This window comes from Leucoraja erinacea, unplaced genomic scaffold (genome assembly GCF_028641065.1).
Source record: "Leucoraja erinacea ecotype New England unplaced genomic scaffold, Leri_hhj_1 Leri_152S, whole genome shotgun sequence".
Lineage (NCBI taxonomy): Eukaryota > Metazoa > Chordata > Chondrichthyes > Rajiformes > Rajidae > Leucoraja > Leucoraja erinaceus.
This window is the reverse complement of record NW_026575814.1, coordinates 30,094-91,041: the sequence shown is the minus strand read 5'-3', so window position 1 is coordinate 91,041 and position 60,948 is coordinate 30,094. Positions and strand designations below refer to the sequence as shown.

Genomic DNA, 60,948 nt, shown 5'->3' with positions numbered 1-60,948 from the left:
TTCCAATCTCTGGTACCTTTGCCAACAAAGGTGTTTTCGACAGATGCGTCCAGACCTGCTGATTTACTCCAGTGCTTTGTAGTTCTTTTATTGTAATCCAGTGACTGCAATACCTTGGTGGCAAAAACAGGAAAGCAGACTATTATCTAAATGGTGGCCGATTGGGAAAGGGGGAGATGCAGCGAGACCTGGGTGTCATGGTACACCAGTCATTGAAGGTATGCATGCAGGTGCAGCAGACAGTAAAGAAAGCAAATGGTATGTTGGCTTTCATTGCAAAAGGATTTGAGTATAGGAGCAGAGAGGTTCTACTGCAGTTGTACAGGGTCTTGGTGAGACCACACCTGGAGTATTGCGTACAGTTTTGGTCTCCAAATCTGAGGAAGGACATTATTGCCATAGAGGGAGTGCAGAGACGGTTCACCAGACTGATTCCTGGGATGTCAGGACTGTCTTATGAAGAATGACTGGATAAACTTGGTTTATACTCTCTAGAATTTAGAAGATTGAGAGGGGATCTTATAGAAACATACAAAATTCTTAAGGGGTTGGACAGGCTAGATGCAGGAAGATTGTTCCCGATGTTAGGGAAGTCCAGGACAAGGGGTCACAGCTTAAGGATAAAGGGGAAATCCTTTAAAACCGAGATGAGAAGAACTTTTTTCACGCAGAGAGTGGTGAATCTCTGGAACTCTCTGCCACAGAGGGTAGTTGAGGCCAGTTCATTGGCTATATTTAAGAGGGAGTTAGATGTGGCCCTTGTGGCTAAGGGGATCAGGGGGTATGGAGAGAAGGCAGGTACGGGATACTGAGTTGGATGATCAGCCATGATCATATTGAATGGCGGTGCAGGCTCGAAGGGCCGAATGGCCTACTCCTGCACCTAATTTCTATGTTTCTATGTTTGTTTCTTAAAGATTTATAAATTACTGTCTCTTCCCTTGCCTCCCATAGCAGGACATTAGAGGCAAGAGTCGGCCAAGTGGCTCAGTGGTAGAGTTGATGCTTTGCACCGGCAGAAACCCGCATACGATTCTAACTACGGGTTCTGTCCATATGGAGTTTGTACCTTCTCCCTGTGACCGCGTGGGTTTTCTCCGGGTGCTCCGGTTTCCTCCCACACACCAAAGACGCACAAGTTTGTAGGTTAATTGCCTTCGGTAAAATTGTAAATTGTCCCTAGTGTGTACAGTAGTGCTAGAGTACGATCGCTGGTCGGCATGGACTCGGTTGGCCGAAGGGCCTGTTTCCGTGTGGTATCTCTAAAGTCTAAAATCTAAAGCAGCCGGTGATAAACCTTAAAAGGTATGGGGGACTATTCATCTGTAAACCTACAAAAACATCAAATACTTCCTTATTTTATCATGTCCCTTCTCCCTCTGGCGGCAAGTGCTCCATATGACCGTATGTCCGTAGTTACAGAGAAAGGTTGAAGGTTGAACAAGTTAGGGCTTTATTCTTTGGAGCGCAGGAGGTTAAGGGGGGACTTGATAGAGGTTTTTAAAATGATGAGAGGGATAGACAGAGTTGACGTGGAAAAGCTTTTCCCACTGAGAGTAGGGAAGATTCAAACAAGGGGACATGACATGAGAATTAAGGGACTGAAGTTTAGGGGTAACATGAGGGGGAACTTCTTTACTCAGAGAGTGGTAGCTGTGTGGAATGAGCTTCCAGTGAAGGTGGTGGAGGCAGGTTCGTTTTTATCAATTAAAAATAAATTGGATAGTTATATGGATGGGAAGGGAATGGAGGGTTATGGTCTGAGCGCAGGTATATGGGACTAGGGGAGATTATGTGTTCGGCACGGACTAGAAGGGCCGAGATGGCCTGTTTCCGTACTGTAATTGTTATATGGTTATATGGTTATATCTCTCCATCTTCACTGCATTTTCAGGCAGTTGTCTAAAAGCCTCTTAAATGTCATTATCTGCCTCCACCAGCACTCTCAACATGCCTGAAGCGTCTACAGTGTGGAATGTTGAGCTGCCAGTCCTGCCCAACACCCAGCCATGTCTCCTTGATAGCAACGACGTCATAGTCAAACCTCACGTCAAAAACCTTGCTGCGATATTTGACTCAGCATTGAAATTTGACAAACAAGTCAATGCCGTGGTAAAAGCTAGCTTCTTTCAGCTTCAGACAATAGCTAAAATATAACAATTCCTCCGGTTTGATGACCTGGAAAAGATCATCCGCACATTTATCTCCTCCCGCCTAGATTACTGCAACTCCCTCTACACTGGCATCAGCCAATCTTCCCCGTCACGCCTGCAACTGGTCCAAAACGCCGCAGTGAGACTCCTGACGGGCACCCGAAAAAGGGACCACATCACCCCGACCCTGGCCTCTCTACTGGTTCCCTGTGCGGTTCAGAATACATTTCAAGACCTTCCTCTTTGACTGCAAAGCCCTCAATGGGCTTGCACCCACCTACATTAAAAGTCTTCTCACCCACCACACCACCTCCAGGTCCCTCAGATCGGCTGACCTGGGGTTGCTGAATATCCCGCGGTCTAGGCATAAGCTCAGGGGAGACCTTGCCTTTGCGATTGCAGCCCCTAGACTGTGGAACAGCATCCCCCCTTCCCATCTGAACTGCCCCCTCCATCGACTCCTTTAAGTCTAGACTTAAAACTCATCTGTACTCCCAAGCCTTTCCTGACGTCCTCTGAGGGCTATTCGTATATAGTATTCTATACTCTGAGTATAGAAGTTGGGATGTAATGTTAAAATTGTACAAGGCATTGGTGAGGCCAATTCTGGAGTATGGTGTACAATTTTGGTCGCCTAATTATAGGAAGGATGTCAACAAAATAGAGAGAGTACAGAGGAGATTTACTAGAATGTTGCCTGGGTTTCAGCAACTAAGTTACAGAGAAAGGTTGAACAAGTTAGGGCTTTTATTCTTTGGAGCGCAGAAGGTTAAGGGGGGACTTGATAGAGGTTTTTAAAATGATGAGAGGGATAGACAGAGTTGACGTGGAAAAGCTTTTCCCACTGAGAGTAGGGAAGATTCAAACAAGGGGACATGACATGAGAATTAAGGGACTGAAGTTTAGGGGTAACATGAGGGGGAACTTCTTTACTCAGAGAGTGGTAGCTGTGTGGAATGAGCTTCCAGTGAAGGTGGTGGAGGCAGGTTCGTTTTTATCATTTAAAAATAAATTGGATAGTTATATGGATGGGAAGGGAATGGAGGGTTATGGTCTGAGCGCAGGTATATGGGACTAGGGGAGATTATGTGTTCGGCACGGACTAGAAGGGTCGAGATGGCCTGTTTCCGTGCTGTAATTGTTATATGGTTATATATGTATGTAGTTTGCTTGTTTATACTGTTCTTATAACAAATGTAAAGCACTTTGGTCAACGAGAGTTGTTTTTTAAATGTGCTATATAAATAAACGTGACTTGACTTGACTTGACTTGACTTGACTAGTCCTTTGTGTTGATCGAGGCCCAAATTAATCTACCTTACCTGCCAGACACCTTGCATTAAAATGTCTGGGATTTAGCCTTACATTCCCCACACCCTTGCTTCACCACACCCATGTTCGCTCTGCTGACTGGACTGAATTAGTGTCCCTGCAATTACTGACTGTGCTTCCTGTTAACCCCTCCCCCTCCAGCACTCTGTGCCCCATTCCCTTGCCAAATTAGTTTAAAGACAAGGTACACAAAAATGCTGGAGAAACTCAGCGGGTGCAGCAGCATCTATGGAGCGAAGGAAATAGGCGATCTTTCGGGCCGAAACCCTTCTTCAGACTGATCAGTCTGAAGAAGGGTTTCGGCCCGAAATGTCACCTATTTCCTTCACTCCATAGATGCTGCTGCACCCGCTGAGTTTCTCCAGCTATTTTGTCTACCTTAGTTTAAAGACAAAGTGCTGGAATAACTCACCATTGAGGCAGCATCTCTGTCGAACATGGAGCCATTCCCTCCACTGATGCTGCTGAGTTACTCCAGCACTTGGTATGTTTTTTCTTTTGTAAACCGGCATCTGCGGTTCCTCGTGTCTCCAAATTGATGGTTTTGTGGCCATGTTTGCAGATGATACGAAGGTAGTTGGAGGTGCAGGTAGTGTTGAGGAAGCAGGGAGGCTGCAGAAGGACTTGGGAACAAATTGGGAGAGTGGCCAAAGACGTGGCAAATGCATTGCAGTACAGCAAGATCAGGCACGTGTCAACAAAATGCACATGTCAACAAAATAGAGAGAGTACAGAGGAGATTTACTAGAATGTTGCCTGGGTTTCAACAACTAAGTTACAGAGATAGGTTGAATAAGTTAGGTCTTTATTTTCTGGAGCGCAGAAGGTTAAGGGGGGACCTGATAGAGGTCTTTAAAATGATGAGAGGGATAGACAGAGTTGATGTGGACAAGCTTTTCCCTTTGAGAATAGGGAAGATTCAAACAAGAGGGCATGGCTTCAGAATTAAGGGACAGAAGTTTAGGGGTAATATGAGGGGGAACTTCTTTACGCAGAGAGTGGTAGCGGTGTGGAATGAGCTCCCAGTGGAAGTGGTGGAGGCAGGTTCATTGGTATCATTTAAAAATAAATTGGATAGGCATATGGATGAGAAGGGAATGGAGGGTTATGGTATGAGTGCAGGCAGGTGGGACTAAGGGGAAAAAAAAAAACTGTTCGGCATGGACTTGTAGGGCCGAGATGGCCTGTTTCCGTGCTGTAATTGTTATATGGTTATATGGTTACGTGCCGAGAGTAATTAGTCAGGGTAGGCAGTGGCTTTTAAAAATCTTGATAACCGCGCTTGCACAGATTGTTATCTCCCCGGCGAGCCGTTAGTCGGCTTTCAAAAATCTTGCAAACCACGCAGATTGTTATCTCCAATTTTATCAAGAAATTTGTCTTCAATCAGTCCTATCTCTTAATAAAGTATAAAAAACATACAGCTCAAAGAAATTTACTTACCATATTATTTGTATAAGAAATCCATTCTTCTCTCTTTGTTTCCTGTTGTACCAAACTGTTTTAACAGCTATCTTTGGAATATCACCCCCAAACTGTAAGCTTACAAATTTACAAGCATTGCTTGTATTCTTTTCAACTGGAAGTCAAAACAAGCTCGATCATTTTTGCAATGGTTAAGTCAAGTCAAGTCAAGTCAAGTCAAGTCAAGTTTATTTGTCACATACACATACGAGATGTGCAGTGAAATGAAAGTGGCAATGCTCGCGGACTTTTGTGCAAAAGACAAACAACAAAACAACCAAACAAATTATAAACACAATCATAACACACATATTCTTTTACATAATAAATAATAGAAGGAAAAACGTTCTGTAGAGTTAGTCCCTGGTGAGATAGGCGTTTACAGTCCGAATTGCCTCTGGGAAGAAACTCCTTCTCAACCTCTCCGTTCTCACTGCATGGCAACGGAGGCGTTTGCCTGACCGTAGCGGCTGGAACAGTCCATTGCAGGGGTGGAAGAGGTCTCTCATGATTTTATTTGCTCTGGAGTTGCACCTCCTGTTGTATAGTTCCTGCAGGAGGGTGAGTGAAGTTCCCATAGTGCGTTCGGCCGAACGCACTACTCTCTGCAGAGCCTTCTTGTCCTTGGCAGAGCAATTCCCAAACCAGATGGTAATGTTCCCGGACAAGATGCTTTCCACCGCCGCTGCGTAGAAGCACTGGAGGATCCTTGGAGACACTCTGAATTTCCTCAATTGCCTGAGGTGGTAAAGGCGCTGCCTTGCCTTACTCACCAGTGCTGAGGCGTGTGATGACCATGTCATATCCTCAGAGATGTGGACTCCCAGATATTTAAAACAGTTCACCCTATCCACAGGATCCCCATTTATACTCAATGGAGTGTACGTCCTCGGATGATGTGCCCTCCTAAAGTCCATGATCAGCTCCTTCGTTTTTTTGATGTTCAAGAGGAGGCTGTTCTCCTGGCACCAGAGTGCTAGATCAGCCACCTCCTCCCGGTAGGCCTTCTCATCGTTGTCTGAGATCAGGCCCACCACCACAGTGTCATCAGCAAACTTGATTATTGAATTGGAGCTGAACCTAGCCACACAGTCATGTGTGTACAGGGAGTACAATAGGGGGCTGAGGACGCAACCCTGGGGCGATCCTGTGCTCAGGGTGAGGGACTTCGATGTATTCCCTCCCATCTTGACTACCTGGGGCCTGGCGGTGAGAAAGTCCAGGACCCAGGCACACAGGGAGGTGTTGAGCCCCAATTAAAGGAGGTGCTCTCCTTTTAACCCTTGGGAAAAGATCAGGTAGAAACGGTGCAACACCCGCAGAAACCTTGCTCTGACCTGGAACCCTTTTATAGATCTTATTACAGATTTTTCCTTTAACTGAAAATATTGTCTGCGCAATCATAATCATTTATTCATATGTGTATGTTGCTGTTGAACACAAGACTCTGACTTAAAAAAAAAATTCTCTTTCTAGTTTTTGAGACGAGGAAGGGGAGGGGGGTATATATGTTTTGTACTGTTCTGAACTGTTTGTTGATGTTCTGCGTAAATTTGTGTTTATAACTTGAAAACCAAAAATAAAGTTATTAATAAATAAATCAGAGAGGCAAAGGGACTTGAGAGTGCTGGTGCAGGGTTCCTGAAAGATTAATTTCCGGTGTTTAAGAAGGAACTGCAGATGCTGGAAAATCGAAGGTAGACAAAAATGCTGGAGAAACTCAGCGGGTGCAGCAGCATCTGTGGAGCGAAGGAAATAGGCAACGTTTCAGGCCAAAACCCTTCTTTAGACTATTTTCCAGGTTGAGATGAGGGTAGGAAAGGCAAATTTATTTCAAGGGGACTAGAATGTGGACAAGCTTTTCCCTTTGAGAATAGGGAAGATTCAAACAATAGGACATGACTTCAGAATTAACGGACAGAAGTTTAGGGGTAATATGAGGGGGAACTTCTTTACGCAGAGAGTGGTGGCGGTGTGGAATGAGCTCCCAGTGGAAGTGGTGGAGGCAGGTTCATTGGTATCATTTAAAAATAAATTGGATAGGCATATGGATGAGAAGGGAATGGAGGGTTATGGTATGAGTGCAGGCAGGTGGGACTAAGGGGAAAAAAATGTGTTCGGCATGGACTTGTAGGGCCGAGATGGCCTGTTTCCGTGCTGTAATTGTTATATGGTTATAATATAAAACTAAGGAGCAAATGCTGAGGCTTTATCAGATGCTGGTGAGGGTATATTAGGAATATATCTCTGTGGATTGTCACCTTGGCGTGGTGGAGATGCTTGTGTGGTCCTGGGATCCTGAGAGCGATGCCGTCTGGAGCTATGCTCCTGGTAGGGCCACCCATGGCGGTAAGGTCGAGGGGGGGAGGTCTCTGACAAAGAGCAATCCAACCAAGACCTCAACGGTGGAACAGGCGGAGGACGATGGCTGACCTTAGTGGAGCTAACGTCATAACGGCTGGGGAGACGGATGAAGGCTGCGGCAGAAAAGGGTCTTGGACTCCACGCCACTGGATCCTGACCCAGATCTGTCAAGGTCCGTGTGTTGGCTGTCTGTGCACCAGTCTCCCCACGTCAAACAAAGTCACGCACAGACATCCTCCACGAGAGGACAGTCATACTCATATAACCATATAACCATATAACAATTACAGCACGGAAACGGGCCATCTCGACCCTTCTAGTCCGTGCCGAACACATAATCTCCCCTAGTCCCATATACCTGCGCTCAGACCATAACCCTCCATTCCCTTCCCATCCATATAACTATCCGATTTATTTTTAAATGATAAAAACGAACCTGCCTCCACCACCTTCACTGGAAGCTCATTCCACACAGCTACCACTCTCTGAGTAAAGAAGTTCCCCCTCATGTTACCCCTAAACTTCAGTCCCTTAATTCTCATGTCATGTCCCCTTGTTTGAATCTTCCCTACTCTCAGTGGGAAAAGCTTTTCCACGTCAACTCTGTCTATCCCTCTCATCATTTTAAAAAACCTCTATCAAGTCCCCCCTTAACCTTCTTCGCTCCAAAGAATAAAGCCCTAACTTGTTCAACCTTTCTCTGTAACTTAGTTGCTGAAACCCAGGCAACATTCTAGTAAATCTCCTCTGTACTCTCTCTATTTTGTTGACATCCTTCCTATAATTAGGCGACCAAAATTGTACACCATACTCCAGAATTGGCCTCACCAATGCCTTGTACAATTTTAACATTACATCCCAACTTCTATACTCAAAATCTCAGAATCTGAGGAATTAATTATCATAGATGGCTGAGGCGGCCGTTATTGGATATTTTTAAAGCGGAAATGATAGGTTCTTATTCAGACAGGGCATGAAAGGTTACAGGGAGATGGAAGTAGAATATAGAGGGAAAGATCAGCCATGATGGAGGAGAATGGCGGAAAATACTCGATGGGCTGAATGGCCTCATTCTGCTCCTATATCTTATGGTGTTATGGTCAAAATAGCTTACACCTCCTCAAGCAGCACAGGGGAAATTTCGGTAAGGATGTTGGTTCAATTTCAGTTCAGTTGTAGACACAAGGAACTGCAGATGCTGGAATCCCGAGCAAAGCACAAAGTGCTGGAGGAACTGAGTGATTCAGGCAGCAACTGTGGAAGGAATTGGCGGACAACGTTTCGAGTCAGGATCCTTCTTCAGCCTGATAGGAGTAGGGGGGAGAAAGCTGGAAAAGACAGATGGGGTGGAACAAAACATGAAAAGTGATAGGTGGATACAGGTGAGGAGGAGATGGGTGGAGCAAGTGGCAAAGGCTAGAGGTGAAACGTAGTAGACAAGTTGTGAGATGACAGAAAAAGATTTACGAGATTAGCTTGGAAACCTGCCCTTCGGTCCAACAAGTTCACGCCAACCACTGATCACCAGTTCACACAAGTTCTATCCTATCCCACTCAGGGTAATTGACCTACAAACTCCGCTTTTCAAGAAGGAACTGCAGATGCTGGAAAGTCGAAGGTAGACAAAAGTGCTGGAGAAACTCAGCGGGTGCGGCAGCATCTATGGAGCGAAGGAAATAGGCAAAGTCTCGGGCCAAAGCCCTTCTTCAGACTCAGTCAGAAGAAACGTTTTGGCCCGAAACGTTGCCTATTTCATTCGCTCCATAGATGCTGCCGCACCCGCTGAGTCTCTCCAGCTTTTTTGTCTACCTACAAACACGCCTGTCTTTGGAATGTGGGAGGAAACCGAGGCACGGAGGGAAATCCCACATGGTCAGACAGAGAACGTGCAAACTCTGCACAGACAGCACCCAAAATCAGGATCAAAACTGTGTCCATGACACAACGAAGCAAGGCCTCTACCAGATGCGCCACTGCGATGCTCTGAAAGGAGAGGTGAATTGTAAGCTGGAGGGAGGGATGCAGGTGGAAGGGGATGGAGCGGGAAGGGGAGCGGGGGGAATAAAAGGGAAACTATGGAGGAGAGGCAAGGGTCGGCATGGCTGGAGATTGCCCAGGTGCAAGCTGTCCAGCTTGTGAAAGTCACACTTGCCCCAGAGATACAAGATACAAGATACATTTAATTGTCATTTGAACCCCTTGAGGTCCAAACGAAATGCCGTTTCTGCAGCCATACATTACAAACACATAGACCCAAGACACAACATAATTTACATAAACATCCATCACATCGCTGTGATGGAAGGCCAAATAAACTTATCTCTCCACTGCACTCTCCCCCCCCCCCCCATGTCAGAGTCAAAGTCAAAGCCCCCGGCTGGCGATGGCGATTGTCCCGCGGCCATTAAAGCCACGCCGGGTGGTGCGAGGTCGCACACCGGGTCTTGGTGTTAGAGCTCCCGGCGTGCGCTCGCAGAGTCCCGCGGCCATTCCAAGCCGCGCGGGGCAGTGATGTAGGCCCCGCTCCAGGAGCTCTTCAACCCCGCAACTCGGGCGGGGGAAGTCGCTGTTGCGAGAGCCCTGAAAAGCGGTCTCCCTCCAGGGACCCGCGGGCTCCCGGTGACCAGAGGTGGTCCCTTTAGTATAAAAACCTACAACTGCCTTTCCCATACTACGCACCACACATTCATCAGACCTGCCATCCCATTGCCCAGTGGAAGGTGGCTCCAGAGACTGAAGGGTCCCGACCCAAAATGTCACCTATCCACGTTCTCCAGCGACAATTTCTTCCCAGGAGTTATCAGACAATTGGGCAGCACAGTGGTGTCATGTTAGAGTTAATACCTCACAGCGCCAGAGACCCAGATTCAATCCCGACTACGGGTGTTGGCTGTACACAGTTTCTACATTCTTCCCGTCACCCGCGTGGATTTTCTCCGACATCTCCGGGCAAAGAAATAATGTCAAAGTTTGTAGGTTAATTGGCTTGGTATAGAAACATAGAAATTAGGTGCAGGAGTAGGCCATTCGGCCCTTCGAGCCTGCACCGCCACTCAATATGATCATGGCTTATCATCCAACTCAGTATCCCGTACCTGCCTTCTCTCCATACCCCCTGATCCCCTTAGCCACAAGGGCCACATCTAACTCCCTCTTAAATATAGCCAATGAACTGGCCTCAACTACCCTCTGCGGCAGAGAGTTCCAGAGATTCACCACTCTCTGTGTGAAAAAAGTTCTTCTCATCTTGGTTTTAAAGGATTTCCCCCTTATCCTCAAGCTGTGACCCCTTGTCCTGGACTTCCCCAACATTGGGAGCAATCTTCCTGCATCTAGCCTGTCCAACCCCTTAAGTATTTTGTAAGTTTCTATAAGATCCCCTCTCAATCTCCTAAATTCTAGAGAGTATAAACCAAGTCTATCCAGTCTTTCTTCATAAGACAGTCCTGACATCCCAGGAATCAGTATAAGTTTAAATTGGCCCGGATGTGCGTAGGATAGTGTTAATATGCGGAGATCGCTGGTCAGTGCGGACTAGGTGGGCCATAGGGCCTGATTCTGCGCTGTATCTCTAAACTAAACTAAACTTCATCCCTCCCCTCCACACTACCCTGTACCTGCCTCCGTTGTCTGCTGTTTTGTAGGGGTTAATTGAAATTGAATGATTGCAGAGGCCAGTTAAGACCCAACCACAATGAATAACCAAAGCCGTTAAGCATGGAATATTTCCTTTCTACAGGAGATTAAAATATCAGATGAAACCACTGGTTTTTCATAAAAAGTATGACTTAGTTTCCACATTTCATTTAGTTTAGTTTAGAGATGTAATCACAGTTGACGTAAACAGAGTTGACGTGGATAAGCTTTTCCCACTGAGAGTAGAGAAGATTCAAACAAGGCGACATGACTTGAGAATGAAGGGACTGAAGTTTAGGGGTAACATGAGGGGGAACTTCTTTACTCAGAGAGTGGTAGCTGTGTGGAATGAGCTTCCAGTGAAGGTGGTGGAGGCAGGTTCGTTTTATATCATTTAAAAATAAATTGGATAGTTAACCATATAACAATTACAGCACGGAAACAGGCCATCTCGACCCTTCTAGTCCGTGCCGAACACATAATCTCCCCTAGTCCCATATACCTGCGCTCAGACCATAACCCTCCATTCCCTTCCCATCCATATAACTATCCAATTTATTTTTAAATGATAAAAACGAACCTGCCTCCACCACCTTCACTGGAAGCTCATTCCACACAGCTACCACTCTCTGAGTAAAGAAGTTCCCCCTCATGTTACCCCTAAACTTCAGTCCCTTAATTCTCAAGTCATGTCCCCTTGTTTGAATCTTCCCTACTCTCAGTGGGAAAAGCTTTTCCACGTCAACTCTGTCTATCCCTCTCATCATTTTAAAAACCTCTATCAAGTCCCCCCTTAACCTTCTGCGCTCCAAAGAATAAAGAATAAATTATTCTTTGGAGTTATATGGACGGGAAAGTTATGGAGGGTTATGGTCTGAACGCAGATGTATGGGACTAGGAGAATACGTGATCAGCACGGACTAGAAGGGTCGAGATGGCCTGTTTCCGTGCTGTAATTGTTATATGGTTATATGGTTATATGTTATAATGTGGAAACAGTGTTTAAGAAGGAACTGCAGATGCTTGAAAATCGAAGGTAGAAAATCGAAGGTAGACATCAGTCTGAAGAAGGGTTTCGGCCCGGAATGCTCCATAGATGCTGCAGCACCCGCTGAGTTTCTCCATCACTTTTGTCTACCTTCTAGTGCGAAACAGGCCCTTCGGCCCACCGAGTCTGCAGCGACCCCCCCAACATTAACGCTGTCCGACGCACACGCCAATACGGTTTGTCTTTGGAGTGTGAGAGGAAACCGAAGATCTCGGAGAAAACCCACGCGGTCTCGGGGAGCACGTACAAACTCCGCACAGACAGCACCCGTAGTTGGGATTGAACCGGAGTCTCTGGTGCTGCAAGCTCTGTAAGGCAGTAACTCTACCACATTAGACCATCACCTCCCTGGTGTACCTGGTGTAGACACATCGATCTTCCCTCTGTGCTAGCAGTCATTGTGGGGTGACTAGTTCACAAAATGATATTCTTGGCATCACAGATGTTCCACAGTGGACCATCAGTAATGCATGAAGGAATTTAATCTCAATGCATTCCTGCAGGTTCGATAGCGATATATTTTTATGTCTGCGAGCCTCATGTATAATTCATCTCAGCCAGTTCAGTTTAGTTTATTGTCACGTGTAACAAGGTACAGTGAAAAGCTTTTTGTTGCGCGCTAACCCGTCAGCAGATAGACAATATATGATTACAATCAATCAATTTACAGTGTATAGACACATGATAAGGGTATAACGTTTAGTGCAAGGTAAAGCCAGCATAGTCCGAGAGACATCAAAAAGGTAGATAGTAGTTCAGCACTGCTCACTGGTTGTGGTAGGATGATTCAGTTGCCTGATCTCAACTGGGGGAAACATCATTAGGTTTATGTCAACAAAATAGAGAGAGTACAGAGGAGATTTACTAGAATGTTGCCTGGGTTTCAGCAACTAAGTTACAGAGAAAGGTTGAACAAGTTAGGGCTTTATTCTTTGGAGCGCAGAAGGTTAAGGGGGGACTTGATAGAGGTTTTTTAAAATGATGAGAGGGATAGACAGAGTTGACGTGGAAAAGCTTTTCCCACTGAGAGTAGGGAAGATTCAAACAAGGGGACATGACTTGAGAATTAAGGGACTGAAGTTTAGGGGTAACATGAGGGGGACTTCTTTACTCAGAGAGTGGTAGCTGTGTGGAATGAGCTTCCAGTGAAGGTGGTGGAGGCAGGTTCGTTTTTATCATTTAAAAATAAATTGGATAGTTATATGGACGGGAAAGGAATGGAGGGTTATGGTCTGAGCACAGGTATATGGGACTAGGGGAGATTATGTGTTCGGCACGGACTAGAAGGGTCGAGATGGCCTGTTTCCGTGCTGTAATTGTTATATGGTTTAACTTGCCATACTCTGTACCAAAGAAGGCCCCAATCTGAACCATTGCCTGTTCATTTCCCCCCACCCCCGTAGATGCCACTGAGTTCCACACCCACTTTGTGCTTTTGCTCAAGATTCCAGCATCTGCCCTTCCTTGTGTCTCTGTAAGTCCCTCATGTTTTAGAGTCTTAACCTAGAGTGGAAACAGGCCCTTCGGCCCAACATGTCCCAGCTACACTAGTCCCATCTACCTGTGTTTGGTCCATATCCAGGGGCGGATTAAGGCTCACTGCTGCCCTAAGCACTGACAAATCTTGGTGCCCCCCTCCTTTCCACACTGACCCAGTCCATTTTAGTTGTTGACCTGTCTGACCAGATATACAATGCAGGTTGCAGCAGTACAAACATTTTTTTTTTTTTTTTTTTTACAAATCTTCATTTTTTTTTTCTTCTTTTCACCCTTTTCCCAACTTTGTGGTGCCCCCTTTGGCCCTGGTGCCCTAAGCACATGCTTAGTCTGCTTAATGGTTAATCTGCCCCTGTCCATATCCCTCCAAACATGTCCTATCAATGTACCATGGGGGGACTTGATAGAGGTCTTTAAAATGATGAGAGGGATAGACCGAGTTGATGTGGACAAGCTTTTCCCTTTGAGAATAGGGAAGGTTCGAACAAGAGGACATGACTTCAGAATTAAGGGACAGAAGTTTAGGGGTAATATGAGGGGGAACTTCTTTACTCAGAGAGTGGTAGCGGTGTGGAATGAGCTTCCAGTGGAAGTGGTGGAGGCAGGTTCATTGGTATCATTTAAAAATAAATTGGATAGGCATATGGATGAGAAGGGAATGGAGGGTTATGGTATGAGTGCAGGCAGGTGTGGGACTAAGGGGAAAAAAATTTTGTTCGGCACGGACTTGTAGGGCCGAGATGGCCTGTTTCCGTGCTGTAATTGTTATATGGTTATATGGTTACCAGTCTAACTGTTTCTTAAATGTTGGGATAGTCCCTGCATCAACTACCTCCTCTGGCACCTCATTCCATACTCCCACCACCCTTTGTGTGGGAAAAGTTACCCATCAGATTCCTATTCCTCTGTTCACCTCAAACCAATATCCTCTGGACCTCGATTCCCCGACTCTGGGCACGAGACTCGGTGCATCTACCCGATCTATTCCTCTCATGATTTTATACACCCATATCCCTTCATCCACCTGCTCTCCAAGGAATTGAGTCCCAGCCTGCTCAACCTCTACCCGATAGCCCAGACACACAAGTCCTGGCAACATCCTCGTAAATCTTCTCTGTACGCTAACCAGATCACTCTTCGAAACTGAAGATGAGAAGCAAATAATATTCTGATGTCCTTTTAATCGATTTGTATTATAGTTTATTTTTATTACCCATTGGACAATAGAAAATAGTATTTTGACATCCATTTAATATATTTGTATTGAAGATATTATTCAATGTATGATACATTTCACAGCAAAAATAGATAATCTTTAAAAGCCAACAGGACACAGGTGAGTTTAACAGGAGCGTGGGTAACAAAGACTGGATAGACTTGGTTTATACTCTCTAGAATTTAGAAGATTGAGAGGGGATCTTATAGAAACTTACAAAATTCTTAAGGGGTTGGACAGGCTAGATGCAGGAAGATTGTTCCCGATGTTAGGGAAGTCCAGGACAAGGGGTCACAGCTTAAGGATAAAGGGGAAATCCTTTAAAACCGAGATGAGAAGAACTTTTTTTCACACAGAGAGTGGTGAATCTCTGGAACTCTCTGCCACAGAGGGTAGTTGAGGCCAGTTCATTGGCTATATTTAAGAGGGAGTTAGATGTGGCCCTTGTGGCTAAGGGGATCAGGGGGTATGGAGAGAAGGCAGGTACGGGATACTGAGTTGGATGATCAGCCATGATATTGAATGGCGGTGCAGGCTCGAAGGGCCGAATGGCCTACTCCTGCACCTAATTTCTATGTTTCTATGTTTAGCAGACCCCAGCGTTTTAAAGGATCAGTAGAACTGGGCTCCAGTGTGTGAGAGGGATGGTGGGAGTCAGCATCTGCCTCGCATCGAACTACCAAGATTTCCAAATAATTAGATAGTGGTCAAATCGGTATTTAACTGTGTTGGGGAACTGAGAAAAAACATTCATCACTAATGCTGGAGTTACTCAGCTGGTCAGGCAGCGTCTCTGGGGGAAAGGAATAGCTGATGCTTTTGCCCATACTCTTCTTGAGACCGAGAGTCAGGAGGGAGGGAAACTTAGAGATATGAAACGTAAATGTGATATCTCAGGTCAAAAGGCCTGGACAGAGTGATTGTGGAGAAGATTCTAGGACCAGAGGGCACAGCCTCAGAATTAAAGGCCATGCCATTAGAATGGAGATGTATGGCAGAGCAGACTCGATGGACTCAATGGCCTAATTCTGCTCCAATGACCCATGATCTGGTGAAAACCTCAGGCCTGGCACAAAGCTTGCAGTCCACAGCGCAGCAGTGATCACTGGTCTACTATATGTTTCGGGGGCTATCTATCTACAACATCCATGGATGCTGCCTGACCTGCTGAGTGGTCCCACGTTTTTATTTCGGAGTGCTCTCTGTACGGAGTTTGCACGTTCTCACTGGGACTGTGCGCATTTTCTTAGGGAGCTCCAAATTCCTCCCATTCTCCAAAGATGTGCGGACTTGTAGGTTAAATGGCTTCAGTCGAAATTATAAATTGCCCCTAGTGCGTAGCACAAACTCTTTGAATCACTTCCCACTGGAAGGCAACTCCGGACTGTCAAAGCTGCCACAGCCAGACATAAAAACAATTTTTATCCACGAGTAGTTGCTCTACTCAACAGCCAAAAATCTGTAGCCTCCCTTTAATCAGGTATTTTGTTGGTTCACATGCTTGATCAATGGTGTTTTATCATTCATGTTTTATTATTATTAATGTTTCATGTTTTCTGAGTCATTCGTAACTGTCACTGTGTCATGTTGTTACGTGGGCAGAGCACCAAGACAAATTCCTTGTATGTGAATACTTGGCCAATGAACTTACTTACTTACTTAGGATCGTGCTAGTGTTCAGGGTGATCGCTGGTTGGTGCGGACTCAGTGGGCTGAGGGGTCTGTTTCCACACTGTATCTCTAGAGTCTAAAGAAACATCCTTTCCAATAAGAGGGCACCAGTCCGGTAGGCGGCGCGACTCTCGTCAGCAGCGGCCTCTGCAGCCCGTCCGCGTTTTTATTATTTTCTGTCTATGTTTCTATGTAGTTTTTGTTATTTTTTGTTGGGACGTGTGTGTGGGAGGGAGGGGGAAACGTTTAAATCTCTCCCTGCACGGGAGACCCGACCTTTTCTTGTCTGTCTCCGTTATCGTTGGGGCTGCAACGAGGAGCGGCCTCCAACAGGAAGAGACCGGGGGCTCTGGTGCCGACGACTCACCTCACCGTCGCGGAGCTGGCCGAGTCCGGAGCGGGTGGAGCGGTGGTGGAGCGCTGCTGCTGCTGCTGCTGCGGCCCGACCTCCGGAGATTCGGAGGCTTCAACTGCAGGTCTGGTGGACGGCGGCACCGGGAGCCCGCGGGTCCCTGGAGGGAGACCGCGTTTCAGGGCTCTCGCAACGACGACTTCCCCCGCCCGAGTTGCGGGGTTGAAGAGCTCCTGGAGCGGGGCCTGACAGCACCGCCCCGCGCGGCTTGGAATGGCTGCGGGACTCTGCGAGCGCACGCCGGGGGCTCTAACACCAAGACCCGGTGTGCGACCTCGCACCACCCGGCGTGGCTTTAATGGCCGCGGGACAATCGCCATCGCCAACCGGGGGCATTGACTTTGACTCTGAGATGGGGGGGGGGCGGGGGGGAGTGCAGTGGAGAGAGATAGGTTTTTTTGGCCTTCCATCACAGCGATGTGATGGATGTTTATGTAAATTATGTTGTGTCTTGGGTCTATTTGTTGTAATGTAATGTATGGCTGCAGAAACGGCATTTCGTTTGGACCTCAAGGGGTCCAAATGACAATTAAATTGTATCTTGTATCTTGTATCTTGTCCACTCGAACAGGGTCCATGATTGGGGATAGACACAAAATGCTGGAGTAACTCAGCGGGGCAGGCAGCATCTCTGGAGAGAAGGAATGGGTGACGTTTCGGGGTCGAGACCCTTCTTCAGACTGGGCAGTCAGACCTCATGATTGGGGAGTCGGACTTGGGAAGCATTTTCTCTTTCTCGTTCCTGTCAACTCCTCCTGCTGTTACATCCTTCTGCAAAGACTGACTGCTGGTGGAACCTAAGATAGAGAGTAACAAGGTGAGTGGAAATTCCAGGGAAGATGTATGATCAGACAGCACAGTTGGCGCAGTGGGTGGACCTGCTCCCTCACAGTGACAGAGACCCAGGTTCCATCCTGACCTCGGGTGCTGCGTGTGTGGAGTTTGCACGTTCTCCCTGCGACCAGAGCACTGCCATCGGCTCCGCATCAAACTGAACACAAACACATTGCGTACAGTTTTGGTCTCCAAATCTGAGGAAGGACATTATTGGCATAGAGGGAGCGCAGAGAAGGTTCACCAGACTGATCCCTGGGATGGCAGGACTGTCTTATGAAGAAAGACTGGATAGACTTGGTTTATACTCTCTAGAATTTAGGAGATTGAGAGGGGGGATCTTATAGAAACGTACAAAATTCTTAAGGGGTTGGACAGGCTAGATGCAGGCAGATTGTTCCCGATGTTGGGGAAGTCCAGGACAAGGGGTCACAGCTTAAGGATAAGGGGGAATTCTTTAAAACCGAGATGAGAACTTTTTTCACACAGAGAGTGGTGAATCTCTGGAACTCTCTGCCACAGAGGATAGTTGAGGCCACAGTTCATTGGCTATATTTAAGAGGGAGTTAGATGTGGCCCTTGTGGCCAAGGGGATCAGAGGGTATGGAGAGAAGGCAGGTACGGGATACTGAGTTGGATGATCAGCCATGATCATATTAAATGGCGGTGCAGGCTCAAAGGGCCGAATGGCCTACTCCTGCACCTAATTTCTATGTTTCTATGTTTCTATGTCCTGGTTTCCTCCCACATCCTGTAGGTTAATTGACCCTGGTGTCAGGGGGTGGGTGCAAAAGTGGGGTAACGCTGAACTAGCGAACATGTGCACGATGGCTGGTGTGGACCCGGTGGGCTGAAGAGTCAGTTTCCATGCTGTATCCCAAAACTAAACACCGTCCCACGTCCTTCTCCCTCCCCACCACCACATTCCCCACCCTCCCCTCAACCCACCTCACACAAGGGGGGGTGACTGCCTGGAACGAACGGCCAAGGTGGTTAAAGCAGATAGGAAAGTGGCATTTCAAAGGTTTTTGGATAGGTATATGGATACAATAGGAATGGAGGGATATTGGTTATGGATATGTAGATTTACCAGAATGTTGCCTGGGAAATAGATCAGCAACGTCGGGACCCTTCCTCATAAGGACCCTTCCTCGCTATAGAAGCTGGGATGTAATGTTAAAATTGTACAAGGCATTGGTGAGACCAAATCTGGAGTATGGTGTACAATTTTGGTCGCTCAATTATAGGTATGATGTCAACAAAATAGAGAGAGTACAGAGAAGATTTACTAGAATGTTGCCTTGGTTTCAACAACTAAGTTACAGAGATAGGTTGAATAAGTTAGGTCTTTATTCTCTGGAGCGCAGAAGGTTAAGGGGGGGCCTGATAGAGGTCTTTAAAATGATGAGAGGGATAGACAGAGTTGATGTGGACAAGCTTTTCCCTTTGAGAATAGGGAAGATTCAAACAAGAGGACATGACTTCAGAATTAAGGGACAGAAGTTTAGGGGTGATATGAGGGGGAACTTCTTTACGCAGAGAGTGGTGGCGGTGTGGAATGAGCTTCCAGTGGAAGTGGTGGAGGCAGGTTCATTGGTATCATTTAAAAATAAATTGGATAGGCATATGGATGAGAAGGGAATGGAGGGTTATGGTACGAGCGCAGGCAGGTGGGACTAAGGGGAAAAAAATTTGTTCGGCATGGACTTGTAGGGCCGAGATGGCCTGTTTCCGTGCTGTAATTGTTATATGGTTATATGGTATATGGATTATGGGCAGGCAGATAAGTGATGGTCATGGCATCATGTTCGGGCACAGACACTGTGGGTTGAAGGGCACATTCATGTGCTGTACTGTTCTATGTGCTCTGTTCCATTATTGTGATCCATGCCGGGAGCTGAACTTAGCAACTGCCCTAGTCCAACAAGCCCGTACAATGTTACTCACCTGATGAGGAAGAGTTAATCTCACTGGATCCTAAACAAATGGAAAGGCACAAGTCAGCTGCTGAGAAATGTCACTGCGGAAACACTGCCATCCGCTCCGCATCAAACTGAACACAAACACATTGCGTACAGTTTTGGTCTCCAAATCTGAGGAAGGACATTATTGCCATAGAGGGAGCGCAGAGAAGGTTCACCAGACTGATTCCTGGGATGGCAGGACTGTCTTATGAAGAAAGACTGGATAGACTTGGTTTATACTCTCTAGAATTTAGGAGATTGAGGGGGGGACCTTATAGAAACTTACAAAATTCTTAAGGGGTTGGACAGGCTAGATGCAGGAAGATTGCTCCCGATGTTGGGGAAGTCCAGGACAAGGGGTCACAGCTTAAGGATAAGGGGGAAATCCTTTAAAACCGAGATGAGAAGAACTTTTTTCACACAGAGAGTGGGGAATCTCTGGAACTCTCTGCCACAGAGGGTAGTCGAGGCCAGTTCATTGGCTATATTTAAGAGGTTAGATGTGGCCCTTGTGGCTAAAGGGATCAGAGGGTATGGAGAGAAGGCAGGTACAGGGATACTGAGTTGGATGATCAGCCATGATCATATTGAGTGGCGGTGCAGGCTCGAAGGGCCGAATGGCCTACTCCTGCACCTAATTTCTAAATTTCTATCATATTCTGGGACAATTCTTCCTTGAGATTAGAGCGCAGCTGGAGATATTGGAGAGAGGGAACGCTGCACTGTAGCATAAGGAACAGAGGGAGCGCTGCACTGCTGCATAGGGAACGGAGGGAGTGCTGCACTGATGCATAGGGAACAGAGGGAGTGCTGCACTGATGCATAGGGAACTGGGAGCGCTGCACTGTAGCATAGGGAACAGAGGGAGCGCTGCACGGATGCATAGGGAACAGAGGGAGCGCTGCACTGTAGCATAGGGAACAGAGGGAGTGCTGCACTGTAGCATAGGGAACTGAGGGAGTGCTGCACTGATGCATAGGGAACTGGGAGCGCTGCACTGTAGCATAGGGAACAGAGGGAGCGCTGCACGGATGCATAGGGAACAGAGGGAGCACTGCACTGATGCATAGGGAACAGAGGGAGTGCTGCACTGTAGCATAGGGAACAGAGGGAGTGCTGCACTGATGCATAGGGAACTGAGGGAGTGCTGCACTGATGCATAGGGAACAGAGGGAACGCTGCACTGATGCATAGGGAACAGAGGGAGTGCTGCACTGATGCATAGGGAACAGAGGGAGCGCTGCACTGTAGCATAGGGAACAGAGGGAGCGCTGCACTGATGCATAGGGAACAGAGGGAGCGCTGCACTGTAGCATAGGGAACAGAGGGAGTGCTGCACTGATGCATAGGGAACGGAGGGAGTGCTGCACTGATGCATAGGGAACAGAGGGAGTGCTGCACTGATGCATAGGGAACAGAGGGAGTGCTGCACTGATGCATAGGGAACAGAGGGAATGCTGCACTGATGCATAGCGAACAGAGGGAATGCTGCACTGTAGCATAGGGAACAGAGGGAGCGCTGCACTGTAGCATAGGGAATGCATCCTTGACAAGGATTGTAATATAGTCGTTTACTTTTCAGTGTATTTAAGAATATTTGTTTTACTTTGTGCTGGGGCAGCACAGTGGTGCAGCGGGTAGAGCTGCTGTCTCACCGTGCCAGAGACACGGGTTCGATCCTGACCACGGGTGCAGTCTGTGTGTGCCGAGTTTGCATGTTCTCCCTATGACCGCATGGGTTTGCTCTGTGTGCTCCGGTTTCCTCCCACTTCCCAAAGATGTGCGGAACTGCAGGTTAACTGTCCCTCTGTAAATTCCCCCCCCTCCCTAGTAGCAATGTTACAACATTTTGAGATTTTAAAAATCAAGTCTGCAATTTATCCCATCAGATAAAGCATAACAATAAGTTTAATTTGACACCAAATTCACTTTCATATCTCAAGTATTAAAAATGTTATGGCCATTTTCATACTCGGAAATTAGCATCTTGTTTCTCTATTGATTTTCAATGGACATTACAAAAAAGCTGTGATCTTGGATAGTCAAAAGCCCATTTCTTAAGGAAAGATTAACATTTTTAAATAGCCTAAGTGTCCAAAGATTATTCACAAATAATTCACAATATAACATGATTTTTATATCTAATTTACATTAATTTATAGGCCAAATGGAAGGAATTTAGTGTTCAATTGCTGTAAATAAATGCCCATTTAAATCGGCTTTCTAGTGGGTTCATGTGGAACGCGCTGGTTTAGAACGTTGACATCGCGCTGGATTAGTGCCCTCAAATGCCGAGAAAAATACTGCGGGATATAAAAAGCCCAAAATGAACTACTCGCTATAGATAACTTGATATACAGGGTTATATATATATGCCCCATTTAATGTAAAAATAAGGTACATACCTTTAATTGTTTGCTTTATAAAACCCTGGGGCTGCGAGAGGTTGCGGAATGAGAGAGTAATTTTAAAACTATTATAACTATATTATCGAGGCCTATAAAACTAATAATACCTTTTGCGACCGGGTCTTGCAGCGATTTTTCGTTAATGATTTACTAGGCTGAACATCTGCGATTAGTACAGCCTAGTAAAAATCGCGTTTTAAACCCGCCCCCTCCAAACAGCGCCAAAATCGCGGACCTGGCTGTGGGCAGATTCCCAATGACGATTCAGGTAGGTTTTGTAACATACCTATCCCTAGTGTGTAGGGAGTAGATGAGAAATGGGATAACATACACCTAGTATGAATGGGTGATCGATGGTCAGCATGGACTTGGTGGGCCGAAGGGCCTGTTACCTTGGTGTGTGTCTAAACTAAACCAAGTGCTTGAGGTTAACAAATGCGAGCGGCTGTCGCATGCAAAACAGATCATACAATGCGGTCTTACCCTTGTCAAAAGAGCAGCAGCCTTTCACCACTCCCGAACCATTCTTCCACAAGTAGAAAACAACCCCCAGTGTGCACAGAAGCAGCAGGATAGCCGGGATCACTAGCCATATGGGAACACGGCCACCTTGGTCTGGTTAAACAAGAAGTCATTGTAATATCAGCAGACAAGAACTATCAGTCAGCACCTACTGCAGTTGTACAGGGTCTTGGTGAGACCACACCTGGAGTATTGCGTACAGTTTTGGTCTCCAAATCTGAGGAAGGACATTATTGCCATAGAGGGAGTGCAGAGACGGTTCACCAGACTGATTCCTGGGATGTCAGGACTGTCTTATGAAGAAAGACTGGATAGACTTGGTTTGTACTCTCTAGAATTTAGGAGATTGAGAGGGGATCTTATAGAAACTTACAAAATTCTTAAAGGGTTGGACAGGCTAGATGCAGGAAGATTGTTCCCGATGTTAGGGAAGTCCAGGACCAGGGGTCACAGCTTAAGGATAAGGGGGAAATCCTTTAAAACCGAGATGAGAAGAACTTTTTTCACACAGAGAGAGGTGAATCTCTGGAACTCTCTGCCACAGAGGGTAGTTGAGGCCAGTTCATTGGCTATATATAAGAGGGAGTTAGATGTGGCCCTTGTGGCTAAGGGGATCAGGGGGTATGGAGAGAAGGCAGGTACGGGATACTGAGTTGGATGATCAGCCATGATCATATTGAATGGCGGTGGAGGCTCGAAGGGCCGAATGGCCTACTCCTGCACCTAATTTCTATGTTTCTATGTTTCTATGTACCCAACCCTTACCCAGCGTCTCTTACCCAGAGGCGGCACAGTGGCGAAACTGGTAGAGTTGCTGCCCCACAGCAGCAGAGACCCAGGTTCAATCCCGCCTTCGGGACAAAGCCGAGCAAGTGATGGGTGGATACAGGTGAAACGGGGCAGTGGGGTTGGTTGGTGGATGGGTGTGGGCAAAGGCCGCAGTGGCACCACAGTGGAGCAGCGAGTCGAGCTGCTGCATCTGGGAATAACTGTGCACAGTTCCCTGAAAGTGGAATCTCATGTAGATAGGGTGGTAAAGAAAGCTTTTGGTGTGCTGGCCTTTATAAATCAGAGCATTGAGTATAGAAGTTGGGATGTAATGTTAAAATTGTACAAGGCATTGTGAGGCCAATTCTGGAGTATGGTGTACAATTTTGGTCGCCTAATTATAGGAAGGATGTCAACAAAATAGAGAGAGTACAGAGGAGATTTACTAGAATGTTGCCTGGGTTTCAGCAACTAAGTTACAGGGAAAGGTTGAACAAGTTAGGGCTTTATTCTTTGGAGCGCAGAAGGTTAAGGGGGGACTTGATAGAGGTTTTTAAAATGATGAGAGGGATAGACAGAGTTGACGTGGAAAAGCTTTTCCCACTGAGAGTAGGGAAGATTCAAACAAGGGGACATGACATGAGAATTAAGGGACTGAAGTTTAGAGGTAACATGAGGGGGAACTTCTTTACTCAGAGAGTGGTAGCTGTGTGGAATGAGCTTCCAGTGAAGGTGGTGGAGGCAGGTTCGTTTTTATCATTTAAAAATAAATTGGATAGTTATATGGATGGGAAGGGAATGGAGGGTTAAGGTCTGAGCGCAGGTATATGGGACTAGGGAAGATTATGTGTTCGGCACGGACTAGAAGGGTCGAGATGGCCTGTTTCCGTGCTGTAATTGTTACATGGTTATATGGTTATCACAGCACCAGAGACACAGGTTCGATCCTGACCTCTGGTGCTGTCTGTGTGTGGAGTGGCACATTCTCCATGTGACCGCGTGGCTTTCCTCCGGTTCTCCCGCTTTCCTCCCACATCCCAAGAAAAACGTGCTGGTTTGTAGGTCAATTACCCCTCTGTAAATTGTCCCTGGTATGCAGCGAGTGAATGAGAATATTACATAACATAGAACTACTGTGAATATGTGAATAGATGGTCAGCCTGGGTCTGTTTCCTTGCTGTATGTCTACACTAAACTAAATCCCACCCTCCTGGCCTCTCTCCCTCTCTCTGGATACACCACAAGCTTGATGGTAGGAAGCATCTGAAGATGATGTAAGGTTGGCTTGTTTGGACTGGAGCCCGTGACCAGTGGTACGCATCAGGGATCCGCGCTGAACCCATTGCCGATGTTGATCTCTATTAACGACTTGGATGAAAATGTAGACATATAATGGTGGAGTAACCCAGCGGGACAGGCAGCATCTCTGGAGAGAAGGAATGGGTGACGTTTTGGGTTGAGTCTGAAGAAGGATCTCGACCCGAAACATCACACATTCCTTCTATTGTTAAGGGTTTGGACACGTTAGATGCTGGAAGCATGCTCCCGATGTTGGGGGAGTCCAGAACCAGGGGCCATGGTTTAGGAATAAGGGGTAAGCCATTTAGAACGGAGATGAAGAAACACTTTTTTCTCACAGAGAGTGGTGAGTCTGTGGAATTCTCTGCCTCAGAAGGCGGTGGAGGCAGGTTCTCTGCATGCTTTCAAGAGAGAGCTAGATAGGGCTCTTAAAATTAGCGGAGTCAGGGGATATGAGGAGAAGGCAGGAACGGGGTACTGATTGGGGATGATCAGCCATGATCACATTGAATGGCGGTATTGGCTTGAAGGGCCGAATGGCTATTGTCTATTGTCTATTTTTTTTGTTTATTGTCTATCCAGAGATGTTGCCTGTCCTGCAGCGAGGCATTTTGTGTCTATCTTCAGTTTAAACCAGCATCTGCAGTTCCTTCCTATAAATTGGATGAGAATGTACAAGTCATGGCTAGTAAGTTTGCAGATGACACTAACGTAGTTGTATTGTAGAGAGGGAAGATGATTAGAGTCAGAGACTCATATAATGTGGAAACAGGCCCATCAGCCGAATTTCCCTATGCAGACCAACCCACCCCATCACACTAGTCCCACCTGTCTGCATTTGGCCCATATCCCTCTAAACCTGTCCTAGTCATGTGCCTGTCTAAATGTTTGTTAAACATTGTGATAGTACCTGCCTCAACTACGTCCACCAGCAGCTCGTACCATAGGTACCATGAGGTGCTACACCTTGGCAGGACAAATCAAAATAGGACGTACATGGTAAATGGTAGGGAATTGAAGAATACAGTTGAACAGAGGGATCTGGGTATACCGTGCATAGTTCCTTGAAGGTGGAATCTCATATAGATAGGGTGGTAAAGAAAGCTTTTGGTATGCTAGCCTTTATAAATCAGAGCATTGAGTATAGAAGCTGGGATGTAATGTTAAAATTGTACAAGGCATTGGTGAGACCAAATCTGGAGTATGGTGTACAATTTTGGTCGCCCAATTATAGGAAGGATGTCAACAAAATAGAGAGAGTACAGAGGAGATTTACTAGAATGTTGCCTGGGTTTCAACAACTAAGTTACAGAGATAGGTTGAATAAGTTAGGTCTTTATTCTCTGGAGCGCAGAAGGTTAAGGGGGGACCTGATAGAGGTCTTTAAAATGATGAGAGGGATAGACAGAGTTGATGTGGACAAGCTTTTCCCTTTGAGAATAGGGAAGATTCAAACAAGAGGACATGACTTCAGAATTAAGGGACAGAAGTTTAGGGGTAATATGAGGGGGAACTTCTTTACGCAGAGAGTGGTAGCAGTGTGGAATGAGCTCCCAGTGGAAGTGGTGGAGGCAGGTTCATTGGTATCATTTAAAAATAAATTGGATAGGCATATGGATGAGAAGGGAATGGAGGGTTATGGTACGAGTGCAGGCAGGTGGGACTAAGGGGAAAAAAAATGTGTTCGGCATGGACTTGTAGGGCCGAGATGGCCTGTTTCCGTGCTGTAATTGTTATATGGTTATATGGTTATATGGTTATATGCCAACCACCCCTTGTGTAAAAAAGTTGCCCCTCAGTTTCCTATTGCATTTTAAAAAAATAATCTTTTGGTTATCAAGAATTACAGTGTGATCCTAATCAGCTGGGCAGGCGGGCCGAGGAATGGCAAATGGAGTTTAATTCAGACAAGAACGCAGACTTGCATTTTGAGAAGTCAAACAAGGGCAGCACTTTCACACTGTAGGACCCTGAGGAGAGTGGTAGAGCACAGGGAACTAAGAGAACGGATATACAGTTCCCTGAAAGTGGCATCAGAGGTTGTCATATGTAGGACGGAACTGTAGGTGCTCGTTTAAACCGAAGATAGACACAAAAAGCTGGAGTAACTCAGCGAGACAGGCAGGATCTCTGGAGAGAAGGATCGGGTGACATTCATACCCTAGTATGAATATTGATTTATATAACTTCAAGTAACCCCGGCATTCCCTCTCTCTCATCCCTCCCCCACCCAAGTTGCACCAGCTTCTCGTTTTCACCCAGCAAAGAGCTAACAATGGCCTGTTTCCTTGATGATTAACCATATAACCATATAACAATTGCAGCACGGAAACAGGCCATCTCGGCCCTACAAGTCCATGCCGAACAAATTTTTGTTTCCCCTTAGTCCCACCTGCCTGCACTCATACCATAACCCTCTATTCCCTTCTCATCCATATGCCCATCCAATTTATTTTTAAATGATACCAATGAACCTGCCTCCACCACTTCCACTGGGAGCTCATTCCACACAGCCACCACTCTCTGCGTAAAGAAGTTCCCCCTCATATTACCCCTAAACTTCTGTCCCTTAATTCTGAAGTCATGTCCTCTTGTTTGAATCTTCCCTATTCTCAAAGGGAAAAGCTTGTCCACATCAACTCTGTCTATCCCTCTCATCATTTTAAAGACCTCTATCAGGTCCCCCCTTAACCTTCTGCGCTCCAGAGAATAAAGACCTAACTTATTCAACCTATCTCTGTAACTTTGTTGTTGAAACCCAGGCAACATTCTAGTAAATCTCCTCTGTACTTTCTCTATTTTGTTGACATCCTTCCTATAATTGGGCGACCAAAATTGTACACCATACTCCAGATTTGGTCTCACCAATGCCTTGTACAATTTTAACATTACATCCCAGCTTCTATACTCAATGCTCTGATTTATAAAGTATAGAAGCTGGGATGTAATGTTAAAATTGTACATGATTGTTACTTTGTTGCGTATCTTTTGTTCATTTGTTCCATATCTCTCTACATCATTGTCTAGATCTCTCGTTTCCCTTTCCAGGGACTCGTCTGAAGAAGGGTCTAGACCCAAAAGGTCACCCATTCCTTCTCTACAGAGATGCTGCCTATCTACTGCTGCCTATCTACTGAGTTACCACGGTTTTCACGGTGGTGAAGAAGGCTTTTGACTTTCATCTATAGGGGCATTTACTACAGAAGAACTGCGCATGCTGGTTTACAAAAAAAGAACTGCAGATTCTGGTTTACAAAAAAAAATGACAAAGTATTGGATAACTGAATGGGTCAGGCAGCATCTCTGGAGAACAAGGAAAGACGATGTTTTGGGTTGAGTCCCTTCTTCAGACGCTAGACGAAGTTCATGGTTGGGATCCATCCTCAGACTGAAAAGGTGCCCCTATCCAAAACGTCAATAGACAATAGGTGCAGGAGTAGGCCATTTGGCCCTTCGAGCCAGCACCGCCATTTAATGTGATCATGGCTGATCATCCCCAATCAGTACCCCGTTCCTGCCTCCTTCCCATATCCCCTGACTCCACTATTTTTAAGAGCCCTATCGAGCTCTCTCTTGAAAGCATCCAGAGAACCTGCCTCCACCGCCCTCTGAGGCAGAGAATTCCATGTCGCCTATCATAGAAACATATAAACATTGGAAAATAGGTGCAGGAGTAGGCCATTCGGCCCTTCGAGCCTGCACCGCCATTCAATATGATCATGGCTGATCATATCCATGTTCCCCGGGAGATGCTGCCTGACCCGCTGAGTTATTCCAACACTTAATGTGAAACATAGAAACATAGAAATTAGGTGCAGGAGTAGGCCATTCGGCCCTTCGAGCCTGCACCGCCATTCAATATGATCATGGCTGATCATCCAACTCAGTATCCCGTACCTGCCTTCTCTCCATACCCCCTGATCCCCTTAGCCACAAGGGCAACATCTAACTCCCTCTTAAATATAGCCAATGAACTGGCCTCAACTACCCTCTGTGGCAGAGAGTTCCCGAGATTCACCACTCTCTGCGTGAAAAAAAGTTCTTCTCATCTCGGTTTTAAAGGATTTCCCCCTTATCCTTAAGCTGTGACCCCTTGTCCTGGACTTCCCTAACATCGGGAACAATCTTCCTGCATCTAGCCTGTCCAACCCCTTAAGAATTTTGTAAGTTTCTATAAGATCCCCTCTCAATCTTCTAAATTCTAGAGAGTATAAACCAAGTCTATCCAGTCTTTCTTCATAAGACAGTCCTGACATCCCAGGAATCAGTCTGGTGAACAGACTCTCCACTCCCTCTATGGCAATAATGTCCTTCCTCAGATTTGGAGACCAAAACTGTATGCAATACTCCAGGTGTGGTCTCACCAAGACCCTGTACAACTGCAGTAGAACCCCTCTGCTCCTATACTCAAATCCTTTTGCAATGAAAGCTAACATACCATTCGCTTTCTTTACTGCCTGCTGCACCTGCATGCCTACCTTCAATGACTGGTGTACCATGACACCCAGGTCTCGCTGCATCTCCCCCTTTCCCAATTGGCCACCATTTAGATAATAGTCTGCTTTCCTGTTTTTGCCACCAAAATGGATAACCTCACATTGAAAAAAACAAAGAGCTGGGTTATATCAAAAATAGACACAACGTGCTGGACTAACTCGGGAGAAAAAGGATGTGTGACGTTGTGGGTCGGGCTTCTTCAGTGTGGAAATGGGTCCCGACCCAAAATGTGACCTATCCATGATCTCCGGAGATGCTGCCTGAGCAGCTGAGTTGCTTTAGCACTTTGCGTCTTTCATTGAGTATGGAAGTTGGGATGCATAGCTACGGTTGTACAAGTCGTTCTTCATGGTTAAGGGAACATGCGCTGATCTCCAATCACTTACCCCAGACAACGACCATTCCTTCGGGCCTGCTGCTGTGCCACACGCGGCAGATGTGCTCCCGTCTCTCTGCAGGCTCCGTCAGCAGAGTTACCCTCATCTGATAGGTGCCGTCGTGGTTGGGTAGAACGCCAGAGTTTTCGTTGGCGGGGACAGGCCGCCCATCCCTGAACCAACTCATGTTGATGGTCTGCGGGAAAAAGCCAGTGGCCAGGCAGTGGAGAACCCGTTTCTGACCATCGGGAGACCTCCTGGAGTAGACCCACACATCTGGAACAGCTGAGAGAAAAGAGCAAGAGAGACATGGAGATACAGGGAGCCATAGGCACTGGAATCTTGAGTTAATATTGGAAATTCTCATTAGACTTTAGAGATAGAAACATAGAAACATAGAAATTAGGTGCAGGAGTAGGCCATTCGGCCCTTCGAGCCTGCACCGCCATTCAATATGATCATGGCTGATCATCCAACTCAGTATCCCGTACCTGCCTTCTCTCCATACCCCCTGATCCCCTTAGCCATAAGGGCCACATCTAACTCCCTCTTAAATATAGCCAATGAACTGGCCTCAACTACCCTCTGTGGCAGAGAGTTCCAGAGATTCACCACTCTCTGCGTGAAAAAAGTTCTTCTCATCTCGGTTTTAAAGGATTTCCCCTTTATCCTTAAGCTGTGACCCCTTGTCCTGGACTTCCCCAACATCGGGAACAATCTTCCTGCATCTAGCCTGTCCAACCCCTTAAGAATTTTGTAAGTTTCTATAAGATCCCCTCTCAATCTTCTAAATTCTAGAGAGTATAAACCAAGTCTATCCAGTCTTTCTTCATAAGACAGTCCTGACATCCCAGGAATCAGTCTGGTGAACCGTCTCTGCACTCCCTCTATGGCAATAATGTCCTTCCTCAGATTTGGAGACCAAAACTGTACGCAATACTCCAGGTGTGGTCTCACCAAGACCCTGTACAACTGCAGTAGAACCTCTCTGCTCCTATACTTAGACATGGAGATACAGGGAGCCATAGGCACTGGAATCTTGAGTTAATATTGGAGAGGCTCATTAGACTTTAGAGATACAGTGCGGAAACAGGCCTTTTGGCCAACTGAGTCTGCATCAACCAGCGATCAGCACTAGCACTATGCTACACACACACTAGGGACAAGTTACGATTTTTACCGAGCCAATTAACCTGTACGTCTTTGTAGTGTGGGAGGACACTTGAGCACCTGGTGGAAACCTACGCAGTCACAGAGAGACGGTACAAACTCCGTACATTCAGCGCCCATAGTCAGGATCAAACCTGGGTCTCTGGTGCCGTAAGGCATCAACTCCACCACTGCGCCACCGGGCTGGACAAACCCAGAGGGTCAGGCAGCATCCGTGGAGGACAATGGGCAGGAACACTCTCTGAACCACAACTCCATCTGCCCATTCCCACCACCGATGCTGCCTGTCGGAGCAATTAAGTTTGTTAGTATTATCATCATGTCTATATATTTTCAGTTTTAGTTTTGAATCTGCCTGTACTTTTGTCGGTGGGATTTGATACATAGTCGGGGTGTGTTCTTTTGTTAGAGGCGTCTGGCGCAGACTCTCAGATTAGAAGTTTCAGTTTGGTGTCGGAGAATGAGGGGAACCAGTTTTCTCCCACGATCACACACACGTTACGAGACTGCAGTTGTACAGGGTCTTGGTGAGACCACACCTGGAGTATTGCGTACAGTTTTGGTCTCCAAATCTGAGGAAGGACATTATTGCCATAGAGGGAGTGCAGAGAAGGTTCACCAGACGGATTCCTGGGATGTCAGGACTGTCTTATGAAGAAAGACTGGATAGACTTGGTTTATACTCTCTAGAATTTAGAAGATTGAGAGGGGATCTTATAGAAACTTACAAAATTCTTAAGGGGATGGACAGGCTAGATGCAGGAAGATTGTTCCCGATGTTGGGGAAGTCCAGGACAAGGGGTCACAGCTTAAGGATAAGGGGGAAATCCTTTAAAACCGAGATGAGAAGAACTTTTTTCACACAGAGAGTGGTGAATCTTTGGAACTCTCTGCCACAGAGGGTAGTTGAGGCCACAGTTCATTGGATATATTTAAGAGGGAGTTAGATGTGGCCCTTGTGGCTAAGGGGATCAGGGGGTATGGAGAGAAGGCTGGTACGGGATACTGAGTTGGATGATCAGCCATGATCATATTGAATGGCGGTGCAGGCTCGAAGGGCCGAATGGCCTACTCCTGCACCTAATTTCTATGTTACTATGTTTCTATGTTTCTATGACATACCTTTATAAGAAGCTTTTATGTGATTTAGATGATGTGAATGGAACAGTGATAAAGAACAGAAAGTTATGAGTTATTTCTTTGTTTGGTATTACTTCAATAAATAGCAATTAATCAAGAAACGACGTCTGGGAGATTAATCTTTGCTGTTTTATGTGTGTCGTGAGTGCGTTAGGCTATACCTCCGATAATTAACGGCTATCGAAGTTGGACTTTGAGAATGTTGTAAAAACTGCCATTATACTGCCTGTTCCACCGAGTTCCTCTAGCACCGTTTACTGCCTTACAGCGCCACAGACCCGGGTTTGACCCCGACTACAGGCGCTGTATGTATGGAGTTTGTACGTTCTCCCCGTAACCTGCATGGGTTTCCGCCCCCAAGAGCTACAGTTTCTTCCCGCACTCCAAAGATGTACAGGTTTGCAGGTTAATTGGCTTGGTAAAATAGTAAATTGTCCTTGTGCATGGGATAGTATTAGTGTACAGGGATCGGCGGGCGGCACGGACTCAGTTGACCGAAGTGGTCCGTTTCCACGCTGTATCTCTAATAATAACTGTGGAGGATAATCATGGAGGGGGTCTCGAGTGCACAATATGTGGAGGTCAACAGCGCAACAGGTTGAGAGCTCCTGACACCCAGGTTCGATCCCGACCCCATTGCTGCCTGCATGGAGTTTGCAAATTCTCCCTGGGAGTCCATGGCTTGCCACCAGGTACTCCGGTTTAACCATATAACCATATAACAATTACAGCACGGAAACAGGCCATCTCGACCCTTCTAGTCCGTGCCGAACACATAATCTCCCCTAGTCCCATATACCTGTGTTCAGACCATAACCCTCCATTCCCTTCCCGTCCATATAACTATCCAATTTATTTTTAAATGATAAAAACGAACCTGCCTCCACCACCTTCACTGGAAGCTCATTCCACACAGCTACCACTCTCTGAGTAAAGAAGTTCCCCCTCATGTTACCCCTAAACTTCAGTCCCTTAATTCTCATATCATGTCCCCTTGTTTGAATCTTCCCTACTCTCAGTGGGAAAAGCTTTTCCACGTCAACTCTGTCTATCCCTCTCATCATTTTAAAAACCTCTATCAAGTCCCCCCTTAACCTTCTGATATGGGTTTCTTCCCATATCCTAAAATTAAGTGACCAAATAGTCTCAAGTGTTAAGATGAGTGGGGCAATCTGGAGGAACAAGATGAAAATATGGGATTGGTGTAGGATATAGGACAATACAGCATAGAAACAGGCCCTTCGGCCCGTCATGTCTGTGCTGTTCATGATGCCAATTTTAACTAATAACACCTGCCAGCACAGGGTTTGAATCCCTCCATTCCTCTGTTCCTTCTGTGCCTGTCTAAATGTCTTTTAAACATTGCCATCATGTTTATCTCCACCATTTCTCCAGGCAGCACACTCTAGGGACCAAACACTTGTCTTGCAAATCTCCTTTTTGCTGACACCCTCTATCCAGGCATCTTTCTGGTCTATCTTTCTGAGTATAGAAGTTGGGATGTAATGCCTAAAATGCGTACAAGGCATTGGTGAGGCCAATTCTGGAGTATGGTGTACCATTTTGGTCGCCTAATTATAGGAAGGATGTCACAGAGAGAGTACAGAGGAGATTTACTAGAATGTTGCCTGGGTTTCAGCAACTAAGTTACAGAGAAAGGTTGAACAAGTTAGGGCTTTATTCTTTGGAGCGCAGAAGGTTAAGGGGGGACTTGATAGAGGTTTTTAAAATGATGAAGGGATAGACAGAGTTGACGTGGAAAAGCTTTTCACACTGAGAGTAGGGAAGATTCAAACAAGGGGACATGACATGAGAATTAAGGGACTGAAGTTTAGGGGTAACATCAGGGGGAACTTCTTTACTCAGTCCCCTTGTTTGAATCTGTGGAATGAGCTTCCAGGGAAAAGCTGGTGGACGTCAGGTCTGTCTTTCCCTCTCATCATTTTAAAAACCTCTATCAAGTCCCCCCTTAACCTTCTGGGCTCCAAATGGATAAAGCCCTATGGTCTGAGCGCAGGTCTCTGGGACTTAGTTGCTGAAACCCAGGCAACACGGACTAGAAGGGTCGAGACTGGCCTATTTTGTGCTGTAATTGTTATATGGTTATATGGTTATCTCTACTGCATACTGCCCAATTGGCCTCCCACTGTGGCGCCATCTTGTGGCCGAGCCACGTTGGTCTCGAACCGTGATTCGTCGAGCTCAAGCACAAGCGTGAACTTGCGTGATCTGGGTCGACAAATCAACGCCGATCTGGGTGGTCAGGTGATGGGTTGCAACAGACGATGGCGCTAGTCTTCCCTTGGCAGTGAATGTGTTTACACACTTTGCACTTTTGTACTAATATGAGTGTTTAAATATTAAACTGAATGTTTATACAACATGTGAACCTCTTCACCACATCCTTTCTTTAACAAGCGACTAGAATAGACATAGACAGAGATACATAGAAAATAGGTGCAGGAGTAGGCCATTCGGCCCTTCACCACCATTCAATATGATCATGGCTGATCATCCAACTCAGTATCCTGTACCTGCCTTCTCTCCATACCCCCTGATCCCTTTAGCCACAAGGGCCACATCTAACTCCCTCTTAAATATAGTCAATGAACTGTGGCCTCAACTACCTTCTGTGCCAGAGAATTCCAGAGATTCACCACTCTCTGTGTGAAAAATGTTTTCCTCATCTCAGTCCTAAAAGATTTCCCCCTTATCCTTAAACTGTGACCCCTTGTTCTGGACTTCCCCAACATCGGGAACAATGGCACACAATACTCCAAATGAGACCCAATCAAACTTTTCCAACTGCTATACGACTTCCCATCTTTTATATTCATCATTCTGACTGATGAACGCTATTATTCTTGCCATAGAGGGAGTGCAGAGAAGGTTAATCAGACTGATTCCTGGGATGTCAGGACTTTCATATGAAGAAAGACTGGATAGACTCGGCTTGTACTCGCTAGAATTTAGAAGATTGAGGGGGGGGGGGATCTTATAGAAACTAACAAAATTCTTAAGGGGTTGGACAGGCTAGATGCAGGAAGATTGTTCCCGATGTTGGGGAAGTCCAGAACAAGGGGTCACAGTTTAAGGATAAGGGGGAATTCTTTTAGGACCGAGATGAGAAAAACATTTTTCACGCAGAGAGTGGTGAATCTGTGGAATTCTCTGCCACAGAAGGTAGTCGAGGCCAGTTCATTGGCTATATTTAAGAGGGAGTTAGATGTGGCCCTTGTGGCTAAGGGGATCAGGGGGTATGGAGAGAAGGCAGGTACGGAATACTGAGTTGGATGATCAGCAATGATCATATTGAATGGCGGTGCAGGCTCGAAGGGTCAAATGGCCTACTCCTGCACTTATTTTCTATGTTTCTATGTTTCTAAAAGCCCGACCAACAGACTCAAGAACAGTTTCTTTCCCTGGGCCATCAGAACTCTAAATTCCTCAAATATCCACACGACATGAGAGTGGATGGATTTAAGAGAGAGTTAGATAGAGCTCTCGGGGCTAGTGATATGGGGAGAAGGCAGGCATGGGTTATTGATAGGGGACGATCAGCCATGATCACAATGAATGGCAGTGCTGGCTCGAAGGGCGGAATGGGCTCCTCCTGCACCTATTTTCTATGTTTCTATTAATGCTGTCATCCATTCCACTATAAAACAGATCACTCAGAAAACATATATATTTTTTAAATTATTTTAAAGTATTCATTAAATTTTAAAGTGTAATATTCTCCCAGTGCAATGTTCTCTTTGATCATTAGTGTATCTATCTATTTCAAGGCTAGTTATATAACGGTATATAAAGTATATATAACCTATAACAATTTCAGCACGGAAAACAGCCATCTCGACCCTTCTAGTCCGTGCCGAACACATAATCTCCCCTAGTCCCATATACCTGCGCTCAGACCATAACCCTCCATTCCCTGTGATAATTAAAGACGTAATGTATCTCTACTATTTCAAGCAGGCAACATTATATAAGAATTGGCCTCACCAATGCCTTGTACAATTTTAACATTAATCCCAACTATAAAGTATCCTTTATTGTCATTCAAACCTTTGGTTTGAACGAAATTACGTGCCTTGCAGTCATGACAGAGAATAAAATAACAGAACACACAATGAACACAGTTTAACATCCACCACCATGAGTCTACCTCACTGTGATGGAAGGCAAAAGCCTTAAAGTCCTTGTCCATTGAATGTATTGGATGTGTTTTTGTCATGTTTGGACTTGTTTTGGTTGCACTGAGCAGGAGTAGGTCTAATTTAACTGTATTTCTAAGTACAATGACAATAAAGGCTTATTATTATTATTATTATTATTATGGGAGACTTTTAAAGTCAGGACCCTTCATCAGTCTTTGACATTTACAAATTGGAAAAAGGATTCTGATTTGCAACTCTATCTATGTCCCTCATCACTTTATATTCTTCGATCACATCTTCTCTCAACCACCAGAGCTCCAGAGAAAACAATCCAATTTTGTCCAACCTCCCCCTATAGCTATTGCCCGTCCCACTTAGGAAACCTGAACGGAAACCTCTGGAGACCCAAGGTGTCCGTGCGGTTCCAGGAGGTTCCCGGAGGTTTTCGTCAGTCTCCCTACCTGCTTCCACTACCTGCAACCTCTGGCAACCACCTGCAACCTCCGGGAACCGCACGGAAACCTTGGGTGGGGTGCAAAATCTCCAGAGGTTTCCGTTCAGGTTTCCTAAGTGGGACAGGGGCAGAATACCCCTAATCCAGCCAACATTCTGGTAAACCCCTTCTGCACTCTCTGCAAAGCCTCCACATCTTTCCTGTAATGGGGCGACGAGAACAGCACACCATGCTCTAATGCGGCGTAACCAATGTTTTACAAAGCTGCATCACGACTTCCTGACTCTTCAGCCCAATGCCCTGACTGATGAAGGCTGAACACACATTATAACTCAGTGGACTAATGTTAGGGAAGACCCCAGCGTGTGTGGGGGTGGGGAAGTGGTTCCCATACTATGGGGGAGACAGCGAGAGGGCGTGGAGTCACCCATGAAGGCAGTTTGGGGTTCGATGCAAATCCCAAAGTGTTGGAGCGACTCAACAGGTCAGGAAGCATCTGTGGAGGAAATAGATCAGCAACGTCGGGACCCTTCCTCATAAGGACCCTTCCTCGCTATAGAAGCTGGGATGTAATGTTAAAATTGTACAAGGCATTGGTGAGACCAAATCTGGAGTACGGTGTACAATTTTGGTCGCCCAATTATAGGAAGGATGTCAACAAAATAGAGAGAGTACAGAGGAGATTTACTAGAATGTTGCCTGAGTTTCAACAACTAAGTTACAGAGATAGGTTGAATAAGTTAGGTCTTTATTCTCTGGAGCGCAGAAGGTTAAGGGGGGACCTGATAGAGGTCTTTAAAATGATGAGAGGGATAGACAGAGTTGATGTGGACAAGCATTTCCCTTTGAGAATAGGGAAGATTCAAACAAGAGGACATGACTTCAGAATTAAGGGACAGAAGTTTAGGGGTAATATGAGGGGGAACTTCTTTACTCAGAGAGTGGTAGCAGTGTGGAATGAGCTTCCAGTGGAAGTGGTGGAGGCAGGTTCATTGGTATCATTTAAAAATAAATTGGATAGGCATATGGATGAGAAGGGAATGGAGGGTTATGGTATGAGTGCAGGCAGGTGGGACTAAGGGGAAAAAACATTTGTTCGGCACGGACTTGTAGGGCCGAGATGGCCTGTTTCCGTGCTGTAATTGTTATATGGTTATATGGTTATAAGGGTCTACACACCAAGTGGCAAGGGGGGTAGATAATGCAGGTGCACACAGCAAGTGTGGCCTTTGGTCAACCAGAAATAGGTGTGACTTCCCATCCTGGTGACCAAACCAAGGGTGATGGAGGAGGTAAGACAAATGCTGGAGTAACTCAGCGGGACAGGGCTGCATCTCTGGAGAGAAGGAATGGGTGACGTTTCGGGTCGAGACCCTTCTTCAGACTGATAGAGGAGGTGGCGGAACAAGAGGGGGGTAGGATTGGTGGGCGGAGGCGACAGCCTGACCTACCTTTGCGAGACAGCATGGAGTGCCCGTACTTGAGGTATTTCTGCAACCATTCCACGCAGATCGTCTGGGTGTAATGCTTCTTGTAGATGTTGTTGGCTGTGTCGCTGTTCCACTTGTCCCGCGTGCTCAAGGCCAAGGGCGAGGCGGTCACCCAGATGGACTGCTCAAAGTCGAAACTGATCAGGTCCTGGCCGTTGAAGGCGTACTGGCGCACGCCACTCACTATCCCGTTGCCCGTGACGCTGCAGCCCGACGTATACTGCAGGTAGTTCACCCCTGGACATGGAGAGAATGTCAATAGCTGTCCGAAACTCACACGTATCCTCTACATCCACCAACCCAGGGGTGGCATCTACAAGATGATTCCTGGGATGTCAGGAAGATACCAGACTGATTCCTGGGATGTCATGACTGTCTTATGAAGAAAGACTGGATAGACTTGGTTTATACTCTCTAGAGTTTAGGAGATTGAGAGGGGATCTTATAGAAACTTACAAAATTCTTAAGGGGTTGGACAGGCTAGATGCAGGAAGATTGTTTCCGATGTTGGGGAAGTCCAGGACAAGGGGTCACAGCTTAAGGATAAGGGGGAAATCCTTTAAAACCGAGATGAGGAGAACTTTTTTCACACAGAGAGTGGTGAATCTCTGGAACTCTCTGCCACAGAGGGTAGTTGAGGCCAGTTCATTGGCTATATTTAAGAGGGAGTTAGATGTGGCCCTTGTGGCCAAGGGGATCAGAGGGTATGGAGAAAAGGCAGGTACGGGATACTGAGTTGGATGATCAGCCATGATCATATTAAATGGCGGTGCAGGCTCGAAGGGCCGAATGGCCTACTCCTGCACCTAATTTCTATGTTTCTATGTTATTTATCTGGGAGTCCACATCTCTGAGGATATGACATGGTCATCACACGCCTCAGCACTGGTGAGTAAGGCAAGGCAGCGCCTTTACCACCTCAGGCAATTGAGGAAATTCAGAGTGTCTCCGAGGATGCTACAGTGCTTCTACGCAGCGGCGGTGGAAAGCATCTTGTCCGGGAACATTACCATCTGGTTTGGGAATTGCTCTGCCAAGGACAAGAAGGCTCTGCAGAGAGTAGTGCGTTCGGCCGAACGCACTATGGGAACTTCACTCACCCCCCTGCAGGAACTATACAACAGGAGGTGCAACTCCAGAGCAAACAAAATCATGAGAGACCTCTTCCACCCCTGCAACGGACTGTTCCAGCCGCTACGGTCAGGCAAACGCCTCCGTTGCCATGCAGTGAGAACGGAGAGGTTGAGAAGGAGTTTCTTCCCAGAGGCAATTCGGACTGTAAACGCCTTTCTCACCAGGGACTAACTCTACAGAACGTTTTTCCTTCTATTATTTATTATGAATAAGAATAAGTGTGTTATGATTGTGTTTATAATTTGTTTGGTTGTTTTGTTGTTTGTCTTTTGCACAAAAGTCCGCGAGCATTGCCACTTTCATTTCACTGCACATCTCGTATGTGTATGTGACAAATAAACTTGACTTGACTTGACTTGACCCACCATTACCTGCCCAATTCAGCATGGAACCCAACATCCTGTTACACTACCAACAGTTGTACAAAATGTTGGTGAGGCCACATATTATTTTAATTTATAATTATTGTCAAGTCATAGACTCATACAGCATGGAAACAGGCCCTTTGGCCCAACTTGACCACACCGACCAATATTCCCATCTGCACTAGCCCCACCTGCCTGCGTTAGGACGACAGATGGCGCAATGGGCTAAGTGTTCGGCTGGCAACCTGAAGGTTGCCGGTTCGAATCCTGCTTGGAGTGTGTACTGTCGTTGTGTCCTTGGGCAAGACACTTCCACCTACCTTTGCCTGGGACTAGAGATGGAAATTAGCTACTGATTGGCTACAATCTTGCATATTTACATGCAAATGTTAATTAATATGCACTGTCCCTATAAACAAATTATTATTATTATTATATCACTCTAAACCTGACCTATCCATCGGTCCATCTCATTGTTTCTTAAACGTTGCAATCATCCTGACATCAACAACCTCCTCTGACAGCTCATTCCATACACCCATGAATGAAAAAGTTACCCCTCAGATTCCTATTGAATCTTTCCCCCCTTTAGCTTAAACCTATGTCCTCTGGTTCTCGATTCCCCTGCTCTGAGCAAGAGACTGTTAGTATACCCGATCTATTTCTCTCGCGATTTTATACACCTCAAGAATACTGAGGTATATTAAGACGCTTTTTCTTGCATGCTATCCAATCAGCAAAAAGGCGATAGTGTACAGATAAAGGGAATAATGTTTAGTTCAATTAAAGATAGTCCGAAGGTCTCCAATGAGATAGGTGGTGACTCAGGCCTGCTATCTAGTTGGTGATAGAATGGCTCAATTCTCTCTAAACAGCCTTTGAAGAAACTGTCCCTGATTCAGGCGGTGTGCGTTTTCACACTTCCGTGCCTCTCGCCAAACGGGAAAGGGGAGAAGAGGGAATGACTGGGGTGAGACTCATCCTTCATTATGCTGGCATTCCTCGAATGACTGATTTGGAGTTTTGGTCACCCTGCTCTTGGAAGGAAGAGAAAAACTGAGGAAGAGGTCAGAGAAGGTTTACTTTCTCCCCGTGACCTGCGTGGATTTTCTACGCGATGTTCGGTTTCCTCCCACACCCCAAAGAAGTACAGGTGTATGGGTCAATTGGCGTTGCGGACTTGCTGGGCAGAAGGGCCTGTTTTCACGCTGTATCTCTAAACTACACTGAACTCCTAACATGTCTGTGCACACCATTGCCCATGGCATGAGTGGAACGTGTTTCCAGCTTCAGGTTCCTGGGGGTCAACATCTCCGATGACCTCTCTTGGACCCACAATACCTCAACTCTGGTCAAGAAGGCTCATCAGCGTCTCTTCTTCCCGAGGAGACTGAAGAAGGTCCATCTGCCTTCTCAGATTCTGGTGAACTTCCACCGCTGCACCATCGAGAGCATCCTTACCAACTGTATCACAGTATGGTATGGCAACTGCTCTGTCTCCGACCGTAAAGCACTGCAGAGGGTGGTGAAAACTGCCCAACGCATCACCGGTTCCTCACTCCCCTCAATTGAGTCTGTCCAAAGCAAGCGATGTCTGCGAAGGACGCTCAGCATCGCCAAGGACTGCTCTCAATTTTAACATTACATCCCAACTTCTATACTCAATGCTCTGATTTATAAAGGCCAGCACACCAAAAGCTTTCTTTACCACCCTATCTATATGAGATTCCACCTTGAAGGAACTATGCACGGTTATACCCAGATCCCACTGTTCAACTGTATTCTTCAATTCCCTACCATTTACCATGTACGTCCTATTTTGATTTGTCCTGCCAAGGTGTAGCACCTCACATTTATCAGTATTAAACTCCATCTGCCATCTTTCAGCCCATTTTTCCAAATGGCCTAAATCACTCTGTAGACTTTGGAAATCCTCTTCATTATCCACAACACCCCCTATCTTGGTATCATCTGCATTCTTACTAATCCAATTTACCACACCTTCATCCAGATCATTGATGTACATGACAAACAACAAAGGACCCAACACAGATCCCTGAGGCACCCCACTAGTCACCTGCCTCCAACCCGATAAACAGCCATCCACCATTACCCTCTGGCTTCTCCCATTCAGCCACTGTTGAATCCATCTTGCTATTCCTGCATTTATACCCAACAGTTGAATCTTCTTAACCAACCTTCCACGAGGAACCTTGTCTAAGGCCTTACTAAAGTCCATATAGACAACATCCACTGCTTTACCCTCGTCAATTTCTCTAGTAACCTCTTCAAAAAATTCAAGAAGATTAGTCAAACATGCTTATTGCTCATTATTCTATGTTCGCTCTTCTGGGTGAGATGCTAACTGCATTTTGTTGTCTCTGTACTGTACACTGCACAATGACAATAAAGATTGAATCTGAATCTGAATGCCGTGTGAATCAAGCACTGGGAATGCACGCACCCATCTTGCTGCGGTTAGATCGTTGCATTGCGATCTGGACATTGGCCATGTACAACTTGTGTCGATTGATCAATCTCTGGGTCTCCTTGTCCCAGTAGTCACTTCCCAGGGCTCTCTCCATCCATGGCTGGCGTGCAATGTCCTCCTCGGTTTTGCTGTCAAAGTAGGTTATCTGAACGCCATCCAACACTCCGATGTGCACAAACTCAGGAAGGTCCACACTCCCGATCATCGAGGTGTAGTAATATTGCAGTGAGTGTGTCTCTGTAAATCACAACACAACACAACCTCAGAATGAGATAACATGGTAATATAATATAATATAACATTTACAGCACGGAAACAGGCCATCTCGACCCTTCTAGTCCGTGCCGAACACATAATCTCCCCTAGTCCCATATACCTGCGCTCAGACCATAACCCTCCATTCCCTTCCCATCCATATAACTATCCAATTTATTTTTAAATGATAAAAACGAACCTGCCTCCACCACCTTCACTGGAAGCTCATTCCACACAGCTACCACTCTCTGAGTAAAGAAGTTCCCCCCTCATGTTACCCCTAAACTTCAGTCCCTTAATTCTCATGTCATGTCCCCTTGTTTGAATCTTCCCTACTCTCAGTGGGAAAAGCTTTTCCACGTCAACTCTGTCTATCCCTCTCATCATTTTAAAAACCTCTATCAAGTCCCCCCTTAACCTTCTGCGCTCCAAAGAATAAAGCCCTAACTTGTTCAACCTTTCTCTGTAACTTAGTTGCTGAAACCCAGGCAACATTCTAGTAAATCTCCTCTGTACTCTCTCTATTTTGTTGACATCCTTCCTATAATTAGGCGACCAAAACTGTACACCATACTCCAGAATTGGCCTCACCAATGCCTTGTACAATTTTAACATTACATCCCAACTTCTATACTCAATGCTCTGATTTATAAAGGCCAGCACACCAAAAGCTTTCTTTACCACCCTATCTACATGAGATTCCACTTTCAGGGAACTGTGCACAGTTATTCCCAGATCCCTCTGTTCACCTACATTCTTCAATTCCCTACCATTTACCATGTACGTCCTATTTTGATTTGTCCTGCCAAGATGTAGCACCTCACACTTATCAGCATTAAATGGTGCCCTCTTTCCACACATCTCCCCTCCTCTATCTCCTGCCCGCCATTCCCCAACTAAACAAACATGGAACATAGAATAGTACATTACAGGACCAGGCCCTTGGACTCACAATGTTTGTGCCAAACCTGATGCCAAGTTAAACTGATCTAATCTACCTGTACATGGGGCATATCCCTCTATTATTTTCACTTACAAGTGCCTACCTAAAAGCCTCTTAAATGGCACTATCATATTTGCCTCCACCACCACCACTAACAGTGCGTTCCCGGCACCTACCACTCTCTGTGTAAAAATCTTACCCAGCCTATCTTCATTAATCTTTCCCCCTCTCACCTTATAGCTATGCCCTCTAATATTGGATATTTTAACTCTGGGAAGAAGGTTCTGTGTCTATCTACCCTGTCTAAGGATCATGATTTCATCTACCTCCCTTCAACCTCCAATGTTTCGGAGAACACAATCCAAGTTTATCCAACCGAACGGGCAGAGAAAGTTCAAGAAATGAACGCCTTCATCTCAATGGAGACACAAGGAACTGCAGAGGCTGGAATCCTGAGCAAAACACAAAATGCTGGAGTAACTCAGTGGGCCAGGCAGTATCTGTGGGGGGCAGGCGACGTTTCAGGTCGGGACCCTGCTTCGACTCCATCTCCATTGGAAGAAAATTATTAAAACAGAGAGGTGAAAATGTAAATCTCCACAGGTTTTACATGGTAAATGGTAGGGAATTGAAGAATGTAGGTGAACAGAGGGATCTGGGAATAACTGTGCACAGTTCCCTGAAAGTGGAATCTCATGTAGATAGGGTGGTAAAGAAAGCTTTTGGTGTGCTGGCCTTTATAAATCAGAGCATTGAGTATAGAAGTTGGGATGTAATGTTAAATTTGTACAAGGCATTGGTGAGGCCAATTCCGGAGTATGGTGTACAATGTTGGTCGCCTAATTATAGGAAGGATGTCAACAAAATAGAGAGAGTACAGAGGAGATTTACTAGAATGTTGCCTGGGTTTCAGCAACTAAGTTACAGAGAAAGGTTGAACAAGTTAGGGTTTTATTCTTTGGAGCGCAGAAGGTTAAGGGGGGACTTGATAGAGGTTTTTAAAATTATGAGAGGGATAGACAGAGTTGACGTGGAAAAGCTTTTCCCACTGAGAGTAGGGAAGATTCAAACAAGGGGACATGACATGAGAATTAAAGGACTGAAGTTTAGGGGTAACATGAGGGGGAACTTCTTTACTCAGAGAGTGGTAGCTGTGTGGAATGAGCTTCCAGTGAAGGTGGTGGAAGCAGGTTCGTTTTTATCAATTAAAAATAAATTGGATAGTTATATGGATGGGAAGGGAATGGAGGGTTATGGTCTGAGCGCAGGTATATGGGACTAGGGGAGATTATGTGTTCGGCACGGACTAGAAGGGTCGAGATGGCCTGTTTCCGTGCTGTAATTGTTATATGGTTATATGGTTTCCGTTCAGGTTTATGCCCCTGTCCCACTTAGGAAACCTGAACAGAAACCTCTGGAGATTTTGCGCCCCACCCAAGGTTTCCGTGCGGTCCCGGAGGTTGCAGGTGGTTGCCGGAGGTTGCAGGTAGTGGAAGCAGGTAGGGAGACTGACAAAAACCTCTGGGAACCGCTCGGAAACCTTGGGTGGGGCGCAAAGTCTCCAGAGGTTTCCATTCAGGTTTCCTAAGTGGGACAGGGACTATAGTCTCCACACTACTGGAATATGTGGCTACATTAGAGAAAGCACTGAGGAGATTCATCGGGATGTTGCCTGGGATGAAGCTGTTGTGAGGAGAGTCCAGAGAGGCTGGGTTTGTTTTCCTTGGAGCAGTGGAATGTGAAGGGGGAACCCTAATGGAGGCGTACAACATTATGAGAGGCGTAGATAGGATTGAGAGTAAGAAACGTTTCCCCATAATGAAGACTCTAAATAAGGAGGCGTAGGTTTAAAATAAGGAGCAAGTACTTCATCGAGGATTCATCGAGGATGCAAAAACGGGAAAGCAGACTATTATCTAAATGGTGGCCGATTGGGAAAGGGGGAGATGCAGCGAGACCTGGGTGTCATGGTACACCAGTCATTGAAGGTAGGCATGCAGGTGCAGCAGGCAGTAAAGAAAGCGAATGGTATGTTAGCTTTCATTGCAAAAGGATTTGAGTATAGGAGCAGAGAGGTTCTACTGCAGTTGTACAGGGTCTTGGTGAGACCACACCTGGAGTATTGCGTACAGTTTTGGTCTCCAAATCTGAGGAAGGACATTATTGCCATAGTGCAGAGATGGTTCACCAGACTGATTCCTGGGATGTCAGGACTGTCTTATGAAGAAAGACTGGATAGACTTGGTTTATACTCTCTAGAATTTAGAAGATTGAGAGGGGATCTTATAGAAACTTACAAAATTCTTAAGGGGTTGGACAGGCTAGATGCAGGAAGATTGTTCCCGATGTTAGGGAAGTCCAGGACAAGGGGTCACAGCTTAAGGATAAGGGGGAAATCCTTTAAAACCGAGATGAGAAGAACTTTTTTCACACAGAGAGAGTGGTGAATCTCTGGAACTCTCTGCCACAGAGAGTAGTTGAGGCCAGTTCATTGGCTATATTTAAGAGGGAGTTAGATGTGGCCCTTGTGGCTAAGGGGATCAGGGGGTATGGAGAGAAGGCAGGTACGGGATACTGAGTTGGATGATCAGCCATGATCATATTGAATGGCGGTGCAGGCTCAAAGGGCCGAATGGCCTACTCCTGCACCTAATTTCTATGTTTCTATAAGGCGTTGGAGAGGATATATTTGGAGTTTGGCTGGTCACTTTTGGTCACCCTGCTATAGGAAGGATGTCGTTAAGTTCTAAAGACCACAGAGAAGGTTTACGAGGATGTTGCTCAGACTTGAGGGGCTGAGCTACATGGAGAGGTTGGACTTTAGAGTTAGGGTTAGGGTTAGCACAGGAGGTTGAGGGGTGATCTTAAAGAGGGGCACTAGATCATGAGGGGAATAGATGGGGTGAATGCACAGATTCTTTACCCAGAGTATAGGAATCAGGAAATCAGGAGTTCATAGGTGTCAGGTGAGAGGGGGAATAATTTTTTTAGATTAATTTAGTTTAGGTTAGAGATACAGAGTGGGAACTGACCCTTCGGCCCATCGAGTCCGTGCCGACCAGCGATCAACATACACATAGAAACATAGACATAGAAACTAGGTGCAGGAGTAGGCCATTCGGCCCTTCGAGCCTGCACCGCCATTCAATATGATCATGGCTGATCATCCAACTCAGTATCCCGTACCTGCCTTCTCTCCATACCCCCTGATCCCCCTAGCCACAAGGGCCACATCCAACTCCCTCTTAAATATAGCCAATGAACTGGCCTCAACTACCCTCTGTGGCAGAGAGTTCCAGAGATTCACCACTCTCTGTGTGAAAAAAAGTTCTTCTCATCTCGGTTTTAAAGGATTTCCCCCTTATCCTTAAGCTGTGACCCCTTGTCCTGGACTTCCCTAACATCGGGAACAATCTTCCTGCATCTAGCCTGTCCAACCCCTTAAGAATTTTGTAAGTTTCTATAAGATCCCCTCTCAATCTCCTAAATTCTAGAGAGTACACTAGCACTATCTACACACTAGGGACAATTTACAATTGGTGCCAAAGCCAATTAACACACACAAGCCTGTATGTCTTTGGGATGTGAGAGGAAACCAGAGCTCCCGAAAAACCCCACACGGTCACGGTGAAAATGTACAAACTGCATACAGACAGCACCCATAGTCAGGATTGAATCAATGTCTCTGGTGCTGTAAAGCAGCAGCTCTGCGCCACCGTGCTTGTAGGAATCTGAGGGGCAACATTTTCATGCAGAAGGTGATGGCTATATGGAACAAGCTTCCAAAAGAGGTATTTGAGGCAGGTACTATAACAACATGTAAAAGACTTTTGGACAGGTACACGGATAGGAAAGGTTCAGAGGGATATTGGCCAAACGCAGGAAGGTAGGACTAGTGAAGATGGTGCATGTTGGTCGCCTTGGGCAAGTTGGGCCAAACATCCTGTTTCCATGCAGTATGACTCCGGGTACTTGCAACATTTTCTAATTTATTGTTCAGATTGCAGGCTGAGGGCTGATCTTATGGAGTGCATAAAATCACGAGGGGAATAGACATAATGCACGTAGAGTTTTTTTACTGAGGGTAGGGGAATCAAAAAGAGGATATATGTTCAAGGTGAGAAGGGGTATTTTTAATACGGACTTGAGGGCTATCTTTTTCACTCAGAGGGTGGTAGTATATAGAACCAGCTGCCGGAGGAGGTAATCGAGGCAGGCATGGTAACTGCATTTAAAAGATACTTGGTCAGGTACTTGGGGAGGAACATTTTAAAGGGATGTGGGACAAACATGGCAAGTTGGGATGTGATGTTAAAATTGTACAAGGCATTGGTGAGGCCAATTCTGGAGTATGGTGTACAATTTTGGTCGCCTAATTATAGGAAGGATGTCAACAAAATAGAGAGAGTACAGAGGAGATTTACTAGAATGTTGCCTGGGTTTCAGCAACTAAGTTACAGAGATAGGTTGAATAAGTTAGGGCTTTATTCTTTGGAGCGCAGAAGGTTAAGGGGGGACTTGATAGAGGTTTTTAAAATGATGAGAGGGATAGACAGAGTTGACGTGGAAAAGCTTTTCCCACTGAGAGTAGGGAAGATTCAAACAAGGGGACATGACATGAGAATTAAGGGACTAAAGTTTAGAGGTAATATGAGGGGGAACTTCTTTACTCAGAGAGTGGTAGCTGTGTGGAATGAGCTTCCAGTGAAGGTGGTGGAGGCAGGTTCGTTTTTATCATTTAAAAATAAATTGGATAGTTATATGGATGGGAAGGGAATGGAGGGTTATGGTCTGAGCGCAGGTATATGGGACTAGGGGAGATTATGTGTTCGGCACGGACTAGAAGGGTCGAGATGGCCTGTTTCCGTGCTGTAATTGTTATATGGTTATATGGTTATTATAAGTGGGACTAACTTAGATGGGGCAGCTTCTGGGAATGAAGGAGTTACGCCGAAGGGTCCGTTTCCTTGCTGTATGACTCTAGTAAAGATGGGAACACAATAAACAGCATAGGGAGGTTTCACGGTAGTCGGGTCACGACCCATGACCCGTACTGTTGCTAGGCTACGCCAAGTGGATTACACACGATGAACTGCAGGTAGGCACTGACCATTGTTTCCTGCGTAGTGGGCCCGTTAAAAGCCGCTGAAATTGTCATTTTTTTGGGTTGTAAATAATTATGGAAATCGGGATAAGCGTGAGAGACATTTAGCCTACTTCAGAATTCCAAACGTGAGGAGAAATGATGGTAGACAGAAGCGAGAGCTGAAGGGATAACAACAGCCAGAGTGCTTGGCGAACATTGACCGTTTGCTCACTGCATTTCATCAACTAAGGCCCATTATTTGTGTTTTTTCTTGATTCCTTTGGCATCTAAAAAGTTTCAGAAGCGATAAATCTTGCTGTAAATTTTTTAAATCGGCCCATGGTTCTCAAGTGGGTTTTTACTTACAAAATGAAAACGCATCTGAAGAAAAATTTGCAGCCAGATTGATCACTTTTAGATAAGTCTGAGACTTTTTAGATACCAAAGGAATCAAGAAAAAACCCCAAAAATGCCTTACTGCTGATGAAATGCAGTGAGCAAACGTGATAATTCCCAATATTTTCAATTCTGATATCTGCACGGCCAATGTTCGCCAAGCACTTTAGCTGTTGTTGTCCCTTCAGTTCTCGCTTCTCTTTACCTTCATTTCGCTTCACGTTTGGAATTCTAAAGTTGGGTACATGTCTCTCACACTTACCCCGACTTGAACAATTTTTTTCAGCGCAAAAATTCAACATTTAGGCGGTTTTTAACAGGTAGGAAAATTTGCGTTTCTTGCATTAATAACATGTACCAGAAGTTACGGATGTCCTCCAGATGGATTGAGCGGCTCCGTGCGTCACGCCCTATGACCCAGTGACCTTACGTGCATCCCCACTATAGACAGGGTGGGCCATAGGGCCTGCTCTTGTACTCTATAAATCTATGATTATATCTTTCCCAAATTCAGGTTGACCTATTTATTACCTGCCACGCATTTACATCGGTGAGACCAAGCGGAGGCTGGGCGATCGCTTCGCCGCTATAACCAAGCTGACCTCCCGGTGGCTCAGCACTTCAACTCCCCCTCCCATTCCGCATCCGACATCTCTGTCCTGGGTCCCCTCCATGGCCACAGCGAGCAACACCGGAAATTGGAGGAACAGCACCTCATATTAGAAACATAGAAAATAGGTGCAGGAGTAGGCCATTCGGCCCTTCGAGCCTGCACCGCCATTCACTGTGATCATGGCTGATCATCCAACTCAGTATCCCGTACCTGCCTTCTCTCCATACCCCCTGATCCCAACTCAGTATCCTGTACCTGCCTTCTCTACATACCCCCTGATCCCTTTAGCCACAAGGGCCACATCTAACTCCCTCTTAAATATAGTCAATGAACTGGCCTCAACTACCTTCCGCTTATCTTCCGCTTGGGGAGTCTGCATCCTGGGGGCATGAACATTGAATTCTCCCAATTTTGTTAGCCCTTGCTGTCTCCTCCCCTTCCTCAGCCCTCTCACCCCTCAGCCCTCGGGCTCCTCCTCCTCCTCCTTTTTCCATTCTCCTTCCCGCCCCCCACCCCCCATCCCCCAGCAGAGCTATAAGATCTTTGGTCTGAAGAAGGGTTTCAGCCCGAAACGTTGCCTATTTCCTTCGCTCCATAGATGCTGCTGCACCCGCTGAGTTTCTCCAGCATTTTTGTGTACCTTTGACCTGGCTCTCCACTTTTTCATACAAGGGTCTCGACCCGAAATGGGGCCTGTTGCTGTTCTCCAGGGTTGCTGGGTTGAGAAGGCTAGGGAAATGAACTCCACTTACCAGAACATGCCCAGGGAAGGCATAGACACACTGCACCGAGTAGCAGCAACATTCCCCCAAACCAAATGCCCCGGGCAGGGCAAGGGGGCAAGGGGGCAAAGAGTTCAGATAAGAATAACGAACAAATGTTTATCCACTAACATTATGGCGTAGATTACATTCAGGGATGTAATTTCAACTCAATGCGGAAGTAGAGAAAGTGAATCATTGGGCACTCGGATACAAGCGGCCAATGACAGATTTTCACAGTAACTGCTCACCAGTTACCGGGCAGCCCAGACTCAAACAGTTTAAAAACAAGAAACCGAACCTTCAACAACAGGGTTAGAGGTTCGACACAAAATGCTGGAGTAACTCAGCGGGACAGTCCAAGAAGGGTCTCGACCCGAAACGTCACCCGTTCCTTCTCTCCAGAGATGCTGCCTGTCCCGCTGAGTTATTCCAGCATTCTGTGTCTATCTTTGTTTCAATACAGCATCTGCAGTTCCTTCCGTTGCTGGACATTAGGGGGCACAGGCTTTCCAGTTCACTAGGATGAGAGAGTTATTAGCTGTAAGGAGAGGCGCGGCAAACCTGGGAACTTGTAGAAACAAGGAACTGGAGACGCTGGTTAATACACAAAGCGCTGGAGAATGATACAGAGATCCTTGTCACAATTTATCCCGATCTGCTTTTTCTGCAGTTGTACTTTGACTGACTTTGGTGCCTTCCCACACAGTGGGGAACTTTGATTCTGCTGTGTGGGGATGTTTTGTGTCGACTCTGTGATGTGTTGTGTCCTGTTGATTTTTAGTGTATGGCTGTGTGGAAATTCATTTCACTGTGCCATTAGGCACACGTGACAATTAAAACTATCTTGTATCTTGTATAGGGCTCTGGTGAGACCACATCTGGAGTATTGTGTACAGTTTTGGTTTCGTAATTTTTTTTTTTTTTTTTTTTTTTTTTTTTATTTTATTAGAAGTTAATACAGCACAAAACAGTACAGTGGAACCTAATTTTAGGTGCCAACTATGTAATACCGTAATCCATTCTATGTACAACCTCTAGTTTTATGTTATGAGAAGGAAGTAAGCAGGACAAGAAAAAGAAAACAATAGAAAGAGGAAAAAGTGGAAAAATAGACGGTAGAGAGTAGAAAAACGTGAAGTGTGTATATAAAAAATAAAAAAGGAAGAGAGAAAGTGGAAAGTAGAAATAGAAGAGAAGGCCCCTTAAAATAGAATTTTTCAAATCTGTATTCGGAGATGTAGATCTATCCGCGTCATGAACTGAAATCTGCAATCCTTACGGTACCACTGCATCACATGATTCCAAAAAGTCGATGAAAGGAGACCAACTCCTTAAGAATTGGTCATATTTATCTATTAGTCGGAGTCTCATTTCTTCAAGGCGTGCTATGTCCATCATATTCCTAATCCACATTAGGATTCGTAAAAGGCAGGTTTCGTAATTTGAGGAAGGATATCCTTGTGATTGAGGTAGGTTCACGAGATTGATCCCTGGGATGGCGGGACTGTCATATCAGAAAAGATTGAAAAGACTAGACTTGTATTCACTGGTGTTTAAATGGATGTGGGGATCTTATAGAAACATAAAAGGACTGGACAAGCTAGATGCAGGAGACTTGTTCCCAATGTTGGGCGAGTCCAGAACCAGGGGCCACGCAGTCTTAGAATAACGGGGAGGTCATTTAAGACTGGGGTGAGAAAAAACCTTTTCACCCAGAGAGTTGTGAATTTGTGGAATTCCCTGCCACAGAGGGCAGTGGAGGCCAAGTCACTGGATGGATTAAAGAGAGGGTTAGATAGAGCTCTAGGTGCTAGTGGAGTCAAGGGATATGGGGAGAAGGCAGGCGCGGGTTATTGATAGGGGACGATCAGCCATGATCACAATGAACGACGGTGCTGACTCGAAGGGCCGAATGGCCTCCTCCTACATCTATTTTCTATGTTTCATAAAATTTCACAAATTAGGTGCAGGAGTAGGCCATTCGGCCCTTCGAGCCTGCACCGCCATTCAATATGATCATGGCTGATCATCCAACTCAGTATCCCGTACCTGCCTTCTCTCCATACCCTCTGATCCCCTTGGCCACAAGGGCCACATCTAACTCCCTCTTAAATATAGCCAATGAACTGGCCTCAACTACCCTCTGTGGCAGAGAGTTCCAGAGATTCACCACTCTCTGTGTGAAAAAAGTTCTACTCATCTCAGTTTTAAAGGATTTCCCCCTTATCCTTAAGCTGTGACCCCTTGTTCTGGACTTCCCCAACATCGGGAACAATCTTCCTGCATCTAGCCTGTCCAACCCCTTAAGAATTTTGTAAGTTTCTATAAGATCCCCTCTCAACCTCCTAAATTCTAGAGAGTATAAACCAAGTCTATCCAGTCTTTCTTCATAAGACAGTCCTGACATCCCAGGAATCAGTCTGGTGAACCTTCTCTGCACTCCCTCTATGGCAATAATGTCCTTCCTCAGATTTGGAGACTCTAGATTTCTAACTCTCAGTTCTTTCAAATCGGGGCTGAAGACTTTTCTGTTGACGCTGATTTTAATTGCTTTTAATTTTAATTAAATTAAATAATTATTCATTTCTAACACAGCACTGTAAAATGTATTCTTGTATCTATACTTGTCTTATTCTATTTTAGCATGTTTTTATTTTCTATTCTTTTTAGTGACTGTTTTTAATTGCCTTTTAATGCTTTGTGTAACGCACTTTGAATTGCCTTGTTGATTAAATGTGCTATATAGATACATTTGCTTGCTTGTTTACTTGCTTGGGGTCGAGACCCTTCTTCAATGGAAGGGAGGTTGGTTTGTGCGATGGGCTGCGCTGCATACACATTTTGAAGGCCACAGCTTTACGGTGAGCAGGGAAATTTTTAAAGGAGTTTACAAGCCATATTTATTTTTTGCAGAGAGGGTGGTGAGGTCATGGAACACGCTGCATGGGAAGATGATGGAGACAGATATGATAGCTACGTTTAAGAGGCATTTACATAGTCACATGAACAAGCAAGTGATGCAGGGATATAGACCATGGGCCGACATTTGTGCACTTTACAGTGCACATGGTGCGCTGACAACAACCTGGCCCTTAACTCCAAGAAGACCAAGGAGCTCATTGTAGACTTCAGGAAGTCCAGAGGCGGCACGCACACCCCCATCCACATTAACGGGACGGAGGTGGAACGTGTTTCTAGCTTCAGGTTCCTGGGAGTCAACATCTCCGATGACCTCTCTTGGACCCACAATACCTCTACTCTGATCAAGAAGGCTCACCAGCGTCTCTTCTTCCTGAGGAGACTGAAGAAGGTCCATCTGTCTCCTCAGATCCTGGTGAACTTCTACCGCTGCACCATCGAGAGCATCCTTACCAACTGCATCACAGTATGGTATGGCAACTGCTCTGTCTCCGACCGGAAGGCATTGCAGAGGGTGGTGAAAATTGCCCAACGCATCACCGGTTCCACACTCCCCTCCATTGAGTCTGTCCAAAGCAAGCGTTGTCTGCGGAGGGCGCTCAGCATCGCCAAGGACTGCTCTCACCCCAACCATGGACTGTATACCCTCCTACCATCCGGGAGGTGCTACAGGTCTCTCCGTTGCCGAACCAGCAGGTCGAGGAACAGCTTCTTTCCGGCGGCTGTCACTCTACTCAACAACGTACCTCGGTGGCTGCCAATCACCACCACCCCCCCCCCGGGACACTTATTATTTTTTATTCAAATCGTTTGCTATGTCGCTCTTCAAGGGAGATGCTAAATGCATTTCGTTGTCTCTGTACTGTACACTGACAATGACAATTAAAATTGAATCTGAATCTGAATCTGAATCTGAATTTAAACCTAGTTTAGAAGTACAGCGTGAAAACAGGCCTTTCGACCCATAGAGTTCACGCTGACCCCATCGATCACCTTGCTCACTAGTTCTATATTACCCCACTTTCGTATCCACACTGGGGGCAATTTACAGAGGCTAAACAACCTACAAACCCGCACATCTTTCGGGGTGTTGGTGGAAACCGGAGCACCGAGTGGAAATCCCACCTGGGGGCAGGCAGGGAAAGCTTTCAATCTCCACACTGACAGAACCCGAGGTGATGATCAAACAGTGATTTCCTGCACCGTGAGGCAGTAGCTCTACCAGTGGCTCTGCCCAAATTGGCACGATGGCCAGCAGAGACACAGTGGGCCAAAAGGCCTGGTGCTGTGCTGTACTGTTGCAACATCCACTGTGTGAGGAGTTTGTGAAGAGTCCATTTATGCCTATCAAATATCGTGGACTTTACTTTTCTTGGTAAGTTTGTCATGCAGCAATTTGTCGATGTGTTTTGAAAGTCCACTTGCACTTTGCCCCCACTAACCCAACCCTGGTTGTTACCGCATCAATAAACTCCCATCGCTTTAGTTAAACAGTGGCAGGTGATCAGGAGTAGTGTGTCGGGCACCGCACTCCCTTACCTTGTCCAATGAAGGCACGCAGAACACAGTTGTGTCATTCTGCAATATTAAGCTTAGTTTAGTTTGGTTTACCCCTACACGGCACTTACCCTTGCAGAGGCGTAGGGTAGGTAAGGGGGAAGCTGCAGGGAGATTGGCGACATGTGGTGGGGGGGGGGGGGGGGGGGGGTTCGTGTAGAGAAAGTGAGGTTGAGTGATGATTGGATATATGTAAATGGTGTGTTTAGAGAGCATTGTAATACAAAGAGTACTCTCGGGTTATTGACTAGAAGTTGCAATGTTTACTTCTAACTAAGCCGCAGAGCTAAGGTTTCGTAATATGTTCCTCTATTTTATTTATTCTTACCGCTTTTTGCGTTAGCGTGCGATCCTCTCAACTGAAAGACCTATATCATGAACCAAATCTGAGAGTAATGGACCAAAGTCTGGAGATGGTGTACAATTTTGGTCGCCCCAATTATAGGAAGGATGTCACAACATATAGGAGAGTACAGCAGGATTAAAGGACTAGATGTTTGCTGGGTTTCCACAACTCAAGTTCAGTAAAAGTTTGACTAAGTTGGTCTTTATTCTGGATGAAAAGGGAATGGAGGGTTATTATGGTATGAGTGCAGGCAGGTGGAGACCTTAAACGTGGAAAGAATCAGATTTTCCCTGTTGGACAAACAGGAATTATTCGTTGGAACATGGTCTCCTTTTATTGATTACTTAAAGGGTCAGAATAGTTCAGCACAGGAACCTGACTAGCACTCGGGCTAAAGATTGGATGAAATGCTACACTCTGAAATGTACGAACATATCTCGAACGATGTTTTTTATTTTAATAAATTTTTCCATTCTTCTTTAACTATCTCTTTCCCCCTTTTTTCTTTTTTTTTTGTTTTTTTTTGTTTTTGTTTTTCTTTCCTTTCTTTTCTTCCTCTATTTCATCTATCTCTTTAGTTCTATCTAGTTTAAAAAAAATGAAGAAAAAGGCAAAAAGTATTGGAGACAATGTAATAATAACCGACAATATTATCAATTTAAAAATGTAAGACAGTAATGATGTAATAGATTATGTACCTATCTCCAATAAAAAACATTTTCAAAAAAATAAAATTAAAAAAAATAAATAAAAAAAATAAATTGGATAGGCATATGGATGAGAAGGGAATGGAGGGTTATGGTATGAGTGCAGGCAGGTGGGACTAAGGGGGGAAAAATTGTTCGGCACGGACTTGTAGGGCCGAGATGGCCTGTTTCCGTGCTGTAATTGTTATATGGTTATATGAATTGCGTGAGAGTTGGCAGCCCTGGGACCTCTGCCTCACTTGATGTTTCTCTCTCTCTCTCTCTCTCTGCAGATCCAGACACCTCCCCTTCCTCTGGCCGAAGCACCTCCTCCACAACCTCCCAGCGGCTCCCTGGACCATGGCTGCCGCCTACAAGGCTGGAGGGGGTCCCCGCTTCACCGTGCGCCCGTTCCGGGCCGGAGACACACCGGAGGCCCGCAGGATCTTCTCGGAGGGTTTGCTGGATCTCCCTTGGCCGGCATTCCGCCGGGCCCTGCAGTCGCCCGCCGCGCCCTGTCTGCTCCTGGCTACCGGGGCCGCCGTCTACGGAGCCGGCTGGCCGCTGGCTTGGGCCGCTCTGCCCGTCGCCGCGCTGCTAGCCCTCCTCTACCTGGCCTGCCGCCTGATATACGCCGGGTACGTGAAGCAGCAGCTGGAGGGGGACATGGCGGACATTGAGGGGATTTACATGGGGAGGCCGGGGTCGGGGTTCTGGGTGGTGGAGGAGGAGGGGGGAGACGGTGGGCTGCGAGGGGTGGTGGCAGCACAGAAGGCCGAGGGGCAGCCGGGCTGCTGCCAGCTCCTCCGCCTCTCGGTGGACCGGCGATGCCGGGGTCTGGGACTGGGCTGCAGACTGACCCGCCGGGTGCTGGAGTTCGCCCGGGACAGCGGCTACCGGGAGTGTGTCCTGTACACCTCCACCGTCCAGCAGCCCGCCATCCGGCTCTATCTAGCCCAGGGCTTTCAGGTGACCAGGGATGACGAGCCCATGCCCGGACTGGCCCTGCTATCCTGGGTCACCAACATCTATGTGTGCGAGCTGAGGCTGGACTTCGTAATTCCTACGAAGGGGCCCCAGTGACAGGGAGAGGGAGGCGTCAATAAACCAAACGTCCCGACTGGGAACACAATCTCATTTCGTTGGGGAGGGGAGTCATGTCAATAAAGAAAACGTCCTGACTAGATATAGTCTTTGAGCTGATTGGTGAGGGGAGAGGAGAGGAGAGGAGGGGAGGTGAGTGGAGGGATGAGTGCGGGGAGGTACGTCGTTGGAGCAGGGATAGGGAGGAGAGAGGAGGGGTGGGGAGGAATGAAGGGAGGGGAGAAGGAGAAGAGGAGGGTAGAGGAAGTAGAAGAGTGGTGAATCTCTGGAACTCTCTGCCACAGAGGGTAGTTGAGGCCACAGTTCATTGGCTATATTTAAGAGGGAGTTAGATGTGGCCCTTGTGGCCAAGGGGATCAGAGGGTATGGAGAGAAGGCAGGTACGGGATACTGAGTTGGATGATCAGCCATGATCATATTGAATGGCGGTGCAGGCTCGAAGGGCCGAATGGCCTACTCCTGATAGAGGTCTTTAAAAATGATGAGAGGGATAGACAGAGTTGATGTGGACAAGCTTTTCCCTTTGAGAATAGGGAAGATTCAAACAAGAGGACATGACTTCAGAATTAAGGGACAGAAAGTTTAGGGGTAATATGAGGGGGAACTTCTTCTTACGCAGAGAGTGGTGGCGGTGTGGAATGAGCTCCCAGTGGAAGTGGTGGAGGCAGGTTCATTGGTATCATTTAAAAATAAATTGGATAGGCATATGGATGAGAAGGGAATGGAGGGTTATGGTACGAGTGCAGGCAGGTGGGACTAAGGGGAAAAAAATTTGTTCGGCATGGACTTGTAGGGCCGAGATGGCCCTGTTTCCGTGCTGTAATTGTTTATATGGTTATATGGTTATATAGTCTTTGAACTGATTGGTGAGGGGAGAGGAGAGGAGGGGAGGTGAGTGCGGGGAGGTACGTTGTTGGAGCAGGGATAGGGAGGAGAGAGGAGGGGTGGGGAGGAATGAAGGGAGGGGAGAAGGAGAAGAGGAGGGTAGAGGAAGTTAGAAACATAGAAATTAGGTGCAGGAGTAGGCCATTCGGCCCTTCGAGCCTGCACCATTCGCCATTCAATATGATCATGGCTGATCATCCAACTCAGTATCCCGTACCTGCCTTCTCTCCATACCCTCTGATCCCCCTGGCCACAAGGGCCACATCTAACTCCCTCTTAAATATAGCCAATGAACTGTGGCCTCGACTACCGTCTGTGGCAGAGAGTTCCAGAGATTCACCACTCTCTGTGTGAAAAAAGTTCTTCTCATCTCGGTTCTAAAGGATTTCCCCCTTATCCTTAAGCTGTGTATCAAGTTGGGGGGGGGGGGGGGGTGAGGGATGGGGATGGGAGTGGATAGGCGGAGATGGTGGGGAGGAGAATTGAGAGGAGGGATGAGGGGAGTCATAGGGGGGCGAGAGGAGGAGAAGGGGTGGGGAGGAGGGGGGGAGATGTGGGGAGGGGGAGATGCGATGGGGATGGGGGGTGTGGAGGGGAAGTAATGGGCATTGGAGCTGGAGTAGATCAAGATTAGGTATTGTCCCATACACACATCAAGCTGCACAGGGACCCCTAAACTGATTACATGGATCAAGGGTCAGCAGTGGAGAAACTCAAGAACTTTAAGCTGGTGTGTATATTTGAAGATCTGTCCTGGGCCCAGCACCTTGATGTAATCACACAGAAAGCCTCTAAACACCTCAACTTCTTGGGATGAAGGGTCCCAACCCATAACGTCATCTATCAATGTCCACCAGAGATGATACCTTAACCCACTGAGTTACTAGAGCAATTGTGTTTCTCGTCAGATTCCTGTGTCTGCAGTTCCTTAAACATAGAAACATAGAAACATAGAAATTAGGTGCAGGAGTAGGCCATTCGGCCCTTCGAGCCTGCACCGCCATTCAATATGATCATGGCTGATCATCCAACTCAGTGTCCCGTACCTGCCTTCTCTCCATACCCCCTGATCCCCTTAGCCACAAGGGCCACATCTAACTCCCTCTTAAATATAGCCAATGAACTGGCCTCAACTACCCTCTGTGGCAGAGAGTTCCAGAGATTCACCACTCTCTGCGTGAAAAAAGTTCTTCTCATCTCGGTTTTAAAGGATTTCCCCTTTATCCTTAAGCTGTGACCCCTTGTCCTGGACTTCCCTAACATCGGGAACAATCTACCTGCATCTAGCCTGTCCAACTCCTTAAGAATTTTGTAAGTTTCTATAAGATCCCCTCTCAATCTTCTAAATTCTAGAGGCCCCTGTCCCACTTGGGAAATCTGAACGGAAACATCTGGAGACTTTGCGCCCCACCCAAGGTTTCCGTGCGGTTCCCGGAGGTTGCAGGTGGTTGCCGGAGGTTGCAGGCAGTGGAAGCAGGTAGGGAGACTGACAAAAACCTCCGGGAACCGCATGGAAACCTTGGGTGGGGCACAAAGTCTCCAGAGGTTTCCGTTCAGGTTTCCTAAGTGGGACAGAGGCATCGCGGTCTCGAACGCCTCTACTGCCCTGGAAGATTGAGGAGATTCAGGATGTGACGAATACTCGCTATCATTTCTACTACATGGAGCATATTGACTGGTTGCATCATGGCCTGGTTCAGATACTCGATGCCAAGGAGTGAAGGAGATTAATGAGAGAGGTTGACACTGCCTGGTGTATCACAGCTACTGACCTCCCCGCCATTGAAGGGTTCTATAGAAGGTGCTGTCTCAAAAAGGCAGCCAATATCAGGTTCTGGCTCTTGAACACAACGCTAATCTCGACCTGGAAATTCTATCAACTGTCTGCACAAAGAAAGTTAGGAGACTTTTTTCCATTTATTTTGCTTTTATATTTATTCAAATTTCATTCTTTATAGACTATGTGTTTTGTGTTTGCAGGCCGAAAGGCTGCTGTAAGTAAGAATTTCATTAGCTGGGATGTAATGTTAAAATTGTACAAGGCATTGGTGAGACCAAATCTGGAGTATGGTGTACAATTTTGGTCGCCCAATTATAGGAAGGATGTCAACAAAATAGAGAGAGTACAGAGGAGATTTACTAGAATGTTGCCTGGGTTTCAAAAACTAAGTTACAGAGATAGGTTGAATAAGTTAGGTCTTTATTCTCTGGAGCGCAGAAGGTTAAGGGGGGACCTGATAGAGGTCTTTAAAATGATGAGAGGGATAGACAGAGTTGATGTGAACAAGCTTTTCCCTTTGAGAATAGGGAAGATTCAAACAAGAGGACACGACTTCAGAATTAAGGGACAGAAGTTTAGGGGTAATATGAGGGGGAACTTCTTTACGCAGAGAGTGGTGGCGGTGTGGAATGAGCTCCCAGTGGAAGTGGTGGAGGCAGGTTCATTGGTATCATTTAAAAATAAATTGGATAGGCATATGGATGAGAAGGTAATGGAGGGTTATGGTATGAGTGCAGGCAGGTGGGACTAAGGGGGAAAAAAAAATTTGTTCGGCATGGACTTGTAGGGCCGAGATGGCCTGTTTCCGTGCTGTAATTGTTATATGGTTATATGGTTATATTTATTCAAATTTCATTCTTTATAGACTATGTGTTTTGTGTTTGCAGGCCGAACGGCTGTTGTAAGTAAGAATTTCACTGTTCCATTGTTAGTGCGTGTGGTAATTATACACTCTGGACTTCTTGGCATTCAAAGCCCCCTGTCCCACTGTACGAGGTAATTCAAGAGTTCTCCCGAGTTTTCCCTGATTCCAACTCGGAGAATTACGGTAATGGCCGTCCGTGGGTAATCGGGGCTCTCGTGGACATTTTTCACAAAGTTGAAAAATCTTCACGAGTGTCCCGGGTACCTGCCGTTAGCGTTACGAGCCGCTAAGAGGCGTCCCGAGCTCCAACGTACTCGGTAAGTACATTCTGCGTACCCACCACGAGTCCGATTTAGTTTTAAACTCGGGAGAACTCTTGAATTACCTCGTACAGTGGGCAGGGGCTAACAATCCTGTCCGTGTTACACCAGGACAAGACAATACATAGAAACATAGAAAATAGGCCATTCGGCCCTTCGAGCCTGCACCGCCATTCGATATGATCATGGCTGATCATCCAACTCGGTATCCCATCCCTGCCTTCTCTCCATACCCCCTGATCCCTTTAGCCACAAGGGCCACATCTAACTCCCTCTTAAATATAGCCAACTATTTAACACAACTACCTTCTGTGGCAGAGAACTCCACAGATTTCACCACTCTCTGTCTAAAAATTGGTGAGACCATGCTTCAGTGTTCAAATGTCTCATCTACCGACAACAGAACCTAACAGGAGCGTTAACACAATAACTCGCAGATAATATATAACAATAATTAAAAATTCAACATTAATACTGCTAAAGTTTAAGAAGGTACTGCAGATGCTGGAAAATCTAAGGTAGACAAAAATGCTACAGAGAACAACTCTGTTTCTCCAGTATTT

General features: G+C 46.2%; 2 protein-coding genes across 5 annotated transcripts; one reads left to right on the top strand and one right to left on the bottom strand.

Moving 5' to 3' along the window:
• Positions 1-232: 232 nt before the first annotated feature.
• LOC129715938 (class I histocompatibility antigen, F10 alpha chain-like) lies at positions 233-50,085 on the bottom strand. Of its 4 annotated transcripts, none has more exons than XR_008726572.1 (8): positions 49,912-50,083; positions 41,840-42,103; positions 37,838-38,113; positions 29,472-29,747; positions 22,483-22,614; positions 19,575-19,604; positions 15,276-17,590; positions 233-883 (listed from the first exon to the last, which is right to left on the bottom strand). XR_008726572.1 is itself a non-coding variant. In XM_055665831.1 (7 exons), exons 1-7 carry the CDS (start codon positions 49,961-49,963, stop codon positions 17,469-17,471), a joined length of 1,152 nt encoding a protein of 383 aa, XP_055521806.1. In that variant the 5' UTR covers positions 49,964-50,083; the 3' UTR covers positions 14,264-17,468. The 4 variants fall into 4 exon arrangements, 2 of the variants coding, with proteins under 2 accessions (XP_055521807.1, XP_055521806.1); XR_008726571.1 differs by lacking the exon at positions 233-883 and having other exon boundaries at positions 14,271-16,495; positions 17,355-17,590; XM_055665831.1 differs by lacking the exon at positions 233-883 and having other exon boundaries at positions 14,264-17,590.
• Positions 50,086-55,626: 5,541 nt separating this feature from the next.
• LOC129715937 (N-acetylaspartate synthetase-like) lies at positions 55,627-56,611 on the top strand. The gene has a single exon (XM_055665829.1). The coding sequence runs from the start codon at positions 55,792-55,794 to the stop codon at positions 56,512-56,514; it is 723 nt and encodes a 240-aa protein (XP_055521804.1). The 5' UTR covers positions 55,627-55,791; the 3' UTR covers positions 56,515-56,611.
• Positions 56,612-60,948: the final 4,337 nt, after the last annotated feature.

Bases quoted from the DNA above. Each gene is read 5' to 3' on its own strand.
- LOC129715938 (XM_055665831.1), bottom strand. From the start codon at position 49,963: ATGTTGCTGCTACTCGGTGCAGTGTGTCTATGCCTTCCCTGGGCATGT. The intron at 19,605-22,482 runs GTAAGACCGCAT...CCATTTGTTTAG, and splicing joins CTGCTGCTCTTTTGACAAGG to GATCCAGTGAGATTAACTCT. The intron at 17,591-19,574 runs GTGAGTAACATT...TCTCTATCTTAG, and splicing joins GATTAACTCTTCCTCATCAG to GTTCCACCAGCAGTCAGTCT.
- LOC129715937 (XM_055665829.1), top strand. From the start codon at position 55,792: ATGGCTGCCGCCTACAAGGCTGGAGGGGGTCCCCGCTTCACCGTGCGC.